Here is a 72,089-nt window from a genome sequence, read left to right on the forward strand (position 1 = left end):
GGTTAACCCTAGATCCTCAATTGCTTTATATTCCGGTTTGATGGTTCCGGAGTCTCCCAGTATCACGGATTGATACATGCTTTTGATGTCTTCAGTGCCCAAATCCTCAAGGGTGCAGTGAATGTATGCCCTCACATCTCTGACATACATTACATCATCAGGAACCCTAGAAAATGCTCCCGCAGAGTCTTCCTTTTTAGCAATTTTGGGGAACCTCCTTAAATATTGGCCTTAACCTATCCTTGACTTCGACAATTGTGGGATTTGCAATAAAAGTAGGAGCTGGAGATCCAGATGCCATGTCGAAAAATACCTGAAAGTGAATGTCGGTGGAAGATTGATAATTGCTCGAAGGCTTTTCACAATGCTTCTACTCGTTGTTGACTCGCCTTTACTTCGCTCTAAATGTTTGAATGCTCGGTGAGTGAAAATGAATTCACTTACCCTCTTTTATCAGCGAATAAAATCTTCTGTAATAAATGCTTCACCAACAACCCTACGGATGTCGGTTTCACAATCATGTGTCGGATGAACCTTCATCGATGATGAACACAATTCTCCATATCTCCTTAGATCTCTTCCGGGGCAATATGCAAAATTTAGCAATGACTTTGCCAACCCCTAAGACTTATGCCTCAGTTGCCGGTGGAATTTCCTACCAATGGAGGAATACTCTGTTCTACCGGTGGAGTTACCGGTATAGATCCATCTCCACTTGGTTCTTCAGATTTTCTAACCCATCTCTTGGTGTGATCTTGTTGTATTTCATCTACCTTCTACTTTCCTTTCTTATTATCTTTATCATTATTAACCGATTGAATCTTGCTTCTGCAATACTTAACAATATGACCTATTTTGTTGCATGCATAATATGTAACATTGTTCTTCTGAATTGCTTTGACATATCCAGTATCATTTCTTGACCTACAATGATTAGCAAAATGTCCAAACTTTCCACATGCATGACATTTAACATTCATTCTCCAATCTTCTGATCTATGACCATATTTCTTGCAGTTTGTGCATTGACCGGTAACAGAATTGTAGTTTTGATTTGTTTTATTTCTACATTGTTTAGCCATATGCCCAAATTTTTTGCAGACAAAATATCTACCATTGAATTTATAAGCATTAGATTGTCTTACCGGTTTCCTCTGTTCTGATGAGTTCTGCATATCGGTTGTCTAATCGTTTGTAGTACCAGAGCTTTCACCTTGTACAAATCCAAGTCCTCTAGAATCATCAATCTGTCTTTGTCTTTTAAATAAGTCATCCAACTGCGCAGCACTGATCCTAAACTTTTCTTTATACTCACTTGCAGTAGTCAGATCATCTCTTAGAGTGGTTACTTGTCTTTCAAGTTCTTGTTCATTATTCCGTGAGTGTGCCAAATCAGTTCTCAACAAATTATTCTCATGAGTCAATCTGCCACATTCATCAAATTTGTTCTTCAAAGATATAACAAGATTATCTTCCTTCTTCTTTCTGTCCTCAATATCTTTTGATAACCTCATAGTCAGATCTTGCATTTCATTCTTCATGAGCATGTTTGTTTGACTTAATTTCTGACATTGTTCCTTAAGAGCATTTTTCTCATCATCTTCTTGTTGCAAAAATTTTTTCTCTTAGCTTGAACAAATGATAACCTTTCTTGAATGAATTCATTTGCAAAATTCAATTCTTCTTGTAATTTCAAGTTCTTCATCCTTCCAGTATCATAATCCTCAAGAGCCATCTCAAGTTGCTTCTCCATAGCCATGTTCAAAGATTCTGGTTTCAGGATCTTCTTCAAACTATTAAACTTCTTCCGAGGTACGAGGCTATGATACCAATTGTTGGGATCCAAGAACACTAAGAGGGGGGCTGAATCAATGTTCTGCCGGAATAAACAGTTTTTAACTTTCTAGACCATGCATATATAGACCGGTAAACAAATAAGCATATAACAAGAAGTAAATAAACCATCCACATAAATGAACACCATAACACAGAGTTTATACGTGGAAAACCTCAATGAGAAAAAACCACGGTGGAATTTGTGACCCGCAATATCAGTTCACTGGCCATATGAAAAGATATTAAATATAATTGGAGTCTGCACTTGTAGGAAGGCACACTGCCTAGAGCATACTGCTCATCACTAAACAGCCTCACTGACTACAAGCTTTCTGCCAAAGTAAATTACTGAAAATGAACTCAATAATGCATCTACTATGCCAAATAGAGTTCCGATTTTGGTTTTGTTCTATACCGGTCCAATTCATAAACTTTGAACTGCTATCGATATCTCTTCTCCTCCAAGAATGTTTTCCAAACTATCTATAGATCATTGCATGATATAATATTCGCATACAAAATAATCTTTATACATATATTTTGCATCATACAGTTCTGCTATATTCTCCTATATCCACACATTTCATGTCTTTCTTCCTTGCAAAAATAACCTAGTAGACTGACCTATATACCTATTACAAATGATATGCCTTATGTTGGCTTACAATACATTTACAAAAGATATTCAATGTCGGCCTTGACAATATTTACAAAATGATTTATTAAGTAAATCATCCTTGATGTCGACTTCCAAAAAAGTATTGATGCTGGTGTCGGTGCCAATATAGCCCTGAATGCTCCAAAGCCAGTATTTGTCGGTATATGCCTCCTAGTGTTGGTTTATGAATTCCATCATATCTTGTTGCCATCAATGACAACAAAATAAATCCAACGAGTGTCAATTGCCAACAATGGGAAAGATAAAACTAATAAGTAATCAGTATTCTTCATTTTGTCAAGTTTAAAAGGATCATATGTAGTCTTTTCTTCAACTTTTACACCACCACGAATGCCCTAGGTGATGTATTTAATATGCCTTCTTTTGAGACATATTGTGGCCATCCGACTAAGAGGCAACCTACAATTATTCAATTAGATGCACTTCCCAAGAGTTAAACATACGTAACCCAATATCAAATTGGGCTACCTAAAATGCAACTACAATTATCCAAATGCAAGCTAGAATTGTCTAAATAGATGCACTTCATAAACAAGAACAAACCAAAATGTAAGACAATCTAATAAACCTCCCACTTCTTGATAGACCTACAAAGGAAAAGCCCACATGTGCTTGTTGCAAAACAATTGAACAAAATGACCATAATTATTACAAAAATTAGATTGATGAGTTGAAGCGCCTTCTTTAAAAGAACAATATCAAATTGCCTTTGATAATATCATCTAGATTATCTTCTTCTACACTATCACCATCTACATAGTCAAGGACTCTGAAAATCACAGTTTAATGTAAAAAAAAGTAGTTTTGGGTTTCGGAAAAAAGTAGTCTTTGATGGTTCAATATCTTTCTTTCCCTCTCTTAAATTTTGGTGATCACCATCCCAATATTTTGCCCACGTTTCCACATTTACCGGCAATTTAGCTGACCTCTCTGATGATTCTATTACACTAATGTGGACGCAACGTAAAAGATATGCCACCTATAAATTACACTAGCATAGGATTGCAAAAACCTTAAATCTAAAATGTGATGATAAATGCTGGTTAGTTTTGAGCACTTTCAATCCTTTGGAGTCCATTACTTTAGATCCTTATTTTCAGACACAAAAGAACAGCAAAGGAAAATTACCAATATTCATCAGAAGCCACCATCTGTATTGAATATGTAATAAACATCTGTTTGCTTGCAATGTACGTCTTTGTATCATTAAATCCGCAGAATTGCCATGGTGCAGATTATAGAAGCATTATTGATATAAATTCCGGTGATACCCATTTTAAATTTTAACAGCTTAAAAACTTTTACATGGCTGCATTTCACACAAAAAACATCTGGTAACATCAATATTTGCAACTCCCAATATTCAAATCGGATGGAACCGTTCCTGATTTCTATATAGAGAGCTTGATATAACAAACAAGAAATTATAAATGTTGTAGAGGATTACAGCCTTAAATTATATAACCCAATTTAACTTTCCAAATGGCAAATGTAGAGATCATTGTACTTATGCCACCTGACACAAGCAGACATAGAAAACATGGAATCTCCAGAGAAAAAGACATTTCAGGTTATATATTCGACTGCAACTAACAAGAATACTAAACTTGTTACATGGTTTTACACAGTTTGTTATACCCTTCTCAAACCCCTTTCAAGCTTCTTTCTATACAAAAGCTACTTACAAAATGATCACAAAGGACATGGTGCATTTTATTTTCTACCCGGTAATGGCCCTAAGGAAGAGTTCTAAGTCATTTTGGAAATATCCTAACAATCATGATTCTTTTCTCTGTCATTTTCTTCAATGCCATGAGAGCATAATTCTTGAGAAGGATGCACATAATCATAAATGGAAGGTTCATTGAAGTCACTTGGCATATTCTCCCAATATAGACTTGGGACCCAATTTGCATTCCTCAATACTTTCAACAACTCCTCAAGCAGTGTTTGGTTTCCAATAGGGCTCAGATGCATGCCATCACTGCAACAAGATCAAAGGCAAAACATATTATTGGGAAATGTATCTCAACTTTATATAGCCCTGAAAAATATCTTCTATAGATCACTACTAAAAATTAAAGCTTGTCTGCAAACAGAGATAGTACTAACAAGAAAAGTTGGATGACAAAAATAAGTTTGTATGATTTTCCTGAGAACAATGTTATCATCATTGTAAATAAATAAAAATTCTGAGATGGATGCTATTCTATTTGCAACACACAAGCAAATTGAAATTTCAAATCCCAAGTTTCCTGGATGGTAATTTTTACATCTGACATACAGTTGTCTAGGTATAAGCAGAAATCCAAGTTTTATTTCGATCTTTGTCCCTACATAGTGTTTTCTGTTTTTCTAACTGTTTCACTGTGAAATCGACAGCACTAATGAATAAAAAGGTATTTTTATATTCCCTTGAAAGTTTTCCCAACTATGCCCAGAAAATCAAAGAGAAAGAACAGTTGACCTTATCTAGATTTCTAAAAGTAAAATAAGCTTATGATAGTTGTTTATTTCCAATCATGATAAACCAGAGTTACTCGGGGACACATCCCCGACCTGAAAACCCCCGTCCCCATCCCAGGGACGTTTCGGGGACTTGGGGACGGCCAGGGGACGTTTCCCCCCGTCCCCAAATTGCCCTGTTTTTGGAGGGGACGTCCCCGAAACGGGGGGATGCCTGCCCTAGCTTTGGGGGACGTCCGTACGTCCTGGGGACGGCTGGGACGTCCCCAATCCGTCCCGGGGACAGCCAGACGTCCCCCATTCTAAGGCCCTTAAAAAATATTTAAAAAATTAAAAAAGTTGTATTTTTAATTTTTTATTTAAATTTTCTAATATAGGCCCCTTATTAATTCAAATTGTTATCAAAAATAAAAAAAATTAAAAGATAACATTAATTAAATTTTAAATTTATTAATTTAATTCATAATTTTGACAATGAAACTATATGGCAGTAGTGTAGCCTTTGGGCATTTTGACACAGAGATTAGAAAATCGCCAAACTCGGCGAGTCAATAGAAAAATAACACCCAACGCCTTTATTAAAGTATAAGTTTTTTTGGCCTCGCGGGGCGCTGCTCCTCGACCCCGCCCTGTAGCGCGCAAGGGGCGCTGCCCCTTGACCCCACCTTGGGGGCACTGCCCCCAAACCCCCGTTGAAAAATATGGGGGGAAACTGCATCGATCGAAGTAGGGAAAATTTAACCTCCAAGTCTATTGATATGCATATTGACAATGTGAATGAATTCAAATTCTGATTTGTGAATGCATAATTGCATATTGTGTATTGAGTATTAACAATGTTGTATGTTCAAAATTTACATTCTAAAATGTTTTCAACTTTTCATAGTATCATACACATGCTATATCCATGTTTTATTATTTTCATATGAATACAATGTATGTATGCATGCTTTATCCATGTTTTCATATGAACATTTAGAATTTTGAAATTTTCCTATATATTTTAAATTTTTCCTATATTTTATATAGCCGTCCCCTTTGCCGTCCCCCACCGTCCCCAAATTTGGCAAAAGAATTTGCCGTCCCGGAATTTGTACGTACATTAATACGTACATTAATTACCATATCAAAGCTTCATTTGTACGTACATTAATTATTTAAAAGTTACATTTCTTGTGATCTCTAGATTTTATCATAGAACAAAAATTTAAAATATCTAATCAAACCTTCTCTAAATACTATAACTCGAGCATCGGAAAAGACCACCTATTTAGGTTTAAGACTTCTTGTTTACATATCCTGATCTCTCTACATTTGTAATATTTTTGGCACCCTTGTCAACATAAGGCATAGAGAGTTTGTTGCAATTCCGAATCTCCACATTAAGAACCTAATTAATTTAAGTTCATTTGTGAAATTTGAATAAGGTTGAAAGTCAATTTAACCACAGACATAGTTTTCACCCCTAAGTAAAACTTTCACGAGAAAACATTCTGAAGGATGGAACAGTCTCCAAGTTGGATATTACTGAGCTACTGGATGCTATCAATAAGAACTTCTATCATGTCTGAGAACAGACTCCCTAGGAATCGCAACCGAATATAGAAGCAGATGGCCTGCATATGAAAGCTTGAGAGAAGTGGATGGCTTAATTTCATGTGCTTGGAACCTATTGGCTACTCTGCTTCTTGCAGGCAAGTTGTATAGACAGTGACAAAAGGTCCTCTGAAAAAGCACCTGCATAAATCTGGATATCAAGGAAGCAAGCAAGAAGTTAGAAATTCATGTAAGTAGCTGGCTGAGGGGGTCATTGATCTGGAGCTTGAAGAAATGTAGTGGGCTGACATGGAGAATGAACACATTATGACAGGAAGGACGCAATGTTCCTACCAGAACCACATCATTTACACCACTATTGGCAGTGGCACTAATAAGTATCTTGGACGTAAAACTGGAGGCCTAAGTGAAGCTCACCTTGATAATCTGGGAAATTATAAAAGATATTCTGGCTAACTGAAATGAATATGTATATGCATTGATGGATTCTATCCTGCAAGCTGTTTGTTTGGATTTAGGTACAGCACACGTGGCTCACAGTCAGTAAAATACTTCTAATCAAGTGGCACAGCTATCTAAAGGTGAGAACTTACAATTCTTCTTTTGATCAAGCTACTGTATGTTTTGGGTGGGTTCAATTATTTTGCAAATAAATCCCAAGAGAAATTTGGAGGGTGGGGAACTTTCTATAAGGGTGAATCTCTATGTAATCATGCAAGTGAAGAGGATATGAACTCTTTCAAGGGCTAGGTAAAGAACCGTATGGATGACAAGAATGCCCAAGTTAAAAAGTTGCTTGATATATATTATAGCCAACATCTGGATTTATGTGGTTATGGGATTTGAAGCTGCAACTCGGGTGGCAAAGATAACTAGATCTAGGGATTAATTAAACTTCTCCTTTATGTAGATTCGAGGAAACTAATATAGCTATAACAATTTATTAAAAGACATGACACATTCTACAAAACAATAACAAAACAAGAACAGGAATAACACTACGCCTACTGGATACCGTAAAATTTCTGGTAGTCACTTATATTTGAAGCAAATAGTCTGATGATACAAAGCAATATGCAATCACCTTTTGTGGCTCAGGACAATCACATACAAATGGTGAGTTTCAGTCACATACTAACCTCAGACACTCTGTCTCCCAATTTTTTGATCTTTGTATCAATTCCCACAAGTTGATTATGCCACAATCAAGCTTCTTTGCTACTTCTACACAAACTTCAGAATACATTCCAGCATGCTCATTTGTACGATCAAGATACTCACCAGCAAGCCTACCCCACCTGCTTCTGCACCAAGGAGGTATTATCGTTTGTAATATGGCAAAAGAATCTCAAATAGCTACCATTTTAACAAAAATCTTATAATTCTCACATAGAGAATTCAAACTTGCGTCCCATTTGTATCCTATAGCTATAATAAGGATGTAAATGAAAGATTATGATCTACAATATTGGTTGACCCACACAAATTACTGAAAGGAACAATGTCAATAAAATAATATCAAGCAGAAAAGCAGACATTTTAACAGGAACAAAAAAGCTACTATCATTTATTAGTGACTTCTTAATATGCACATACACAGCTTCCTAAACCAGATACACATTTTGCACTGATCAAAGATATTTTGCAACTTGAAAATAAATTGTAATATTCTGACATACATGCAGCAGAACTTAATTATGGATTTTCCAATGTGTGCTACTTTAAAAAACAGCTCAAATATATGGAATCAAAAGCCAAGAAAGATCATTAGTAACTGTTGTTCTGAGGAACGTCCACTTTCATATATTGACCAATGTACTGAACCTCTTCCCAGAACATGATAACAATAAGACGTTGGGGACAAAGTGATAGCTTTTTCTTGATATCCAAGCATTCAAGATCTGCAATTGATAGAAGGTCAAAGATGCTCTACTAAATTTAAAATCTAAAACAGATTTCAGGCTAGAGGTGGACAGATCTGTTACCTTAGAAATCACTGCACAGTCTTGTTGGTGTCTGTTTTATCATCTACCAAACATTAGAATAAGATACCCAAAGGTATTCTATCCTCTCCTAAAAAATCACTACTGATTAAAAGGTCTATATGTGCGAACAAGCGACTTTAGTGAAATAGCTACTTGGGTAGTGTATGCTAAAAATCTCAAGGGGGACTTACATTACAAATGTCTTTTAAGTTTCTGGACTTAGATAAATTTATAAATTTCAGGCTCTCTCTTCTTTTTTTTGGATTTTTCGGGATTTAGACTTTCAAAAAGGGGAAAAGGGATAGGGTTAAGAAAGTTGATCTAAACCTACGAATTCTGGAGACGGTATTAACTAGGTGTTCTCAGAAAACCACACTTTGCTTCGCCACACTGAGGACAACTACACAAAGCGGGTGCAATCTTCAACGGGTTGTGCTTATGATCGAAATGTTGGCATACACAAGTGATAGGCTCAAACTATATTTGCACAGTGAAATGGAAATCATCCACTCACCAAAAGTATGAGCAGAGATACACCGTTAATTAATACTTATCAAGTCCTTCATTCAATTCTAACAACTTTGAAAGCAAATCTAAATTAACTTCTAATTAATGTGTTGAGGAAATTAAAACCATGCTAATCTCTCAAATAGCAGAGATTACAAAGCTTTAAGAGAAAGTGCACATGCAATGTATTATTTGAAAAATGACCTTCACGCAACAATATATCAAAAACCTCACCCTCTCCAAATGAGAGGAGATAGCCTTATATAGTTTTTCAGAAAATAATGAACGGCCGAGATCAAACAGTGATCAAGGGCCCAAATTGAAAGATAAAACCCTAATTAGGGTTTCCCAAAACTAACTACCCCTCAACCAATAAAAAAATTACACTTGGGGACACTTGTCCTTCTTGCTAAATATGAACCAACAATGAAAATAGAAGGTTGTTGCATTGTGAAGTGTGCCCTTCAAGAAACTTCTGGATAAGTCAGGTTCATTGAACGTGGACATGCTGACTTGGAACAATCTGATTGGCTAGAAAATGACGAGGCGCCACCTCAACGTGTTGGATGTCTTCTCTGAATTCTCCAATTTGTGTCTAAGTATGGAAATTTGTTCCTTCTTGTCACCATTTGATTCTAACTGGAAGTTTGTCTTTTAAATTTCTTTAGGAGATGAAATCCTTCAAGAAGTTGGAAATTTATTTTAACTTTTCCATATCTTCACCAAGTCTGAGAACTTTTCTTTCTTGATGCCTTGAGGTTCTTTCAAGTGCCTTGAATTCGGAGAAGAATTCCTCTAGGCCTTCGTCACAATAGCTCTTCCCATACTTAGCCAAATTTTGGCCATCTTTATGCTTAGACGAAACTTGCTCGTGGTCCTGTCTTCAACTCTGAATTTGGCCTAAAACTCTTTGTATTTTCTGTGACGATCCCGCCTTCAACTGCCAATTTATGTTGCGCGGGAGGAGGGTAAAAAGCTCTGGATAACTCCTCACAAATATGAATTGATGTGATCGCGTTCAACCATCATCCAAAACCTGCAAAACCCATAGAAATTAAATTAGAATCCTCATTTTGAGCGTAAACTTTGAAGGTTTGATGGCAAAGTGTGCTCTGATTCTCCACTTCTTCAACACTTTTAGCTTTCAACAAGCTGCGAACACTCCGATTTGAAGGTTCAGGAGTGAAATTTGACTTTGATTACTCCTATCACCTTCAAATTTTCAGAAAATGTGGATTTTCTCTTCAAAACAGTCAAGAATCTCCTTCAATCTGCATGTGAACTTGTTGAAAATGATTGAAAATCTCAAACTTATACTTGGAATCACCCTTAAAATCTTCTTTCAACTTGCAAAACTCTTAAAACTTCTCTCAAAATGCTCATCTGTAAAAATGAGAGAGTGAATGAAATATTTGTATGAGGGTTCGATTTTATAATTAGAAACTCAGAAAATCTCTTCAAAACTTGTTTCTAATCCTTCCCTAGTCTTTTGAACCTGCAAAGAATGTTTCTAATTTGGTCTTTAGTTTGCAAATCAAACTCAATCTTCTATATTCTTCTTTCAAAACTTTCCAAATCTGCACTCAGTTCAAACTTGGATGATAGATTCTGTTGTCATCATCTTCTTGTCTTCCATTTTAGCAAGTATCTTACTTGGGCGGACTTATTTCAAGTTGGGGAACTAAACAAGGCGCCACACTCCAGCATAGGGCGGACTTTGGAAGATTGGTGGAACAAAACAAGGTACCATACTTCATATTCATTCATACTTAACCAAAATCTGATCATTTCATCTTGAACTTGAACTCTTCTTCAGCTTAACACCTCATCTTACCATGATATGATCATTTTCAAGGCATACTTTGGAGTTTGTTTGATCTTTTATCAGTGGGGCGGACTTCAACCAACTCATGATACCACACTTGTTCATCTTTTGGGGCGGAGTTTATAGAGTTTGTGGCACCACACAATCATCTGCATTAATACTTCTAAGGGTGGACTTTATGAAGTTCATGGAACAACTCTTTCAAACATAGGACGGAATTTTTGAAACTTGTGGAACAGCACTTGGAACCAAACTATTCACCTTGGGTGGAGTTTCTTGAGCACATGGAACGAGTCTTAGCACTTCATCAAGTAGGGCGGAGATTTTCAAACCTTTGGAACCTTTCCTCTTCGGCAGGGCGGACTTTGCTGAAGTTAAGCACTATAGACCTACAAGTTAGGCGGACTTTCTTGATGTCATGCACCATATGTTTTACTTCTTGAGCAGACTTGATCTGATTCTTGGCACCACTTCATACACTTTGCCATATCTCCTCATCCTCAAGGTAAACTTCTCAATACCTCCAAGGCGGACTTTGTGAAGACCATGACCATGCTTTCCTTCCATGAGGGCGAACATTGAGAAGCTCCTGTCACAACATTAAACACCAATAGCCAAACTTAGAAATATTTGGAAAACCTTTAAAATTTAATAACTTCTTCAATTATAACCAGATTAACATGGTATTTGAAATCCATACTCAAGTAACCCATCCAAAGCGTCAAAGCCACTAAAATATAGGAACTTAGCTTTTTAGATCAAAACTTGAAAATTTTCAATCGCGATCGATGCAAGTCAGTGGTATTAGTGTAAACCTTAGGTCCCCACTCTGGAAAAGCAAAAAGCAGACATCCCTAAAAAATAGGGAAAAATTTCTAAAAATAGCCATCCCAGGGATCGAGTTAAAAATGTCAAAAACAAAACTTCCTAAAAAATAGGATAAAGCAAACTTTCCAAAAATAGAAAGTTGTCTGAATTCGTTCAAATCAATTGCATTCTTCGTCCTTTGGCCTTTCTAGGCACTTTGACGGTGTCTAGACTCTGTTATCACTTGGTTTGCAAAAAAAGACTTTCAATCCTTAAGACTCAAACCATTCAAAACTGACAAACTTGGCAATACTAAAGCGGAAGGCCACGAGACACTAACAAAATCCCTAGAAAGCAGGAAAAAGGGAGGGTCCCCATTTGCAATGGGGCGATGTGTGAAAAAGGTCACAACAAGTCTCCACAAAGCTGGCAATTTTTTTGTTGACATTTAAAAACCAATATGAAAAGTTGTGTTTATCTCTTTTAAATTCTTGCATATGGACAATTTTTACATATCAAATGCATAGAGTCACCTGGACATAATGTTGGACAACACAGGTTAAGAAAGAACACAAAAACTACTCTCTTTATACCCATGCAATGATGCTGCATATAAGAGGTCAAGGAAGCTGAGCTTACACAGTTTGAAATGGCCAATGTACTACTGATTATCAAACCAATGTAGAAAAAAACAATAATCATTTTTGAGAAACTGTGACTTATTGGGACCCAAGCCTATCACCAATCTGATCTGAATCAGATTACTGAACTTTTGTCTTGGGCACAATTCATGAGGCAGCAAAGATCGTGCATTAACTCGTGAATTAGTTGCAAATTTTGAAAGTAAGCATTTTTTAATTTCCCAAATTTTCCAAATTAAATCCCTATGGATTCAAAGCTCTTATCTTTTGGTTTCCAGAGTCAATCCTGAGAAAGATTACCGATACTGTGTAAAACTACATTTTCTGAAAACAAGAGAAGATCTGTTCATGAACACTATGACCAAACAATTTTATATTGGCCAATCTGAAGAAGACCCAAACAATATAAAATGGATTGCATTTATGCTATTATCATTTTTGTTTTATATTTAAAAAAAAAAATTCTATCATACTGGGAAGGCAATTTTAAACAAGAGTCACTAAATTCTGCTAAAATGTCAGAATTTAATTCAATATAACACAAATTGTGAAGTACATGTACTACTTTGTAAACCTCTCAAATTTGTCTATCTCTTATGGCTTATTGCTATTTGTCCTCTAAAGGCATATTTAAAACCTAAGTCACAAGGTTCGAATTCGACAGCCATGAAATTCGGATGAAATTCGACAAGGGAAAAATTCGAAAAAAAATTCGGATGAAATTCGACAAGGGAAAAATTCGAAAAAAAATTCGGATAAAATTCGCCTTCTATAATTTTGTTTATTTTTAAATATATGTATACTTCTAATAAATTATCAGAATAGCGACCCTTGTTGGAGAAAATCTGAGAGCGACCCAGCAGTTGCAGACACCCATGACCCAATAAATACAAAGCATATACAAAGAATACCCATGACCAGCTGAGTTGTGTTTAGAGGCGGATAGCAGTGCTTTATAGAGGAAATTCGATTAAATTCAAACCTCATCCATAAAAATCACCGTATCCTGTGACTTAGTTTAAAACCAACTTCCAGCAATACAAAGCTAAATGAAAACAATTTATGCATAGAATAAGATGGCATTATTACCAAATTAGAGAGTGTTATCAGTGGCTATTCTAGCACACAGAGGAAGAAATGCCAAAATACTAAAATTGTCTGGAGTGCAACAATGCAGAACACACTGGGAACCAAACAAGTACTGTTAAAATTTCATCTTTAGCCTCGAACATCATGAAATTAAAGAGAACGTCATCAGAATACATGTACATGAAAGTTAATGCATAGAAAAATCTAAATTCAGTATAAGCAACAAGCTTTATTAATTTGAGTTCTATTTTAAGATAAATGCTGTAAATTTGCTTCACAATCACTAGTAGCTGCCAGTTAAAACACCAGAGATAGTGGGGATAAAGAAGAGACTCAACTAGCATATTATGAAGATTGAATATCATTACAAATTAAAAGTATATGGTAGCTTCAAAATGAGGAGGAAAAAAGAAAAGCATGTGAAAAGATAAAGCTTCCTGAACCTCCCACCTGGCATAAGCTCGTCGTACATCTTCATATATGGGTGGGGGCGTTATTACAACCACTCGTGTTGTACTGGATAACCCCTGAATACAAAATCTTCCATTTTAGTAGACATAGGCATACACATGAGAAACAAAAGTTTTCAACATAAGTTACATAACTAGTGAAACATATAAAGTATGAATATAATAAGAAATTATACACACTTGTAAATTTGTTACAGAAAATTATTCAAATGAATGAGCAGAAAAGATGTTTGACACTAATTACTTGGTTATTGATAGCATCGTGCCTTTCCAACCCTAAGAACAAATTCAACAAATCTGAACTATGAAGTTTCCACTCAGTAGCTGCTTTAACAGTAATTTCTCCTCTAGCCTGAATGAAAAGAAGAAATAGGATATAGGCTTCCTTCTAAGCTAACTTCCTTGTTCTGTGATTTATCTTCTGCCTTCTGACTGACAGATTTTCATGTAACTCTAGACAAAAAACTATACAAAAGGAGTGTGCTAAAGCAGCAGCGACGGGGTTTTCAAAACTTGCTATTCTTTTGAATCAGATTCTATGAGCTTTTAGAAAAGCCTTGTAGACTTAGTCTTGTTAGACTTCTTACATCTTTCTTTTGCTCACTTTCACGCAAGAGAGGTGCTATAAGTTATTTACATGCTTCATGTCTAAACTTATATTGCATATGATTATCAGATTTTACAAACATTGCTTAGCATATTAAATGCTATAAGTTATCGGGTTATTAGCCGATACATACTTGCTATCGGGTGCATAACTATTGGCACCGATCCACATCTGTTATCGGGCTTAATCATCGGGCATATTTGTTATCGGGCTTAATACATACACCGCTTCATTTGGAATTAACAGTGGTTAACAACTGCACCGGTTGGATTACATACATCGTGCATTTTGAATCATCGGTGTTTACATGAACCGATTCATTATCTTGATCAATCATTATATTATATTACAATATGCTATCAAGGTTTTGAACCGATAAACAGCCTTGTGTTAATGGTATAATTACAAAGGCACCGATCAATGGGTGCATTGATCGGTCATGCCTAAAAGGCATGACCGGTCAATACACCAATTGACCGGTTGCCTAAATGATATATATACCAATTGAATTCATTTGGAGATGACATAGAAAACATAAAATGATCTCTCTCTTTCAGACCTGCAGATAAAATCAGAATTATTAGACATCAACATAATTCCTCATATACATTTATAGCATACATAGTTCATAACTTGTTCTTTAATTGAAATTGAAATAACTTTACATGGTATCAGAGCCAAGGTAATCAAACCTAAGGCTATTCAATTCTGATAAAATCCAAGGACTAAGTTACAAACTACATCACATTTCCATAATGGCCAACGCTATCAGATTCGAAGATAGACTCGGAGGTAGCGAAGATTTTTCAGCTTGGAAGTTTAGAATCAAAATGATTTTAAGAGAAAACAAAGTTGATTCATATGTCCAAATTGAAAGTGCACAACCAGAAGATGAAACCGAGAAATCCACATGGATTGAGGGAAATGATAAGGCTATTAAAATAATAGTGGATGGGGTAAGAAATAATATAATGCCCATCATTAGAAAGCAGGAGACGGCTTATAAAATGTTCAAGGCACTTGAAAAGACATTTGAGATATCAAATGCAAGTCGTACTCTAGCACTAAAACGAGAAATAAATCATATCACCATGAACAAAGGGGAGACAATCAATGCCTACTTCATGCGGATATCAGTTCTAAAAGATGAACTTGCAACTTTGGACTACGAGATCCAAGGCAAAGAACTAACACTCATTGCTTTAGATGGGTTGCCTAGTGGATGGAGCACATTCGTCCAAGGCATCAGTGCAAGGTCCAAATATCCTAAGTTTGAAAGACTAAGAGATGACTGTCTACAAGAAGAATCCCGATTGAACAAAGTAGGAATAAAACAGAAGAATATAGATGAAGACTTGCAAGTCCTAAATACAAACATCAATAAAAGGTACAAAAAGAAGCAATTCAAGAAAAGAAAAGCCAAACAAGGCAAGAACACTTCTAAGAAAGACCTATCACATGTTCAATGTTATAGTTGTGACAAATTCGGACACTATGTTGCAAACTGTCCGAAGAAAGGGAAGCAAGCCACATTTGCAAAAGTGAAGAAATCTAGAAAAGAAAATGACTCCGAGAACTATGTCCTCTACTCAGCACTTACAAGCCATACTTCAAACAAATCTAACTCATGGGTGATCGGCAGTGGTTCATCCAGACACATCACCGGCTTTAGAGAAATACTAGACTCCATGATAGAGAAAGATGATGAGGAAGTAACCATCGGAGACGATTCTTCACATCCAGTCAGAGGAATTGGAACCTGCACCATCAAACTGAAGTCAGGCATGTCACTACGACTTGAAAAAGTACTGTATGTTCCAGGCATCAAAAAAAATCTAATCTCCATATCAGCACTAGAAGATCAAGGATACAGAGTGACCTTCATGGAAAACAAGGTGTTGGCTTGGCCAAAGAGATCCTCCATCAAAGACGCTAAGGTCATTGGTCGAAGACAAGGCTATTTGTATGAGCTATGTACAGAGCCCAATCTAGCATTGATCCATGAAGCAACTAATGCAAATGAAGTATGGCACAGGAGATTAGGTCATCTGAATTATAGAGCTTTGTCAACCATGGGAAACCTTGTCACAGGTCTACCTAAGTTGAAGCAATATCATTCAGAGGCTTGCAAAGGGTGTGCCTTAGGTAAAAATACCAAAAATGCATTTCAGAATAGTACTAGGAAAACTAGCAAAGTTTTGGAGTTAATTCATTCTGATGTATGTGGACCTATGTCCGTACCCTCGCTAGGGGGATTTTTGTACTATGTAATTTTTGTTGATGACTACTCTAGGAAGACGTGGATCTACTTTCTGAAATGTAAAGAATCAGAAGAGATCCTAAGTAGGTTCAAAGAGTTTAAAACATTAACAGAAAATCTCTCTGAAAACAAAATTAAAACCTTAAGAACTGACAATGGGGGGGAATACACATCAGAACTATTTAAAGACTTTTGTAAAAATTCTGGGATTAAGAGGGAGTTATCAATACCTTATAATCCACAACAAAATGGAGTAGCTGAAAGGAAAAATAGGACCATAGTAGAAGCTACCAAAGCCATGATACTAGATCAAAATCTAAACTTGAACCTTTGGGCAGAAGCAACCAACACTGCTGTGTACATACAAAATAGATGTCCTCATTCACACCTTGAAGATAAAACTCCTGAGGAAGTCTTTACCAAAACAAAACCAGATATCAGCCATCTTAGGATATTTGGGTGTCCGGTCTATATTCATGTACCTAAAGAGAAAAGACTAAAACTAAAACGCTCTGGAAAAAGGGGAATACTTGTAGGATACAGTGAAACTTCTAAAGCCTACAGAATCCATGTACAAGGACAGAGAAATATTGAACTCAGTAGGGATGTAATCTTCGAAGAAGATTTAGCCTTCAAAAGGGCTCAAAATACAATAGAACCTGAAATTCATAATCCTACTTCTAACCTAGAAGAAGAACCTACTCCTGAGCTTCAGAGGGAGTATCTTGAGGAAACTATAAGTGAAACACAAAACCCACCTATAGATAATCACAAGAAAAGACCACTATGGGCCACCAAAACTATAGCAGAAGCTCAGAAGTTCGCTGCTCCTTCAGGAACCTTCAGGGAAAGCAAGAGGCCTAATAAATTCATCAACTATGTTGCACTTATGAATGATCTCTCTAAAGCTGAACCTAACAATGTTTCAGATGCACTCAAACATAAAGTATGGATAGATGCCATGACTGAAGAATATCAGTCCATTATGAAGAATGATGTTTGGGAGATCGTTCCTAGGCCAACCAAGAAGTCTATCGTGTCTTCTAAATGGTTGTTTAAAATCAAGCATGTTGCAGATGGCAGTATTGAAAAACACAAGGCCAGATTTGTAGCTAGAGGGTTCTCACAGAAGGAAGGAATAGATTACGAAGAAACTTTTGCACCTGTTGCCAGGTACACATCAGTAAGAGCTGTCCTAGCCATTGCAGCAGCAAAGGGGTGAAGGTACATCAAATGGATGTTAAGACAGCATTCCTAAATGGCGAGATCATGGAAGAAGTCTACTTAGAGCAACCTGAAGGGTTTGAAATTCATGATGCAAAGTCTCATGTGTGTAGACTCAAGAAAGCTCTTTATGGGCTCAAACAGGCTCCCAGAGTTTGTATGAAAGAATTGACACCTACCTCTCAAAGCTGGGTTTCTCTAAGAATGATGCAGATCCTAATCTCTACCTCAAAAGAAATAAAGGTGATATGTAAGGCCAGATTTGTAGCTAGAGGTTCTCACAGAAGGAAGGAATAGATTACGAAGAAACTTTTGCACCTGTTGACAGGTACACATCAATAAGAGCTGTCCTAGCCATTGCAGCAGCAAAGGGGTGGAAGGTACATCAGATGGATGTTAAGACAGCATTCCTAAATGGCGAGATCATGGAAGAAGTCTACTTAGAGCAACCTGAAGGGTTTGAAATTCATGATGCAAAGTCTCATGTGTGTAGACTCAAGAAAGCTCTTTATGGGCTCAAACAGGTTCCCAGAGTTTGGTATGAAAGAATTGACACCTACCTCTCAAAGCTGGGTTTCTCTAAGAATGATGCAGATCCTAATCTCTACCTCAAAAGAAATAAAGGTGATATGTTAATATTAATTTTATATGTTGATGACTTATTAATTACAGGAGATAATCACCTAATAGATCAATGCAAGAAAGATCTATCCACAAAATTTGATATGAAAGACTTGGGGCTTCTTCATTACTTCCTAGGATTGGAAGTATGGCAGAATTCTGATAATATTGTACTGAACCAAGGGAAGTACACCTTGGACATATTGACAAGATTTAGAATGCTAAACTGCAGACCCATGACCTCTCCTATGGAAACCAACTTCCATAAACTTAAAGAAGCAGCAGCAGAATCAAGACCTACTGACCCCACTCAATACAGGCAGATGATTGGGTCCCTGATGTATCTAGTAAATACACGGCCAGATATCTGCTATGCTGTTAATGCCTTAAGTCAGTTCATGTGTGAACCTAAGGAGATACACCTGGTTGCAGTAAAGCATATAATGAGATATCTACAAGGTACCCTAAAGCTTGGTCTTAAATATGAAAAGGTTGACATAGATCTACATGGATTTACAGATTCAGATTGGGCTGGCAGTGTGACTGACAGAAAGAGCACTTCAGGGTGTTGCTTCAGTTTAGGGTCAGCCATGATATCCTGGATCAGCAGAAAACAATCTTCAGTAGCTCAGGGTTCCACAGAGGCTGAATATATTGCAGCTTCAATGGCTGCCCGAGAAGCAGTATGGCTAAGGAAATTGCTCGTGGGATTATTTGGAGAACCTATGAAACCTCCAGTTATTCAGTGTGATAATCAAAGTTGTATAAAACTTTCTGTAAATCTAGTATTTCATGACAGGTCCAAACATATTGAGATTCCATATCACTATGTACGAGATATGGTTGACAGGAATGTGATAAAGTTAGAATATGTGTGTACAGGAGATCAGACTACAGATATTCTGACCAAACCACTTTCCAAAGTGAAGGTTGATCACTTCAGAAAGGGTTTAGGTATGATAGAAAGGTAATCTGCTTTGTAATCTATACTTACATATATTTAAGATGTTTAATGTGTAAACTTCTTTGTCATGTCTAGACTATCTCTTGGCTTCTTGCCACCTGTGTTCATATCTAAGAGGTGACGATCTCTCAGATACTGAACACTTGTATGTAGACATCATAAAGTGGCGATCTTATGATAGTCAAACCAGTAATCATGTTGGATCACTGGTAAGTCATGGATGTGCCATGACCATGTTGTGATACAACATTTGCACAAATGTTATTGCATTATCACAATTTGGATATAATGAGAAATTAAACACTTCTCATATGGTTATCCTTGTATTGCGTGTTAGGCAATACTGATATCACGTGTAGGTGATATCTCAACCATTGATCATGATTGGATCTCTGGTAAGTCATGGATTTGCCATGACTATGTTGTGATAAACATTTACAAATGTTATTGCACTTATCACAACTTGGATATGATGAGAAACTAACCTTTCTCATAGACTTATCCTTAAGTATTGCATGTTAGGCAATACTAACATCACGTGTTAGATGATATCTTGATGAATCTTACAAATCACATGTTTTGGTGATTTCTCACATGATCAGGTGATGATTCTCTTACTTTATATCACATACTCAGGTGATGTTCTTCTATTTTGTATCATATGTCTTGATGGTACTTCTCATGTATAAATGATTTTTGTTGATTGACATTATCTTAGTTATGAAAAGGAAATGTGATGCAGGTTGCCTTATCTATCTTCCAAAGCTAAGAGGGAGTGTTAATGCATGGTAGCTTATGCAAGATAAGATATTTCTAACCTTCCTTGTTCTGTTATTTACATGCTTCATGTCTAAACTTATATTGCATATGATTATCGGATTTTACAAACATTGCTTAGCATATTAAATGCTATAAGTTATCGGGTTATTAGCCGATACATACTTGCTATCGGGTGCATAACTATTGGCACCGATCCACATCTGTTATCGGGCTTAATCATCGGGCATATTTGTTATCGCGCTTAATACATACACCGCTTCATTTGGAATTAACAGTGGTTAACAACTGCACCGGTTGGATTACATACATCGTGCATTTTGAATCATCGGTGTTTACATGAACCGATTCATTATCTTGATCAATCATTATATTATATTACAATATGCTATCAAGGTTTTGAACCGATAAACAGCCTTGTGTTAATGGTATAATTACAAAGGCACCGATCAATGGGTGCATTGATCGGTCATGCCTAAAAGGCATGACCGGTCAATACACCAATTGACCGGTTGCCTAAATGATATATATACCAATTGAATTCATTTGGAGATGACATAGAAAACATAAAATGATCTCTCTCTTTCAGACCTGCAGATAAAATCAGAATTATTAGACATCAACATAATTCCTCATATACATTTATAGCATACATAGTTCATAACTTGTTCTTTAATTGAAATTGAAATAACTTTACAATTGATAGCATCGTGCCTTTCCAACCCTAAGAACAAATTCAACAAATCTGAACTATGAAGTTTCCACTCAGTAGCTGCTTTAACAGTAATTTCTCCTCTAGCCTGAATGAAAAGAAGAAATAGGATATAGGCTTCCTTCTAAGCTAACTTCCTTGTTCTGTGATTTATCTTCTGCCTTCTGACTGACAGATTTTCATGTAACTCTAGACAAAAAACTATACAAAAGGAGTGTGCTAAAGCAGCAGCGACGGGGTTTTCAAAACTTGCTATTCTTTTGAATCAGATTCTATGAGCTTTTAGAAAAGCCTTGTAGACTTAGTCTTGTTAGACTTCTTACATCTTTCTTTTGCTCACTTTCACGCAAGAGAGGTGCTAGTCCTGCCACTTTGGGCAACATAGATGCAAACAGTTATGAGATTGTCATTTAGTGCACTCAGATTCATTGGCAGGTAAAACAAAACCCTAGACCCATAATTGATGCACAGAACATCCAAATCTCATTGAATCCAATCTAAATAGTGTGTATCTATTGCAACATAAACATCAGCATTAACAAGTTAAAGAAACCTACCTAAACCTTAGTTAAAATGACACATTTTTTGGGTTGTAGTGTATCCAAATTCTCATTGGAAAAAGGAAGTCAAATCATCTTAAGAACCTACTGTTATACCCCCTAGAAACCTCAAAAATTCTCTTCCATGACCCTAACCCCAATGTAATTTGGACTAGGGGAGGAATTCTAGATTTTTGTTACATGATCATGCATGTGTGCGTGCAAGTTATGAACTTGATGCTAATATTATCGAATGCAATTATTATGTTATTTGTAATTTAAAGCACTTATTTTGTTTAGATTAACTCGGACTAATAACATGTTGATGGACTTGTGTGAGGTTTGTCATTGGTTACAAGTACCAGAGTGCAATATGAAGTGGATTTTGTGGTTCCATAAGTAAGAGACATGTAGTTAGTGCTATCCTTGTGTCAAATATTTGGTTAACCCTAGTTAAAACTTAGATCTTTACAATCCAATTGAATTGAACTTGCGATATTTAATAAATTCCTTAGGAGGACAAGCGATTCTAGTGGGAATTGTTTTGAGCTACCATTTAACCCTAGGACCCTAGTCATTCATTTAGTCGTCATTATTTATTCGTTTCCGACCAAGCCTATAAGGCACAGATAACAAAATAACTGTAGGCATGGAGTAATAATAATGATGTTTAATTGGATAAATAAAATCATTTGAATATTTAAATATATTACAATTAAGTTTATCCAAGATTAAAAAAATATTAATAAATAAGAGTCATGAAGGGGTGCGCCAAATTTTTAAAAAAATAGAAGATATATTAAATCACCGATGCCTAAGTGTTAGGAAATGAAAACTCATCATTAAAAAAAATAAAACAGGGGAAATAAGGAGAAATAAAGGCATTTTCACAGGAAGAAAATGCAAGCATGAACAGGGGCACCTGTTGAGACATGGACCAGCTAGGACTCGAACCTAGGACCTTCCATACGCTGCTGGAGTGCTCTACCACTAAGCTACTGGCCCCTCTTGGACCAATCCATCGTCGGTCCGGGTGTGGCTTATTTCCAACACCAACACCCCCCCTTAAGCCACACCTCTCGTGTGCTTGGGGCTCTTAGCCTAGACCTGGCTCTGATACGATGTTGAGACATGGACCAGCTAGGACTCGAACCTAGGACCTTCCATACGCTGTTGGAGTGCTCTACCACTGAGCTACTGGCCCCTCTTGGACCAGTCCATCGTCAGTCCGGGTGTGGCTTATTTCCAACACCTGCAGCACCAATGTGGAAGAAACATTTTCAATTAATGGAGGCTGCCTACTCTTCCCATGGCTGGAGACAACCTGCATTTAAGAGGAATAGCAAGGGCATGGAAAGAGAGGTTGGCCATTTCTTAAAAGCTAAGGTACCGGTTCACGTACGGGAGCGGGTTCGAGGACGCAAACCCAGTTCATGGGTTCAGGAAAAAAAAAATTGCCTTTTGGGTTCATGGGTTGGGTTCATTTGTACACACACACACACACACATATACTCACAAACACAATATATGCAAAAATTTAAAGAAATATACAAAATTACAAATCTAAATACATTTAATAGTATGCTACTTCATCATTGATCAATGCCAAATGCCAATTCAATTGATAGTTCAGAATTTAAAAGTCACTTTAAGTGACTTAACCCAGCCAGCAAACCTGGGTTTGCTTGGGTCCGGACAAGGTTCACCCCTGGGATGAACCCTGTCCAAACCAGTCACGAACCCAACGCGAACCAGGACCCAGACCCGGTCCATGTTAGGGGCTCTAGATAGGCGAACCTGGTAACTTAGCCTAAAAGGCTTGGTAACCTGCAGATTTAACCCCAAAAATAGTGCGCCAAGGGGATTAAAAACCCTATGACCCCTTCATTGTCAGCATTATTGGTATTTTTATGCTTGGAAGGAAAAAAATGTGAGGGATTGGAACGAAAGTGGAGAGCAAGGACAAAAGTGGCAGCTTCAGACATTGGAAAACCTTGAACTCCATTAATCCAGTTTCCACTTTTTTTAGTTGAATTTCTGGTTTCTATTATAGTCCAATGGATAAAATTTTAGATATCAGTAATTAAAGATCTCATTGTGAATGCAAGGTGATGTGAGCTTGTAAATTTAACTTATAAAAATCTTAAATTGCCCCTTTCCTGCTGTTTATGCAATACCATAGTTATAATAACTCTAGTCTGAGTATTTCCATATGTAAAACTAATCTAAAACCCGTTCATTTTGGCAGTTTATTCTCCCTGCTCATTCATGCCTTTGAATTCGTCATCAACAATAGATTGGGTTGGGTTCTATATTTTCAATAATGACTGATTGATTTAGAAGAAAGCCATTATAAATTTTAATACTTAATAATTTTTCTCTCCAGTCATGAATTTGGGTATGTGTATTAAACAAACCAGCTAGCAAGTACATAATAACATATTGGTTTGTGTGGATGTTTAGAAGTGCTAACTTGGAGTTGGATTATATTATAAAATTCAGGCATACAACTGATTTTGTAGAGCTGCAACTTATCACCATAAACTTTAATATCAAACCCTTCTAATAGACTGGCTGAAATAAAAAAGTTCAACCAACTTAGCCCTTTCAAACTCATTTCACAATGTATCACCCTCTAGATGTCATGGGTGGGAAGATTGCATATTTAACTGCATAGAATGGAATCTACTTATTTAACCATTTTAAGATATCTCTAAATCTGATACCAATAAGAGAGCCAAGCTGCTTAGATATTTGGGTAGCCTTAAATGCTATTTTATTCCTATGATGATAATCAAAAGTTATGCTTCTTTCCACAACGAACATTCTCTTGAATTCATCCCTAATTTTGCATTTTGTTAGGTTCTTGAATCATTTGAATACCTGACTGAAATTAAGTATATGAAGTCAAAGCATAATGAAATTAGATATGTTAATTTAAAAGTTCAATCAAGACAACCTTGTATAGCTGGGCAATATATATAACAGTAGCAAAATTTAACTCTCAATGCATTCTGTCCTGCCTATACTGCTAGATTCTTAGTGAAGAATATAGTACACGAACTTCATTAGTTAATGTAATGGAATGGGGAGTTTTGCCATGTTAACTTTAAGAATTTTACCAATGGAAACCTGAATAATTATCAAGAAGAAGAACATTTACGATAGCAAGGAAATCATGAGTTGAAGTTCTCTAAGAGGGAACTGGAATTCAAGATTATGCGATCAGCCGTAATTAGCTAAAATGATATATTCGGTCATGAAATGGTTAATTTATTGTATGTATGAAATTGCTATGAGATTACTACCTTATAAGGTTGGAAGAGGGAATGGTTTGTCAACAAAATCTGAAAATGGAGAATTTAGTTAATATCCTTCAACCAAGGGTCATTGGGGCAAGCATGTCCTTTCTTTAAACACAATTTTGGGGCCCATTCATTGTTAAGGTTCAGTGATCAGATTTAGGTGAATCTAATTTCAAAATTCTTGAATTATATTGATCACAGTAAATGGATCAGTCCTTTATGCTTTTGACAACTGATAAATTTAATAGACTGTCAAGAATCAAATGAATGTATTTCTGGATATGATGATATCATACCCCTGCTGTAAATTTGTTGAATATAATTGATGATGAACTGAAACTCAAACTGATACCGAACTGTGCTGAAGGAATGTATTTTTTCTTGTATGTATCGAATGCCTTACAAATGCCATTGTAAGGCATATGTATATCGAGATCAAAGTTTGCATTCATGAGGAACACATCCCTTCAAAATCATGTCCCTTTATGATTCAATATACACCGATTTGTTATCATAATCCAATACACATCGATTGGTTAATCAAATCGTAATTGCAATCTGTCATTTGTTAGTTATTATTATTTACGATTTGTAGTTCAATTTCCCTCAATTGATATGCAGTGAACAAAGGACAGATATCGAAATGCTTACGAGGTGACTCAGAGATTTATAGTTGATCGTTTTGCAATGACAACTAGATCTGAAACGTATATTACTGATATATAGTTTTTACTAAAAAATTTCCTACAGAAGCTATATATATTTAACACTCCCTCTTAGCTAGGAAGGAAATTCTTTTATCCTTCAATCAGTAATCGTTCCATTTATTGTGGAAGAGAAAGATATCACCTCACCGTGATATCAGTGGTTATAGCATATCCACGGATATCACGTCACATGATATCCACCATAATCACCTAATGTAATATCCACCAATATGGCTTGTCCATAGATATCACGTCTCATGATATCCACCATTATGGTATCGAAGGATATTACTTCATGGCATGTCCATAGATATTAAGTCACATAATATCCACCATGAAAGTATCAACCATCATGACATATCCACGGATATCACGTCTCATGATATCCATCATGATGGTATGGTCAATCAATATTGCAAGATTGTCACCTTACAATAATGATCAAAAATACAAGTATTCATCATTGTGAGATCGTCACCTCACAACAATGATTACAGGGGTTCAACAAGCACTAAACCAATGAAATCATGGAGACACACAAATGACACTAATCATGAACCATATCAGATTAATAAGATTGTAAGAGTTTACACATTAAACATCTTAGAAAATACATTAGTACTATTAAAACAAATCAATGTTGCTAAGACTCAATCTCAGCTAGGGCTCCATTTTCTACCATACCAAGCTTACCTCGAAAGTATGCAAACTTTACTCTAGAAAGAGGCTTGGTGAGGATATCTGTCGTTTGTTCATTTGTACTAACATATTTCAACTGAATAACATTCCTCTCCACCAGGTCTCTTACATAATGATAGGGAATCTCCACATGCTTTGTTCTGTCATGAAACACTAGATTAACAGAAAGCTTCATGCAACTCTGATTGTCACAATGGATGATAGTAGGTTCTAAGAGGCTTGGTGAGGATGTTTGCCGTTTGTTCATTTGTACTAACATATTTCAACTGAATAACATTCCTCTCCACCATGTCTCTATCATAATGATAGGTAATCTCCACATGCTTTGTTCTGTCATGAAACACTGGATTGACAGAAAGCTTCATGCAACTCTGATTGTCACAATGGATGATAGTAGGTTCTAAGGATTGTCCAAACAATCCTACAAGAAGCTTTCTAAGCCACACAGCTTCTCAAACTCCCATGGATGCTGCAATATACTCTGCTTCTGTGGAGCTAAGAGCTACTGATGATCGTTTCCTACTGAACTAGGAAATCATACCTGAACCCAAACTAAAACAACACCCTGATGTGCTCTTCCGATTAATGACACTTCCTGCCCAATCAAAATCAGTATACCCATGAAGGTTCAGGTCCACATCATCATATTTTAAACCATATCCAATTGTGCCACGCGGGTATCTCAGAATATGCTTTGCTGCAACTAGATGTATTTGTCTTGGTTCACTCATGAACTGACTAAGTGCACTCACTGCATAACAAATATCTGGTCTAGAGTTAACCAAGTACATCAAGGACCCAATTATTTGCTTGTATAGAGTGGGATTTGCCAAGTCTGAATTAGATGCATCTTCTTTTAACTTATGCAGGTTTGTTTCCATTGGTGTAACCATAGACTTACAATTCAACATTCCAAACCTTTTTAGAATGTCAATAGTATACTTTCCTTGACTTAGAATAATTCCATCAAATTTCTGCCATACTTCTAAACCAAGGAAATAGTGTAGAAGACCTAGATCTTTCATATCAAATTCAGATGCCAACTCTTTCTTACACTTGATAATAAGATGATCTTCTCCTATAATTAGTAAGTCATCAACATAAAGAATTAGAATCAATATTTCTCCATTAATTAGCTTGAAGTATAGGTTAGGATCTACATCATTTTTGGAGAAACCCAAGCCCAAAAGATAGTGATCAATCATCTCATACCATGCACGAGGAGCCTGTTTAAGACCATACAGTGCTTTCTTCAGTTTACACATGTGATTCCTTTCCATGTATTACAAAACCTTCAAGTTGCTCAAGGTATACTTCTTCCTCAATCACACCATTAAGGAAAGCAGTCTTTACATCCATTTGATGGATCTTCCACCCCTTTGATGCAGCAATGGCAATCACAGTTCTGATAAGTATATCTGGCAACAGGAGCAAAGGTTTCTTCATAGTCAATTCCCTCCTTTTGAGAAAATCCTCTAGCTACAAATCTGGCTTTATATTTTTCAATACTACCATCACCAACATGCTTAATTTTGGAGAGTCATTTAGAGGAAACAATCGATTTGCCTTCTAGTCTAGGCACAATGTCCCAAACATCATTCTTCAAAATAGATTGGTATTCTTCTATCATGGCATCTTTCCAAACTTGAAGACTAGAAGCTTCTTCAACACTAGTGGGTTCTGACTCAATGATTTCACTCATCAATGCAACATAGCTAGAGAATCTGTGAGGTCTTTTACTTTCCCTGAAGGTTCCTTTTGGTGCTGCAAAACCTCCAGCTTCTTGCAACATTTTTCTTGCCCAAAGAGGTCTTTTACAATTTACAACAATGTCTCTAGGCCCATCAGTAGGATCCAAGGGTTCATTTTGATTAGCATCCTCCACAAGTTCATGAGTCTCCCTCTGAATCTCAGGAGTATGGTCTTCTTCCATACATTGAGGAGGCTCTTGATCTTCAATGTCCATCTCATGGATATCCTTGGATTTTCTAAATGCAACATCTTCTCGAAAGATTACATCCCTACTTAACTCAGTCATTTTTGTCCTAGAACATAGATCCCATAGGCTTTGGATGTCTCACTGTAGCCCACAAAAATTCCCTTCTTGCCTGAAGGTTCTAGTTTTGACCTTTTATCTTTGGGTATATGAAAGTATACTGGGCAACCAAAGATCCTTAAGTGGCTTATGTCAGGTTTTACCCTTGTAAATGCTTCTTCGAGTGTCTTGTTTCTCAAAATGTTGTGTGGACATCTATTTTGAATATAAACAGCAATTTTAGAAGCTTCAGCCCAAAAAGAAGTATTAAGATTTTGGTCATGTATCATGGCTTTGGCTGATTCTACAATGGTCTTGTTGTTCCTTTCAGCCACACCATTTTGTTGAGGATTATAAGGAACACTAAACTCCCTCTTAATCCCAGCATCACTACAAAAGTTTCTAAAGTTATTAAAGGTATATTCTCCTCCATTATCTGATCTTAAGGTTTTGATTCTTTTCCCTAACATGTTTTCTACTAGGGCTTTGAATTCCTTAAATCTTACTAGTACTTCCTCAGATTCTTTACTTTTCAAAAAATATATACAAGCTTTCCTAGAATAGTCATCAATGAAAATAACATAGTACAAGAATCAACCTAAGGAAGCTACTGACATAGGACCACATAAGTTTAAATGAATAAGTTCTAAAACACATTTAGATCTACTTTCACTGTTATGAAAAGTACCTTTAGTGTTCTTCCCCAAGGCACATCCTTTACAGGTTCCTTCACGTTCTTGGTTAAGCTTGGTAAGTCCTGTCACCATCCTTTCCATCGAAGATAGAGCACGAAAATGAAGATGCCCCAATCTTCTATGCCAAATCTCACATGTATTTGAAGTAGAATGAATTAGAGATTGAGGAGAAAAAGAAAGTTGATAGAGAGATCCATGGCGAACTCCTATGATTTGAGCCTTCTTGATATTTGTAGCCTTCCCATCCATAAAAGCAATTCATTAGCCTTTGTCTTCCAATGCTGAAATAGAGACCAAGTTTCGTTTAATCCCTGGTACGAATAGTACATCAGTCAATTGTATGGAGATGCCAGAATTTAGTTGTAGAGTAGCAGTCCCAACTCCTTTCACTGAATGGCTAGAGTCATCTCCAATAGTAACTTTCTCATTTAAAGTTTTCTCCACCAAGTTATCTAGATGTTCTCTAAATCCCGTGATGTGACGAGTGTTAGGGTTTCAAGCAGATCCGAAGCAAATATGAACTAACAATTATATGCAAATTTAAATACAAAAGATAAAGAAATAAAATAGGACACAGATAACACAAAGATTTGACGTGGTTCACCCAGAATGGGTTACGTCCACCATACACAACCGTCCAATCTTTCTTATTATCCAGCCAAAATAGTACATCAACCTTTTTAATGCCTTAAGCATCCCAGCCGCTTATAACATGCGTTTTTAAGGTAAAAACAAAGTCGGCCTTTTTAGGGTTTTATTACAATGTCGGTTTTCATCAACCAAAAAAAAAAAAAATACTCAACAAGGATACATGCTGAGTGTACAATACTTTGCTGATCAGTTGCCACATTTCAACAATCTCCCACTTGGAGACTAATCAGGCTCCACACCGAACAATCTCCCACTTGGAGACTGATACTACACGACACCACTGTACATGCAACATCCGCTGGATAAAACACCAGGACTCGACTGGTATAAATTTCACAATTATCAATCAAGAAGACCAACACAAACTGATGAAGAAAGCAGCTTCTCCTGTGGAACTGCCTTCGTGAACATATCGACAAGATTCTGACTTGTGTGAATCTTCTCAAGCCGTAACTGACCCTCCTCCAAAACAGTCCGGATGAAGTGGTACCTGAGCTGAATGTGCTTTGTCCTTGAATGAAAAGCAAAGTCTTTCGCAAGATGAATGACACTCTGGCTATCAGTATACAATGGGCGATCCTCCTGTGTCTGACCCAATTCCTCCAAAAAACATTGTAGCCAAATCATCTCCTTGCTAGCTTTTGTAGCAACAACATACTCAGCTTCAGTGGTTGAAAGTGCAACAACCTTTTGCAGCCTAGAAATCCAACTGACTGCAGTTCCCCCTATAGTAAAAACATACTCTATAGTACTCATCCGTGAATCAATATCACCTGGCAGATTAGAGTCAACAAATCCACTCAGAGCAGCATTAGATCCTTTGAAACATAATGCCTTCATAGTGGTTCCTTTCAAATACCGAAGGATCCATTTTACAGCATTCCAATGTTCCATACCTGGATTACTCATAAACTTGCTCACAACTCCCACTGCATGTGCAATATCTGGCTTTGTGCATACCATTGCATACATCAGACTACCAACAGCTGATGAATACGAGATGTTAGACATTTTATTAACCTCTTCCTGTGCCTTTGGGCACATCTCCTTAGTCAATTTGAAATGACTAGCCAAAGGTGTACTAACTGCATTTGCATCCTGCATGTTAAATCTTTTCAACACCTTTATATACTCACTTTGGGACAAATTCAAGGTTCTATTTTTCCTATCCCATGTAATCCTCATACCGAGAATTTGTTTAGCTGCACCCAAATCCTTCATAGCAAATGACCTGGCTAATTTCTATTTAAGATCATTTATATGTTGCATGTTAGACCCAACAACAAGCATATCATCAACATAAAGCAACAGGATAATATAACAACCATTATCCAATCTCTTAAAATATACACAATGATCAGAATGACATCTATGATAACCGTGTTCAGCCATGAAACTATCAAATTTTAAATACTATTGTCAGGGTGCTTGCTTTAGGCCATACAAACTTTTCTTCAACCTGCACACCAAGTTCTCCTTACCTTTGACCTCATATCCCTGTGGTTGCAGCATGTAAATTTCCTCCTCCAAATCTCCATGGAGAAAAGCTATTTTGACATCTAATTGTTCAAGATATAAATCATCTGCAACCACAAGACTAAGTACAGTTCTAATTGAAGTCATTTTTACAACTGGAGAAAATATTTCATCATAATCTATACCCTTTTTCTGTGCAAAACCTTTTACCACAAGTCTGGCCTTATATCTTTTCTGACCTCCTTCCTCCTCCTTCAACCTATAAACCCATTTGTTAGGCAAAGCTCTTTTTTCTGCAGGTAAAGGGACTAAGTCCCAAGTTTTATTTTTCATCAAGGAGTCTGTCTCCTCTTTCATGCTTAGCTCCCACTGTTGTTTGGCATCCACCTGCATTGCTTCTTCATATTCTTCGGGTTCACCAGAATCAGTTAATAAAATAGAATACAAAGAAGGAGAAAATCTTTCAGGGGGTCTACTTGACCTTGTAGAACGTCTAACACTTGCAGGAGTTTGTGGGACAATCTGTTGTTGTTGAGCATCAAGTACCTGTGGCATTTCATTTTCAGGAATCTCATCCAACACCACATATTCTTGTTTGTCCTGTTCATGCTTCTTTTCCTGCATCTGTTCTTTATACATAACCTTCTCATTGAATATAACATCTCTACTTCTAATTATTTTCTTATTTTCAAAATCCCATAACCGATAGCCATATTCATCTATCCCATATCCAATGAAGGTACATTTCTGAGATTTAGCATCAAGTTTGGTTTTGTTTTCTTTATCAACATGGACAAAAGCTTCACAACCAAAGGTTTTCAAAAAAAAATAATTTACCTTTTTACCAGTCCATGCTTCCTTTGGAATACCACCATCCAAAGGGGTTGAAGGTCCTCTATTTATCAAATAGACAGCAATATGTACAGCATCTGCCCAAAAATGTAAGGGCAATCCAGCATACAATCTCATGCTCCTCGCGCGTTCCATGATAGTCCTATTCATTCTCTCTGACACACCATTTTCCTGTGGAGTTCCTGGAACTGTCTTCTACTTTCGAATCTCATTTAAAGAGCAGTAATCTTCAAATGCTTTGCTGCAATACTCACCTCCATTATCCGATCTGAGACACTTCAACTTTTTTCCTGTCTCATTCTCAACCAAAGCTTTCCATTTCTTAAAAGTTTCAAAAACATCTGATTTTTGTTTTAGGAAATATACCCATGTTTTTCTGGTTGAGTCATCAATAAAAATAACATAATAACAAGAGCCACCAAGAGATGATACTTAAGTCTGTCCCCATACATCTGAATGCACAAGCTCTAACTTCTCACTCTTCTTCTCTTTCCCAACCTTGAGAAATCTGACTCTTTTCTATTTACCATAAACACAGTTTTCACATAACTCTAAATCAATCTTCTTTAGTCCTGGCAATAGATTTTTGGAGTGAAGGATTTTCATCCCTTTCTCACTCATGTGCCCAAGCCTATGGTGCCACATTATCAAATCTGTTCTTGCAACATCTATTGTTGTTATCCCTGCAGTAACTTTATCTATAGAAACTAAGGTAGAGTAAGTGTTACTAGTACACAGATATAATGTGCCTACCTTCGCACCTTTAGCTACTACTAATGATCCTTTAGTGACCTTCCAGATATTGTCTGAGAAGGTAACTATGCAACCTTCACTACCTAGTTGCCCTGCAAAAATTAAATTTCTTCTTAAGTTAGGAACATGTCTTGCCTCCTGCAGAAACCAGTCATTTCCATTCTGCAACTTGATCTTTATCTTTCCTTTTCCAACAATTTGACAAGGCTCATCATCACCCAAATATACCTGTCCAAAATCACCTTGAAAATAATCTAGAAAATATTTTCTATGGGGTGTAGCATGAATTGAAGCCCCAGAATCTATTACCCAGGAATCATTAACGTTATCCAAACATAAGATTAAAGCATCTTGTAAAGTATTACTTGCAATATTAGCTTCCTTACTGTCATTTTCATTTTTGTCTCCTTTGTTTTTCCGAGACCAACAGTCTTTCTTGAGATGACCAGGCTTTCCGTAGTACCAGCAATCTTTCTTTCCTCTAGATTGAGAGCGTCCTTTCTTTGACTTCCCTCGTGACTTCTCATTCCCAGGGCCTTTTCCTCTTTCCTTTGATCTTCCTCTGTTCTCCACATTCAAAACACTACCCGATGATGTTGGAGTCTCACCTATGTTTTTCCTTCGCATTTCCTCGCTTAGGATAACACCAACAATATCATCAAATACCAAAGTATTTTTACCAGAGACAGAGTTACTTACAGCCATAACCAAGCTATTCCAGCTTTCTAGCAAAGAACATAAAATCAAGAGAGCCCTAACCTCTTCTACAAAAGTAATTTTTACCGAAGACAATTGACTGGTAATTGTATTAAATTCATTTAAGTGCTCCGCTATAGATCCTTCCTCACTCATTTTCAAATTAAACAAACACTTCATAAGAAATACCTTATTCGAAGCCGAGGGTTTCTCATACAACTTAGCCAATGTCGCCATCAAATCTACAATCGTTTTTGCTTCTGTTATATTGAATGCTACAGATGGTGCAAGGCACAATCGAATGGATCCCAGTGCCTTTCTATCTAAAATGTCCCACTCTTCATCTGACATTGTGGTCGCTTTCTTTGCCTTTCCTTCCAATGGCCACCACAAATCCTTTTGATACAGGTAATCTTCCATCTGCATTTTCCATAACTGATAATTCTAGCCGTTAAACTTTTCAACCTTGAATTTGGAATCCTCCATTGCTCCCACTCAAGTATGAAAGTCCTGCCAATTTATAGAAAACCTCGCTCTGATACCAATTGTTAGGGTTTCAAGCAGATCCGAAGCAAATATGAATTAACAATTATATGCAGATTTAAATACAAAAGATAAAGAAATAAAATAGGACATAGATAACACAGAGATTTAACATGGTTCACCCAGAATGGGTTACGCCCACCATACGCAGTCGTCCAATCTTTCTTATTATCCAGCCAAAATAGTACATCAACCTTTTTAATGCCTTAAGCATCCCAGCCGCTTATAACATGCGTTTTTAGGGCAAAAACAAAGTCGACCTTTTTAGGGTTTTATTACAATGTCGGTTTTCATCAACAAAAAAAAAAAAAAAAAGTGTTGAGTGTACAGTACTTTGTTGATCAGTCGCCACATTTCATGTAGCCTTCCCATCCATAAAAGCAATTCAGTAGCCTTTGTCTTCTAATGCTGAAATGGAGACCAAGTTTCATTTAATCCCTGGTACGAATAGTACATCAGTCAATTGTATGGAGATGCCAGAATTTAGTTGTAGAGTAGCAGTCCCAACTCCTTTCACTGAATGGCTAGAGTCATCTCCAATAGTAAATTTCTCATTTAAAGTTTTCTCCACCAAGTTATCTAGATGTTCTCTAAATCCCGTGATGTGACAAGATGCCCCACTATCAATTATCCAAGTGTTGTTACCAGCAACCACATGACTTGACAGAGCCGAAAAGAAGACGAATTTATCTGAATCTCCTTGAGGAAGGGTTTCATCAACATGAGCAATGGAAGCTTGAGGCTTGGTCCTGGTAGGACATTTCATGGCATAGTGACCATATTCGTCACATCTGAAACATTGGACTTTTGACATATCTCTCCTTCTCTTGGATGTAGAAACCCCATTTGAATCTTTGTCATTCTTTCTTTTGAAGTAGCTTTTCTTTCCTTTCTTCTTGTTGGAGTGTGCGGCTAGGACATGAATGTCATCGTTCGAGGAGCTTTGTCCAATCCCTCTTGTGATTAATCTTGATTCTTCTTGAATGCAATCAGTTTTTTAGACAATCAAACTTAGGAAGTTTAGATCGTGCACTTATCCGTTGAATGAATGATTCCTAAGAAGAAGGGAGACCATTGAGGGCCAACATGATTAGCTCTTTACTTTCAATTGTATGACCAATAGTGGAGAGTTGGTCTCTCGGTTCTGTTATCCTCATGAAGTATGAAGTGATAGATTCTCCCTTTATCATTTTTACATGATGGAGTTGTTGCTTTAACGCAAGAGCTTTGCTAGTGTTATTTATCTCATACATGCTTTCTAATGATTTGAACATTTCATAGGTCGTTTCCAATTTAGAGATAATTGGTACTAAATGATCTTTCACTGCATCCACCAACATTTTCATGGCCTTATTATTCTTTTTCATCCATTGGAGTTTCTCACTTTCTTCGCTAGGTACTGATATATCTTCCTTTATGAATTCATCTAATTTGTTTTCTCTTAAGGCCAGCATGATCCTAAACTTCCAAGACACAAAGTTGGAAGCCCCTTCAAGTCGATCCTCAAATCTAACACCATTCACCATTTTGAAGCGTAGAAGGGAGTTGAAGAATTCGAGGATAAATAGAGGATGGATTTGCCTATATCAATCTGATCTGATCTTTTCTTATGCTGGCTCTGATACCATGTTAAGGTTCAGTGATCAGATTTAGGTGAATCTAATTTCAAAATTCTTGAATTATATTGATCACAGTAAATGGATCAGTCCTTTATGCTTTTGACAACTGATAAATTTAAAAGATTGTCAAAGAATCATATGAATGTATTTCTGGATATGATGATATCCTACCCCTTCTGTAAATTTGTTGAATATAATTGATGATAAACCGAAACTCAGATTGATACCGAACTGTGCTGAAGGAATGTATTTTTTCTTGTATGTATCAAATGCCTTACAAATGCCATTGTAAGGAATATGTATATCAAGATCAAAGGTCGCATTCATGAGTAACACGTCCTTTCAAAATCGTGTCCCTTTATGATTCAATATACACCAATTTGTTATCATAATCCAATACACATCAATTGGTTAATCAAATCGTAATTGCAATCTATCATTTGTTAGTTATTATTATTTACGATTTGTAGTTTAATTTTCCTCAATCCATATGCAGTGAACATAAGACAGATATCGAAATGCTTATGAGGTGACACAAAGATTTATAGTTGATCAGTTTGCAATGACAACTGGATCTGAAACGTATATTACTGATATATAGTTATTACTAACAAATTTCCTACCAAAGCTATATATATTTAACATTCATGGTTGTAATAAAATCATGGAACAGCTACAGTACCTTTATAAGCCGAGAAATGGTAGTAACCATCATTGGTTGTGTTGCAAGTTGACTACCTTATTGGCTTTGTTAGAACAAATGTCTATGTCCTCTTGGTTTAATAACAACCAAACAACTTGGGATTGAACGGATTATGAAACCCTCATGTCAGTCCAACCATGCAATTTTCCGACCAGTTTTGCACTTGGTCCGTCGGAATTCGCCCAGGTCCAGCCCGGGTTTAACCTATTCTGTCCAGTTTAAACCAACCGTTGTGGTCACGAACCCTGTCCGAACCCATAGGCAAACTGGCCCCGGACCAGGACCCAGTTCGGACCAAACCCTTGGGGTCCAGACAGCCGAACCGGACATCCTAGCATTTAAGGTGATAAATTTTTAAGATACTCTTATATCATATCATCTCAAAATAATTTGTATTTTTCAACAAAATGGTGGGATTTTTTTGGCCAAAAAGTTAAAAATCTTGGATTGTAAGATGCATTTTGAGCTAACCATGCAATTCGTCCACTTGAGAGATGAGTACATTTAAGGTGTTAAATTTTTAAGATATTCTTATACCATACCATCTAGAAATAATTTGTGTTTTTCAACAAAATGGTGGGACTTTTTTGGCCAATAAGCCAAAAATCTTGGATGTTAAGATGGATTTTGAGCTAACCATGCAATTCATCAACTTGAGAGCCAAAAGAATGCAACCATCTAACACAACAATGGATGAATGACTTGGTGTTTGTTCATCACAACCTCTGCCAGCTCAAGGTTTAACTTTTATATACTTGCAATCATAGTTATAACTAAACTTTTTATATTGGAGACTTGTACATTAAAGGTGTTAAATTCTTAAGATATTCTTATATCAAATCATCTCAAATTTGTGTTTTTCAACAAAATGGTGGGATTGTTTTTGGCCAAAAAGCCAAAAATCTTAGATGGATAGTAAGATGCGTTTTGAATCAACCATGCAATTCATCCACTTGAAAGCTAAAAGAATGCAATCATCTAACACTACAATAGATGAACGACTTAGTGTTTGTTCATCACAACCTCTACCTAAAGCTAACTCAAACTCAAGGTTAAACTTTTATTATACTTGCAATCGTAATTATAATTAAATTCATTATGTTTTTCACTTTCAATTGCCAAGACTAATTTCTATATGGACAAAATCAAGTACTACTAAGGATTATTAACCAATTGCCCTTAATGAAATTGATCCAAAGTCTAACTAGATTGCAAATGATGATGCCTTTCTCAATCATAAGGACTTTGATATCCTAACAAAGGCCAATGTTGATAGTGATGTGGTTGAACAACTTAGCCATCTAGTGTAGCTCTCTTTCTAGCAGTAAGAGTCATTACCTATGCCTAATTTTTTAGAAATTTGTTGTTAGTTTTTAGGTTGACTTTGTTGTAAACTGGATTGTAATTTAAAAATTCTAAACTGCCAACATCTAGTTATTACTTACGTACTATGCAGTATGTTTGTGCAATGCAATGTGATGTAGTCAGCAATATTAACATAAACAACAAAAAATCTATACTCAAAAATTCATGGGCTAAACTATCAATTTTATTTGCTCTCTATATCTCTATCCTATGGAAACAGCTTTACAGTTCAAAAACAACAAATTTTTGTCCTTTTTTCTACATTTGTTTTACAATTTTTTTAAATCCAAATTTTCCTCATTTAAATCCCAACTTTTTCAAAAACCTTGTACTTTTAGTTCGCCAATTTTTTTCTCCATAAGATTTGTGCTGCTATGCTAATTAATGCTCCTATGGCTAGTAGCAGCATCTGCAAACTTGTTTGAGATGCAAGCTCATGACTCCACAAAGAGCTGGCAATGTTGAGCTGAGCAATATAAACTCCTCTCTACAATAGTTCACGACTACATTAAGTAATTTTTGTTTTTGGTAATCATGAGTTTTGCACACTTAAACCACTTGACAATATTTAGACTCCTAAAAAAATTATTTCTTTTAGCTAAAATACACTTTATATAATTGATGTATACTAGCATATACAATCAAAGTTGCTTCTATTTAATTAGTTTATTGTCTCTTTAAAGTTTATTTATTGAAAAGTGCATGACAAAAAAAAAAATTATATCATTGAAAACATCTATATTTCATGGATTCTTCAATTTGCCAAGCCTTGCATGGAGTCTGAGTTTTGCAACTCTAATTTAAAGGGCTGTTTATTTTCCATCTACCAGTTTAAAGTAAACTTATATTACTGTGACAGACTGCACTTCATAAAAATAACTTACATCCCGCTCATCCATGTAGAAAAACACTTGATCATTAACAAATTTCTTATGTATCTCTCCTTTTTTTCATATATAAATGTAGTTGTCTTTACTGATGCATGTATGAACATAAAGCCTCAAACGGATCTTCCTTGAGTATCTCTAAGTTGGCAATTGCTTTCAAAACGTAGATGGGAAACGATAAGATATGTTAAGTTACGAAAGGACAAACCTTTGTGTGAGCCAGACAAGGAAATGTTCTCTATATTGAGTTGGATCTGGTATTTGTGCTTCCTACAAAATTAGTTGTAGCATGAAAATCATATTATCTTATTACACAAATTGTGCTAGGTTAATTTATTAGTTATTACTCACAATGCTATGCTGAAAAGTCAAATCTAAGGCTTGCAAGTGCAAGGTGTGTTTTAGAGTACAAAGAGATTTGCAACTTTGCATGGGATAATAATGCAGTCATGATTGGGGGTCTTATCAAACTACCCAATCTTGCAGCCTTAAGATGCCATCCAATCCACTATGTAAACAAAATCTGAAACATATATTTACTTCAACCTTCATATATATATTCATACAATAAAATTCCTCAAGAACAATAACATCTATGAAGGATTTCAACAATAAACACAATTTGGAAATTTTACAAACTTTTCTAGACACATCTTGCCTGCAAATCTTCAAATCCTCATGTCTTCAAATTTCTTGGTTGTACTCCTCTTTTGAAATCTGATTTTCCCCTTCATCTTACAACGCTAATGGCTGCCTTGATCAACTAAAACAGACTTGCAAATTCCTTTCTTCTTCTATTCTTCTCCTCTTGGCAAGCTAATTTCTTACACACTTTCTTATGCAATTCTCTAGAACAACCTGCAAGTTCTTTCTCCAATCTCGCTGCCGTTAATTGCTGCTTCTTAACACCATTAAAGGCTGCATCTTATAGAGTTCAAAACCTTTGTGATGCATCAAAAAGAGGCACCCAAATATGCTCTTTCATTTCCCATAACTTGACCTTTGAAATTCCTTCAAAAATAATAAATAAAATGTAATTTTTGCTTTCAAAATGTTGCTACACCATTTGCAATGCCTTGCTAATGTATTTTACTTTGGAAAATGAATAAATACCAAACCAAGTTGTTCTCCTTTGGTAATTGAAGAGTCATTATTTTTCCAAAATTCATTAGTTTTTCCCTCCATTTTGGCATCCAAATTGGAAGAATAGGACAAGAATGGAATGCCAAAAGTCACTTGGCTTATGAATGCTTATCTAGGCATAAAAGTTGATAAAATAAATATTAATTCTTCTTCACAAGTATCCTTTAACATGCCAATGGACCCCTTCAAACCTTGAAATTATGCAATACAATAATTCTAAAACCACATTAAACATCCTGTTGACCTTTGATTTTGAAATGGAAGCCAAGTATTGTTAAATGAATATTTTATCCTTACAACACTCCAAAAGATGCTCTTGAAGCTCCAACCTACACCAAAAATGCAAAACATGAACATAAAAAGGAAAATATATCTTTGGTGATGTAGGATTGCCTGTAAACTTGGATGCTCCTTGCATTAGTGGATGGTAAATTCCAGCTAAAGGTGTCATAGATAAAAGTGTTTTTTCCACATCAAACTCTGTTTTAGTGTTCTATCGATAATGCAAGTGGGTACAAAACCTCTAAGGCACTAAGGGTAATGCCAAGTGTTGGGTGAACCATTTGTAAATAACTATCAGCTAAGAAACCCAAATGGTCAGAACCTTGGAGGCAGGCGTTCTTGGAGCTTGTTGGCAATAATTATTTCCCTAATAGGGCAGATTAGGCAGCATGGCAATTCAAACATTTCTTTCCTTAGGCTTGTATTGAGGAATTGCCAAGCCGTTAAGTATTTCTATAATAAGCAACAAATAAAATTGGGACTATCAGACTTGTACACCAAAGCCTAGCTCAAACTTTAACCCTAAGAACAATATGGCATAAAGTTAAAAGGTTATCGTTGGTGGGTAGCCTATCTTATTCAAGGTCACTAAAAAATGACGAGAAGTAAAGAAAAAAGTAAGCTACTTAGTGATAATAAGTGATGGCATCGTAAAAAGCAAATATGGAAGATGATATTCTATGGTGCATTGATAACACTGCTATTCCAAAAAGTATTTGCAATAAAGTATAAAGCTCTCAATGATTTTCATGATAGTTCTGTGGCTAGTCACATGGATCAGGAATTGGAACCATTCTAGTAGTAGGCAAAGAAAGGATATTGCATATAGGTATTGGCTAATTCTGGTGGCATGTGAAAATGCATCTATAGTTTTATAATATTTGGCATCCAGAATTCTATAATATTTGACCAGCATGTGTGGATTTCAAGTAAGTGAAACAAGAAATACATGACCTAATAAAATTTATGGATGAGCTAGTCAGTGAGATAGTCAGAAACTACTGCTAAGCATGAAACTAAAGGAGCACTTAAGAGAATGGTGAAACAAACCCTCGAAGAGGTTCCTTAGAAAACTACATCATAAACATAGACGCTGGCATCATTGCGAGCAATGAGATTTAAAATTATGAAATAAAAGACAACTTTCCTAAAAAACTTGTAATATATTTGGAATGCTATTATTTGGGTTAATTAATTAAAAATTGTGTGGCATACAGTCAACTTATCGAAGACCTAGGGCAGGTCAAAAAGGGAATCAGAATGTGTAATGTCTTGTCCCCTTCTCAGGAGTGAGTGTCAATAGAGCAGAATGTTTATGCAGCACCTAGGATGCACCTTTGACTGTATATATTAATTAATTGAAAATTGAAAAAGTTGTTGTATTCTGATTTTTAATTAACTAATAAATACAGTCAAAGGTACATCCTAGGTGCTGCATAGGCATTGTCGTCAATAGAGACACGGCCTATTTAATTCACATGGGCTAACCAAATGTTGTTAAGAGAATATTTAATTAATTAAATTAAAGTTGTTCTAAATTAGTATTTCTACATGAAAAATTGGTTTAGTTAATTATTTTTATAAAATGTGAAAATTTAATTATAAAGTGACGTTTTTGGGCCCAAAGGTAAATTAAAATTTTAAAAAGGGTTACTTTATGAGAAATATAGTAAAAAGTTTCTCGAATGTTCAAAACTGACATAAAAGGGATTGCAAAGGGAAATTACTCATCTTTAGTCATTCTCATTTCTTATTGTGAAGCTTGGACATTTTTGTTCATCTCAAACCTTAGAATGAAAACCCTAAGCATAATTGACTTCAAAGAGGAAATTCTTCCAAGTCAATCATGGTGGGTTTAGACAAGAATCACAAGATTCACTATGGAGCTGAATGTTGGTGGATTAAGAGTTTGAATTGAAGCGAGATATCTTTCCAGAATCATCGGTTTGCAGTTTACTAATGTATAGAAGTTTGGAAGCAAATAATAATATTGTTTTGATGGTTAAAAAATTTCTCACACAATCAAATCCAGAAACTGCAAACAATATTTGATTGTGGAAATCTTATAGCTTTGAGCAAATAATAAAATTGTACGGAGAGTTTCTAGTTATTATAGTTGGTCATTCATCTTCTACTCCCATGCTTAAGTTTCCTAGACACCATCCTCTTAAGGAGATTATATTTATAAATTGCTGGCTGCTATTGGAGATAAAGTCCCCTAGGTTTTGAGAGACAATTTAGTGTATATATTGTTGGCTGTGAGTTATTCCACATGTGTCTGTGAAGAGTTTATTTTATTTGCCTATCTGTAGACATTGTTATCAGTATTGAGGAAGGGTGTGGAAAACTGTAAAGAGGAGGTCAACTTAGCTCTTAGAAGCATTGATTACTTGTCCCAATGGCAGCTCTATGTTGGAAATCGAAGGTTAATGAAATGAAGTTGATTTTGCCTTACACCCTCCAAATGCCACTTTAAATAAAGTTTGTATGAAGTGAAGGAGAGTTATGGGTCAAGGAAAAGAACTTGATGTTTAAGAAAGCAGCAATTCTTTCTAAGAGAGAATTCTTTGGATTCTAGACTGATGTGTAGTCTATGAACCTTGGTGGCATGTTCCATTAAGGTTTGAACAGCTCAATAGGCATGGTAACGGCAGTTTGAAGTGGAACTAAGAATAATTTTGGCTGCTGTTTTGGATTTTCATGGTGAAAATATAGAAGAACCGGGTACTTATACATATTATAGACTGTGTGAGGACTGTAACAGCCATCTGGAAGGTTCGTTCAATACCACAAGACTATAAACTGGGTGAAATCCCATTCTGGGCATTACAAACACTCTGCTTATCTTAACAGCATACAGTTTTTAACTTTTAACATCCAGTCAGCTTCCGGAGGTTACTATCCACGAGACTATAAACTGGGTGAAATCCCATTCTGGGCAGTACGAACACTCTGCTCATCTTAACAGAATACAGTTTTAAACTTTTAACCTCTAGTCAGCTTCTGGAGGTTACTATCCAGCCATAATTAGTTCATATTAGGGCAGGACAGTGGTATAGACTCATAGAGTGCTGCAACAGTATATGAATACATTTTCTTATGTATAAGGAGCTGTTACGGAGCAGCTGCTAATACTGGTTAGTTATTTACTTTTTCTTGTAACTCAATATTGCTGTGGAGAATTCTTAATATACAAAGCAAATTTTATCCGATAATCTGCTATTTCCCTTATGATAATTATTCACCATAAATATGTTGTGAATCTTATATATATTACCTAGTGCAAATTACTTGGTTAATTTTGTCAAACATTTATGCAATATCTTTTCAATTCAATCCAAACTCTGTCTGGGAACAAAGAAATCAAAGGACATTACGGAATGATAAATCGAGCAAAGATTCATAAAGTCGAAAATAAAAACATTGAAATGATAGGAGAGACATAGTTCATTATCAATCAACCCCTAGTGATCATTTGATGATAGAAATTCAAAGAAAAGCATATTGTGCAAGGGTGTGAAACATTCTTCATTGGTTGTATCAGAGTAGTTAGAGGCTGTGAGAACTATGCTTATATGTAGTATTCTATCTATCCAAAAAATGCTTATTGCTTTGCACCTTATGTACTAGGCATGCAAAATGTGGTTAATAACATCTAAGTAGATGTCAAAGGCAGATCAGGAAACACATGAAGCTATTTGCATAGCTGAAGAAAGAAATTCAAACATCAGAATAAACAATACAATTAACTCGTTGAATGGAATGAAAAGCCTAAGAAAGAAGCAAGACACTTGTCCATAGTTTTTGCAAGAGAATCTAAACGCACTATTATAGCCAAGAATGATACTACTCAAAACAAGGCAAAAGATGATTAGGAACTTGTCTTCATTATAGCAATCTCACATATGTGAATACTTTGTATTGTGACATCATTCTAAGGTTTTCCCAACATCCTGTTACAATCAGTGAGGATTCTGCTTGAAGAATGTGCACTGCATACATAACATTTTAAAATATACACCTGTCAAACAATTTGTGTACCACCAATAGGGAACGTGAGCTGGGTTTAGACCGTCGTGAGACAGGTTAGTTTTACCCTACTGATGATCCGGGCCGCGGTGTATGCATCAGTGTTAGGATTCAAAGTATTATCTGTGGGTTTTTGAGCAGGTAGATTATCTTGGGACCATATAAACTATGATCACTTTCACCAATTAATGGCAAGCTTGGGACTGTATGTCCCCCAAAAACTAGGGACGGGCCTAAACTGATGTCACTCTATGTTATTATTGTCAGGTGGAATATTTTCATTGCAGCCAAAATGACAATGTTTAATTCCAAACAGATTGGTAAAGATGAAATCACTGACAAGCCTAAACTGATATCACTCTTTACTATTATTGCTGGGTGGGATATGAAAAATTTGCTCGCAGCCAACAATGACTATCTAATTCCAAACAGGTTGCTGAAGATGAATGTAATAATGAGATCTGTTGGCAACAGCTATGAAAGGTTTGGCAATGACTGTAATTCTCTCCTTGCAATTGGAATTGTTACTTTACACAGACCAGCGAAGAACCAAACTTAAGACCCCCTGTGTGCATGCTGGGTGTTGTACCACTGAGCTATCAATCCTCTTTGTGACCAGAGCTTTTGGATAGGCTTCTTGTTAAGGTGCAGGTATGGCTCATTTTTACAGCAGGGATCAGTAGGTTTAATTATGTATATTAACATTTTGAATTTTAGTAGAATCAATTAGTATGCTAGCTTTGGAAATGTTACAGTTTCCTTGCTGATTGTTAGATAAGGGTGTTGCCAGGCAAAAGTTGCACCTGTGAGTAAAGTTTTCCACTTTGCATCTGTGCGTTGGTCTCAATCCCAATTTCTAATAGCTAAAGTTCGAAATTTTAATGGCAATTTCAGAAATTGACTTCAAGAATTATGTCTCCTCTGTGGTTTTACACAGTTTAGGATTAATCTTTTGGCCATTGCATACTATATTGAACACAAAGTGAATGATTTTATGTTTTGTCTATAAATCTTATAGTCAAATACTTCTCTTGGTACCCTATCAAATAGGAGAACCAATGCAACAATTTGTTATGAATTTTCCCAATAAAAAAATAAAATTAAATGATATATTAACAGACCTCTACAGAAAGTTTGAAAATACATCTTTGGTTATTTTGGATGTGAATAAAATTAGGAACTGTTGTTGTTTCCGGTTTAGATTGTGTGTATTTTAGATTGAAAATTACACACAATCTAAACCAGAAACAACAACTATTATTATGGATTGTGGAAAATTAATATATTTAATATTAGGGATGTCAAACAAATTGTATTATTGCTTTTCTTTCTACAAGAACAATATTTTGAATGTTCATAAAACATTTATTAATAAATGAAATATAAACTAGTATCCATTTTCAACTTTCCCAAGAGTTGCATGCATAAGATGTTAAAGCATCACCTTAATATGCAAGCAAATTTGCTGAAGATTTGATTTGTACTCGTGTATAGGTACATGCTGCCCTCTTCCACTTGGAAGAGGATAGGCAGCATCATTGGCACCAAAACATACAACCACCAAATGAGGTTGGACTGGAGCATCCTGTAAGAATCACACAAAATGAGATAAAATGGTAAAATTCAAACACTACCTCAACAATAAAACACTGTTTCAAAACTTTATTATAATTATTGGATAAATAGTTCGTCAAATCCAATAAAAAACCTGCATTTCAAAATCAATACTCATTCCCATATTTTGTATTTTGGCCTTAGAAGTAATGTAGAGTCTAGACATAAAGCAAGAACAATTTACCATTTACACAACTCTCTCCACACATGTGCACAGAAGCTATTAGGATGATGCCCATGAGACCAACCCGTGATAATAAAATAAGCATTAGCATAATACAGTGTCACAAAAACTTCTTTAGACACAATTTCATTGCATAAGCCAAAACTACATAGCACACTACAACATGCCAACAAGGCTGTCAGGCTGCCAGCCATGTCACCTACACTTCATTATCCTTTGTATTACACCCTACTATCAATATCTTTAACTTATCTTTGAGTTTCATAGTTCACAGTGATCAACAATCGCACCGATGACTCCATTTTTGGCCCAGACTGTGATACTCAATGAGACCTTGTTCTCTCTAGCAGTCCTCAGCTTTGCTCTTTGGGGTTCTAGTTCCCTACTTGGCCATTTGTATTGGCTTCTTGACCACCTATGTTGGTGCTCCCCTGCTGTTCTGTATTTCACTTTTGGTTCTTCCACTTTGTAGGGCCTAGGATTATGAACTTTCTTTCTAAACCAGTGTACTCGAGTCCAATTGACCTACTTTTGGTCATCCATGGACATTAAGATATTTTCTTCCTTTAGGTTAAATTTTAAAATAATGTAGTAGGATGCTTTTTGGTTTGCTTGATACTGCTCTCAATCATAGTTGCTTGCGATTCAAGGAGCACATTCACTTGTCTAGTTATCCCTAAGTAGAATAAATACATCTCATGGTTCGTTAAACATGTTTGATGTGAGAAAAGCATAGCTCTGTATTTTGCACGCATGTAAATTCAGACACTTTCAACATGAAAGCATTTCAGAAACATGAACCAAGCATTTGTTGGGGTTGCTCAATAAATTTTTTTTCATAAAATGCGCATGATAGTCAAATATTCCAACATCACTTATCATGTGATGCCAAATCTTAACAGGTATGTCGAACAACTAAATCAAATCTCAATAAAAAAATTTAAATAGTATTTTTTAAAAAAAAAAATTGGGATACTGTCATGCAGTTACTACTTGCTCCATTTGTTATTCATGCTAATTTAAAATATTGATTTAATTTCATTATAAACCAGTTTGAGGTAAAACAGCAAATAAAAAATTCTTAGGCACAACAGCATACCTTTGGAAAGAATTCATCGAGGACAGCTAAAGCTCGACGGGTATTCCATCCATTGTATCCTCTAAGTAAAACATCTGCCTGCAAAGATAAAAACCAAACTTTATAACATGACAAGAAACTGCAATTCGCATTACTAATGGAAAAATTCAAAGATTTAATATCCCGAGCTTACATACAATGTATTAGATAACAAATGTCTTCTGAGATTTGCAGCCACTGCTCACAGTTTAAATCCAAAGAGACTCACAGAAATGAATATTATTTTGTAAAAACAAACCGCTTTCCCTTAAAAAATGAAAAGTGAAGAGTACAACATTAAAGCGCCAGACTGTCCTGTCATCTTATCCTATTGCCTCATTCCCAAAAATGACCACGAAGAGCTTAAACTGGTTAAAATACCTAATGTTGTACGATTATACAGAATCGGCTCATTTAGCAAACTGGGCTCTACGCCTCCAGGGCTCAAACCTGCACCTTTTATCTGGGAACGCATCGTTTTAACCAATTGCTGGAAGGTCAATCCACTCGGGGAAAAATACAAATACGATTAAAGGGGGCCCGGAGGCTGAAAGATTTAGCAGACTGGAATGGAATCTCAGGTTTGGCCCCTGGCTCGTCCGCATCTTCCAAAACTAACATATAGGAAATAAAACAATCACAAATGCTCAATTAACATCAGATGACCTTTGTCAAATATTTCTAGCAATAGGGACGCTAACCCTGGATCACCCTTATCAAAGAACTGTAAACACATTTAGACCAACATTGGATCGTCATTGTCCAATTTTTTATTTAAAAGGTCGCTACAAACGCATAATAATAATAATTCAAAATTTACAGTTATTAATTATAATTTTGAGCTTGAGTTGCTTCTAAAATTACTTAACTTATCAAGGCTACAATAAAGCTCGCTCGAATAAAATTCTTTGACAAGAGGGACGAAAAAAATAATCTAAAAGCCGCAAAAGGGCGACCCATAAATCGTCCTTTCTTCAAATGTATGAGAATAAATCCAGTGGTTTAGATTTGACATGTTTTGTGGGCTGCATAATTTTACAATTTTGATCGGGCGTAAGAAAATATTATAGCCCTAAACTAATTGACCAACAAATTGTCTCTCATCGAGGTATGGACCATATTCGCAAGTTCCCAACACAAGAATAATTCCAGCGGTGAATTTGAGGCCTTCTCCTTACGTAGCTTCCTCCTACATACCGCGTAGTAATTTCAAAATAACAAGTTACCTTAAAAAGCAAAACATCAAAGTCCCCAGATATTTGTTTCTCTAGGGAAAAAGAAAACGACACACTAAAGTTCTGGGGTTTCTATTTTTAGCCAAAATAAAAAAGACGACAGCTTGATCCACCATTTGTCCCCTAAAAAAGGAATATTTTCTTTCAATAAAACTCATAAACTAAAGCACACTAAAGTGAAATTAACTGCATGGTCATGAGGGCTTTATGGAGAGCGGAGCTATACAGCTACTGCGTAAAATCTTTTGCCTCGCAGTTAATGAAGATTACATCTTGGCTTCATAATTTTCCCCATATTTAAATTTTGTTAACCGAAAAGTACAACTTGACTTCATAATTTTCCCATATTTAATTTTTTAATTTTTCTTTATATGGAAAGTCAAACAAAAGTAAAACATAAACAGCAAAAGTTTGTGATTTCTCCTGAGATTCACAGGTGATAGGATTTGTCATAAACTTTCTTGGATTTTTATTTTATAAACTTTCACGACAGCTATTGTTGTTTGGAAATCTACACATAATTTTTCAGATTCAAACATAAATATAATTATTTTTATAAAAATTAATAAAATCAGTAGGAAAAGAAAAAACTCCTAAATTTTCTGGTTACATAGTAAAGGAAACCCTTGCATGTGATGAACCATGCTATATAATAAAATCCACTATTTAAGCTAGATTGATAGCGAGAGAAAATATTTACCGCTTTACATTTTCTGAACAAAACTTGTTAAAAAAGCATACTGACGCATGATTAACAGCGTGGCCCTATGGCACTTATGGAGAACTATGGCTCTACAGCCACTCAGCTAACATTTTCCCTCTTAAAAAAACCTTAATGAAATTTCTTTTTAAATTGTATGTGATAGGAAAACTATTAAAAAAACCAGGAGAAAAATAAAAAGATCCTAATAATTTTCTGAGGCACGTCTGCATTAATTCCATAGAACCAAGTTAAAATAATAGAACCTGAAGCAACATTACTAAAACAGCAGCATGCAAATCTTAAAAGAACTGCAACACAAGAATGGACTGCTTTCACAAAATCACCAGAGAAAAATAACAGAAAAGGCATTCTGCAATGGAACAGTGAAAAACTGAAAGTACAAGTATTTCCATCTCCAACCGAGAAACTGAGGCAAGAAATAAGAAATCCCTCTGCACCTTACGGGCGTAAATGTCGGTCAAACTCGCACCCCAGCCACCGGGCTGAAACGCATATTCCGTCAAGGATGCTCCAAACAATACAAATTGCGGTCGTTTGTGTCCCGCCATGGTCCAAATCCTCTTGCCTTGAACTAAAACACAGAAATGTAAATATCTGCGTGAGAAGCTCACATTTCGCTTACTAGTGAAGATCTGGTAGTAATTGGTCTACTTATAGCCGTCCCGCAATGATTCATAACTAAAATAGTTTTTATCCTGTAATTCACGGACCTGGCACGTGCCCTTCGACTCCTTCCCCTTCGAAATATTCGATTTAGGTTGCAATTATTTTGGGTTCACGTGGGGAATACAAGCTCATAATTGCTAACGTGTCGCACCAGAATTGCTGAGTGCGGTTAGTTGGATAGCGAAGCTTCTCCTAACGGAAGGATGCCATGTATATCAACAATTCTAAACCAGGAAATAACCAGATTTGTGATTAGCTTTGCATTTTGCAGGCTGTTTGTGGGCCCCTGGAAGGTAAAGCTTTTGCCTTATCTGCTTATTCAGAGGAGACCAAACAGATTGTGATCTGGAACGCTGCTTCGCCTGACGTACGCACTCTCCTCTCAATGACATTGTTTTTGGTAATGAATAAGAAAACCCTAGTTTCTGACAGCAAATTTGCGCAACTTTAGGCAATTCTCAATGAAAAGGTTACCCATTTTCATTGAAAGAAAAGCTTCCTGTCGCGTCATGTACTTCTGGATAAATAAACCCAACATAGAGCCCCACAAAATGCTTTCAACTCAGAGCAGGGCATCACTTCAAAGCTGCGCAAATTTCCAGCCGTCAAAGGTCCAGATTATATCCAAACATCTTGGAGTGCCTTCCGTCGAGCTCGGAGTGCGTTTGCAACGTCCCGTACAATATCCATTGAGCAGGAAATTTGTGCAGGTTTAATCCCTAACTGCTCGCGGTGTATCAAATGGCCAATGGAAGTATTTTTGCATTTTTTAATAGTCAAATTTGTGCAGGTTTAATCCCTAACTGCTCGCGGTAAATTAAATGGCCGATGGAAGTATTTTTGCATTTCTTACAGTCAAATTCGTACGTAAATAGAGTAAAATAGTTTGAAACCTAGAAGTAAAAGGTGTAGATATACTTTTTAATTTTATAATAATTCATCCGTGTAAATTAAGAAGGGAATTTATTCAAAGTAAAGATGTAGATATACTTTTTAATTTTGTACGTGTCAACTTAAGTAAAAGATGTTCACTAAGATAAAAATCTATTAAATTTTTCATTTAAAAAATATTTTTTTAATATATTTTTTTCCAAGGCATTTGCATCAAAAAGTTTGGTAGTTGTTAAGTCAACACAAATAATTGATTGTTTTGAATAAAAAGGAGTGTTATTTAAATGTGTGGGGTCTAGCATTGACAATTATAATCAAGTCTTTTATAAAAATTATAAAATGCAAATGGTAAGGACATCTGTAAAGTTTTTTAATATATGAGTGTTAGTTGTCAATATTTTTAATTATATATATATATATATCATTTAAGAAAAATTGGTGATTAATCATCACTTAAATATGTATAAATTATAAATTAATAATTCTTTTATTCAAAAGATTTTTGTTAAGCTAAAGTAACTTAAAATTTTGAGTAAATATAAGCTTTAAGAAAGAATAGCATGATAAACAATATTGTAGGCTAAACAATTAAATTTTTTGTGTTATTTAACTAAACTCTTAGAAAAATGGTTCATTTGAAATGGTGAAAAATACATTTTCAACCTCATTTTTATATTTAATTTTATGTCTAATTTGAAGCAATGCCTTATACATTTACAATTTTAATATGACGAATGTTACAAAGGAAAGGGGGAGGGGAGGGGAGATATAATATCGAGGTGAAAAAAATGCATAACAAAGCAAATATTTGAGAAAGAGTATAAAAAATTTAAATAAAACCAACACCCAACACAAAGGAATGACAATAGAAATAACAAGACTAATGTCAGGAACAAATGAGAACACCCAATGAAGTATAAGGAAATGACCAAAAAATATCATTCAAATTATTTAAATTAATATTTAAATATAAATAAAAACATAACTACGAAATACTATATATATACACCATGTGCATATAAAAGGAACTAAATGAAATGGCCTAAAGACACAAAAATACAGGAAATGTATAAATATTAGAACAAAAAGGACAAAAAGATGAATAGAAGATCCAATAGGAATGATGATAAATGATCCCTTATGATGAAGAAAAAACTTTTAAGTAGATGAGACAATAAACAAAGTGAAAAATAAATAAAAAAGGTTAAAATGACAAAAAAAGAAAAGAAAAATATATGTGAGACAAATGAATTTGAAAAAAGCACAAAATTGAAATTTTTTGAATATTAAAATGGAAGAATGGAGATAAAAGACAAGGAGATGAAAGATGTAATGAAAAGGAACAAAGATAGACTAAGGGAGAAACCAATGATGGAAATAAAAAGGGGTTTGGGGACAAAGGTGTAGAAAAGGGGAAACATAAAACAAAGCTAAGAAAATGCAAATAACTAAACATAAAGCCTAAAGAGGAAGAAAAGAAGGAGACCTAAAATTTACAAGAGAAAAGAATGAGAGAAATGAGAAAATTGGGGCAACAATAAAGGAAAGAAAAACATGAGATAAGATAAGGATAACAAAGGAAGTCAAAGCACTAAGAAAACCAAATAGATGAAGGAAAGGGGTAATTAGGGGTAAGGCAAAATGAGACTGGAAGGAATCTAAGGGGAGAATCAAACAAGAAAAGAAAGGGCAAGGTGCAACTAGACACCTCAAGCACAATGTTTGGAACACAACTAGGGGAAGCCAAGAAAAAATGTTAACTCCAGAAATTGAGAGGAACGCTAGAAGGCTAAGAGGACAAAGAACAAAGAATAAGCAAGAGGAGGGTACCAAGGACAAGAAGAGGGAGGAAAGCGTAAGGAAACGAGAAGGGGAAAAGAGGTAGGGGGAGATCGTGAATTGGGGAGAGGATATTTTCTAAGGCACGTTAGTAAGGGTTGTCAAGAGAAACATGGACTCCAACCACTATCAAATTTGAGTTTGGAAGAATGACTAGTGTCTATGGCCTCTTTGAGCTTTCTATTGAATAAATTATCTTCTGTGGCGAGGTTTTGAGTCTCTTCTAAAGGGAAATAATGTTTAATCTTCGAAGAGTATTTGGCTAAGGTTGATTTTAGCACACGTTTATGAATTAAATGTCAACATGACACTCTTTCATTATGGTGCTAACCAAGTGACCATTCTCACCAATGTAGGGGATGTCATAAGACGAAACCACTTTGTAGACACTTGAGTTGAGAAGGAGATCTTTAGAACCTTTGGGAAACAATGTGTAATTTATTAGGGTCTAAATAGGCTTAAAGGTGTAATAGAGGCCCTTTTTAAGAAGGATCTTGGAAATTTTATTAGAGAGGCATTCAATGTTGTGGAGGGAGACAATAGGGTGGTTGAAGACAAGTACACCTTGAGATTGGGAGTACAACACATTTTGACTTGTTTAAATGCACTTAAGATGTGCTTTCTTTTGTATGCATTCAATTAGAAGGATTGGGTAATGTGGGCAAGCTCTTGGTCAATGTAATCATCATCACATATCTTTAAGGCCCTAGGAAACAAGAGTTTTAAGGATGTCGTCTTTTTGGGTTGGGTGGTTATGGATTTTTTATGGTTATGTTGCATGCTTAGCCTTGTTACCACCTAGCCTTTTGCTTATCACTTAATTCTTTATGTCTATGTGCACACGACTCCAATCTAATTAACTTATCTAAGTCTACTTTTTATTATTAAACTAATCATGATTTAAAATCCAATCTTATCAAACACAAATCCAACATGGTTGTTTGGCATAGATCATGTTTCTTGGTAACGACATCTTGATCCATCTAAATATAAAATCAAAATCACATAAATAGTCAATTGAGCACATCTTACACTTCGGTTCTAGGTTGACGTAGCTCAAACCCTTACACTTTGGTGATATATTTATGTTTAAAAATGTGTGTTTTGTTCATTCCAATCTATCCATCTATGCATGAGATCATTGATCATCAAAAGAACAATATTCACAATTGCATTCAAATTCAAAAATCAAGCAAAAAATCTAACATAACTAGTCACACTTGTCTTAGTGGATGTAAATCACCTAGCAATCATTCTAGAATTTTTATACATGTTTAAAGCTTATTATTTCTTGAGAAGTTTTGTAATACCACCAACATGACAAAAGGAAACCTATGAGTATGACAAAGATTATCATTACCTAATACTCTATTTTTATAAGAGTTCACATTCTAAAACCATCAACTATTTGAAATTGCGTTTACAAATACAAAACAAATTTTCAAACATTAACTAAACCTAAAATTAGAAAGTTGACCCCACCCAAAAACAAAAAGAAATATTTTGATTTTAATCCACATACATAACTATTTAAAACATCTCTATATACCAAAACACATAAATCTTACTATCTTCATCAACCTACATTCTTTGATTACAAAATTAAACACTCTCTTTTTATTAATTATTAATTATTAAATCTCACAGATTGCACTTCAACATTCTCGTTAATCTAAAATAAAACCTATAAATACCAAATTTAATCAACCTAAATTTAAACACTAAAAATCTTTGATTTGCTTTTCACACGTAAAGAACATGCTTTAAAAACAGAATCCAAATAGTGCAGTAAAGCACACTCACGAGACACGTAAACAGAAAAAATGATTGAAAAAGAATTTGATGGGCCTACAAAAAAAAAATTCAAAGTACTAAGTTAGACTTACAGCAACCCTAAACACCGACAAAGGAATATTTTTGGAGCAAGTGAGAAAAACGCAATTATTAAAGAAAGAAGACAAAATACACCTGGCAATTAGGACGGTTGATAAAACTATAAAGTTTGTAACAACGGCTAAAATTATATTTTATGACCTTAAAAAGGTAGGTCTCAATCTAATCTTTCCTTTTCCTATCAACTTTCATTTTCGTCTTTACCAAACCTATGAATATTTTGCTCCAAATTTACTTTTTTATATCTTAAATAAAGAAGAATTAGGCATTGAAGAATCTGAATTATTGTTAAATACGGAGCTCACATTTAATAATATAAAAAACTATAGAGAAGAATAGAGATTTTGTCAAAAATGAATAGATATTACCTAACTAACAACGTATTTTCTCCATAATTTAAGAGCCACATCTAAATTGATGGAAAAAAATTAAAATTATAGCATCTTTTCATATTATTTAACAAAGCAAAGTACAATTTTTTGGAAAAATGAGCAGCTCAAAAAGAAGAAAAATGACAATATAGACAACATCACCTTGAAAGGGTCTGCACTTAAAATTTATGGTACGCTGGCAGATAGTGATGTAATAATGGATGAAAGGAAATGTCTAGTCATTTCAAATTGTACACATATTTATTTTTTTTAAATAGACTAGTTATCACAGGTATAGGTCGATTGGTAATTTAATATTTTAAAATTAATTTGACTAATAGTTTGTAGATTTTATGAAATTATTTTTTATTTATTTTTTAAATAATAAAGATAGTGATGTAATAATGGATGAAAGGAAATGTCTAGTCATTTCAAATTGTACACACATTTATTTTTTTTAAATAGACTAGTTATCACAGGTGTAGGTCGATTGGTAATTTAATATTTTAAAATTAATTTGACTAATAGTTTGTAGATTTTATGAAATTATTTTTAATTTAAATTTTTAAATAATAATAAATATAGTTTGATTAAAATAAAATATTTAGTTGTTATAATAGTTTAATATTAAAATGATTATAAAAATTGAGTTACTTTTTAAAATTAGATTTTTAATTTATTTGAGATTATTAATATTTGAATATTTTGTCTACTAGTTTTTGAAATGCAAATATGCATATCACTTTTAGCGATGAAGGGACAATTTATTAGGTTTATAAAGGTTAATAGTAATACTTTTTTTAACAAATAATTAGAGGGAAGTGATAATCATCTAATAATGGTATTTCAAGTATTTATAATTAATTGACTATGGGATGAAGAGGTGGATGCGATAGCGTGAACATGTTAATAAAAATATTAAATGAGGTGATATAAATAAAATAAAATGTATAGTTTATATGGAAATGTAAAATATTTAAATAATTTTAATGAAACAATCATTACATGAAAAGACATAAATTTAATGACGGCAAGGAATGGAATGTAATAGTATGAACATGTTAACAAAAACTAAAACGCAACCAACATATATGAAAACAATTAAATAAACTTTTATGTAAATAAAAATAGCTCTTCAAATATAAATAAATTAAATTAAATAACTAAAATAAAATAAAATAATTCTTGAGGTAATAAAATAAATGTTCAAATAAACAAAGTAGTATATAGAGGAGATTTGTGTATGTAAAGCTAGGTGTCTCCATAATTTGTGTGGGAGATCACAAATGATTTTTATGGATTAAAAAGTGGTGCCCAACCCTACAAGCTCATGAAACATTGTAGGGAATACCAACAAAGCTTATTCTATTGATCTCCCATAACTTTTCTCTCCATTATAGCTCCACCATGTTGGTGGTAACATAAGGAAGAGTGGCCAGTAGTCATAGGGTTAACGTTGTGAGCATGTAGCAATTGCATGGAATATTGTATGACCTCTATTTTTTAAGAAATGTGAACTGACCTCAAATAAGGCTCAGAGGTGTGCCTCATCACACAACTTGCCACATCAACACTTCTACTGAGAGGTGTTCAAAATTTAAATTTTAAAAGATCTGTCTGAAATTTAATCATCCAGTATCCCTAGTAGTGTCAACACCCAAATAGGAATAACAAACAAAATGAAAAAAATGAACACAAAGGGGGTGTTCCTTAAAAATATACAAGTTGAGATGAGTTTACAAACTATAGCAACAATGAGAAGTTTATATATTACTATATGGATAATGGGTAGTAACAAAGACGTGTAAAAAAAATTATAAAGTGAAATGACAATAGAAAGATATACAAAGCAACCATGTTAAGAGAAAATAAGCTAATAATTCAACTAATGAATGATGGGCAAGTGCAAGGTAATGAGTCACAAATTCACGGAAGTCTGCGCATTGGAAAACGTGCTCTTATAAACAGGGGCCCGTTTTCAAAAAACGAGGGCCCGTTTATGTTTCGTGCTCCCGAGCCGAAAGGTAACGGGGGCTGGAAGCAAAAATAAATGGGCCCCCGTTTTGTTCTAAAACGGGGGCCTGTTTTTAAAAACGGGCCCCCGTTTCTAAATTGTATTTTTCCATTTTTTTCCACAAGCCGCCCTTGTTTGAAAACGGGGGCCTGTTCTATGGAATTTGATTCCACAACCCGCCACTTGGCTCGAAATTAGGCCCGGGATAGGCCTGGGATGGCCACGCCTAAGACATGGACCTGCAAATTCAAATCTCCATGAATGAAAGCACAAATATGATCTTCTGAAATAATTTACGTGCATGTCATTAGAGAATTTTTATACGAAATTAAAACCCATTTCAGATTATACTGTCTAGATTCTAAATATGTAAATTTATTTTAAAAATGATTATTTTAACTATTTTTCATTTAATTTATACTAAATCAGGTCCATAAACTTGAAATATTAACTAATTTTGTTAATTTAATAACTTTTTTATTTTAATGAATTTTGAAAAAAAAAATTATATGTCATCAATCTACACAAAATTCTTTTCTATTTAAAAAAAAAAAAAATTAAAAATGTTAAGTTTATGTCAAATTATGTGGGTCGTACACGTCAAGTTTTTAAAAACATAATTACGGTCAATAAAAAATTAATTAAAAAAAAATATTTAAAAAAAAAATACAGAAAAATATGCTCATCAATCTTCAGTGAGTTACAAACCATTTCCCAAAACGGTTTGAGAAAATAATTTTAATTGTGTCAAAAAGTGTGGGTCGTACACATGCATGGTATGTTCCTGAAACAAGCATTTTTAAAACATAGTTTTTACAACTCCATTCCAAAATTTATTTTTTATTATGTGGGTATTAAAATAAATTACATATTTGGAAAGTACACTCAGAGGGCTATCTTTTATATTATTGACTTTTTCCAAGATTCAATCTCTAAGTGTTTCAAAATTTAAGCTCAAATGAGACAAAATCTGAAAATTAGGGAAAACACTTCCACTTTTTGGCCAAAAAGTGGACTCAGCTTCTTGCACTGACCCTGACATAGTAGTGGATAATTATTTCTTCATATTTAAGGGTGCTCCCACTATCATAGCAAAGGATAAAGAATTGTCTAATTTGGTTCAAATTTTATGTCAACTATTTTACAAGGTAGTTTTTAAAATTAATTTGAATCTTGTAAGTCCAAAAATTTGAACCACTTTAGCAAGTGGCAAGTGGAGAAAGGTTGTTACATGGGGATCAATACCAAACGTAGTAACCAAATGATCAAGGGAGGGCTAGTAGGAGGTACAAGAGAGTGGTGCCAAGGGAGACAAAAAGTCACCCTCCATTACCATGGATTTCTTCTTCCTTGTGTCTTTTCCTTGGTAGCATTGGTGTTTAGGGTGTTGACCCTACTATTTCTTTGATTTTTTTGTTTGTCTTATGTTTTCATGATTTACTAAGAGGTTTTAGGTTCAATCAATTTGTCTAATTTTTTTCATTGTGTTTTGTTGACCCAATTATCATTTGGCTTGGTTATCTTTTGTTGTAAAGGGATGTGGGATATGTTGGTGGTGGTGCTTGGCTACTCTAATGTCACTTCATGGTGAGTTCTTAATTTCAATTTTAGAGAACAATGTCAAAGGGACATGGTAAACCTTACAAGACTATTTTGGTTGCATAAGATAGTGTGTTTATCCCAAAAGTTGTTTTTCATTGAGAATGGAGAAGGATACCAAGGAGGCATTAAAGACAAGGTAACTACTTTGTTGTTCTCTAGAAAATCATCCTAATAAAGAAATTTTGAATGCAATTGAGGTAGAAGAACAAAGGTTACATAATGTTGAAATTGTATAATTTTCTTTATCTCCCTTAGCAAATGTTTCAAGTCTTCTATAAAGTTTTTTGATAATTGGATATTAATTCTATGGGGTAAAATATTAGGTCTCTATGTTAGTATGTATAGAATGTTTAAAAGGAGGTTGTTATATATATGGTTCAAAGAAATGACACACAAAAGACAGTTGTAGCAAACAAAAAGAATATATACAATTCTATTTTTATAACCATTAGTTGGGATCATGTAGTTCAATCAAATGAAGTTATATTTTATTCTTATCAGAAGTGGATTGAAGTTTGTGTCATTTTTCCTAATATTTGATTTTTGCAACACAATTTATCAAATCTATTAGGAGAGGTGGTTAAAATAGAGGATACTAAGTCCTCTCTACCCTATATGAATATAAAGGTTTTTTTTTTTTGGATTAATTCTAGAGGATGCTCAAATAGATATTTTCAATGTATATGGTAAACATGTTCATTATTAAATTAATAGTCTAGGAGGTCTGGGCTATTTTCTTTTGAAAAAATAAGGCCCATCATGTGTAAGAATGACATGCCTTAATTTTAAAAATAGTGGTAAACATGTTAAAAGGAAATAAAAAACACTAAGCTTGTAAACCTTTTGTTAAAGCTCATATTTAGCAATGAAGGTATGAGTTGGACTTTAGTCCCTTTTGAGTTGAGTAGTAATATGTAAAGAGAATATTCGTAATGAAAAAAATTATATTCCTTGCCCTAGTTCTATGGTTGTTGATAATTCTTTGAAAGGGAAAATTTCTCATATTCCTTTCTTAATAAAGATTTGAAAAAAAATGCTTAATTGATTGATAAATTTGTCAAGCAACCTTATATTAAAAAGTTAAGAAATTTTGATAAGGACAAAGACAACGTTGATCCTAACCCTATGGTTTGTGATGACGAGAGTAATAATGATTTAAATGCTCTACTTTGTATCAATAATCTTCTCATAAAAGGAATTAAACTTAAGGGAGACTTGTCCAATATATAATGTTCTACTTTCCAATAAAAGCGGTAAGTTGGAATACATAAGTGGAGTAGAAAATTATGATAGAAGATTTTTTATTATATCTTTTCATTATTTTATTAATAATTTTGATGTATTATGTTTGCAAAAAGTTATATCTATTAATTTTTCTCAAGATTGTGCACTAAAATTTATTTGGTTGGGTTCAATCTATTATGCTTCTTACCACCATAAAGGTAGAGGTTAGACTATTATGCTAATAAGAAATAATTCGGTTAAATGCACGTGTGAATAATAAGGGTTTTTCACCTTGCTTTGGAGCAACTTGACTAAGGTTGTCCATTAAAGAGAGCTCAAATTTCAAATTTATTGTATTTATGCCCCTAATGACCATAAGGAAAGGCCTAAGTTATAGTTATGGTTGTGTTCAAGTCTTCCTAAAGCTATCTAGGTGCATTTTTATTTAAACGAGGTTAATAAGGTCATTGAGTAAATTTATATTAATAAGCTCAACAAATATTGTATTTCTCCAGTCATGTGTTGTAGCTTTGTATTGAGGCTATTGATATTAACATTCTAGAAAGATATATTAATAAGGATAGATCATTAAATTTAATTATAAAGATGGTGTACTTCTCTAATTAAAATTTTAAGATCTAAACAATACTAGACATGTCAATGAAATTGTGTTAAGATGATTGATTTCAAACTCAAAGAAGTCTTACCTTCTATTATTTCTTTTACTTGGAGTGGATTTCTTAAAGGTACATTTATCTTGAAAAAAAATTTACAAGATAGGAAGGTATGTGTTGGGGTAAAGGACTTTATGCAATTATATGTATAGTGTTAATTGATTTGAAAATCTTATAATAAGATTGGATAATATTCTAAAATGTTGGTTATGAAATCTTTGATATTTAGAGATAAATTTTGCAAGATTGTGAGGTCATGGTTGTGTTCAAGTCTTCCTAAAGCTATGGATGTCTTTTATTTAAAGGAGATTATTACGGTCATTGAGCAACGGTAAAACCCCTAATTATGATATATTTTCTATATATATATATATATATATATATATATATATATATATATATATATATATATATATATATATATATATATATATAAGCTTGAAATAAGGATTGGATTTCTTCAATCATGTTGTAGCTTTATATTGAGGCTATTGATATTATCTCTAAAAAAGATATATTAATAAGGATATCATTATATTTATTCCTAAAGATAATGTACTTTAACTAAAAATTGAAGACTTATAACATTACTAAATATGTCATTGAAATTGTTGCTAAGATGATTGGTTTCATACTAAAAAATGCCCTACCTTCTATTATTTCTTTTACATGGAGTAGATATTTTATATGTAGATTTATCTTGAAAAATATTATTGCAAGATGGGAAGGTATGTGTTGGGTAAGCATTTTGGGTAGGATATATGTATGACGTTAATTGATTTTGAAAAAGACTAGAACAGGATTGAATAGGATTTTATCATGATGATTATGAACTATTTGACATTTGAAAAGAAAATTTTGTAATCTATGAATATTTTATTTAATAACACTAATGTTCAAATTAATGTAAATGGTGAATCATCTAACTCTTTTGATCTTCAAATTCCTATAAGACAAGGTTACCCTCTAACACCTTCCCTCTTTGTTATTTCTACTAAAGTTATTCATTTTGTATTACTAACATTCCTATTTTGAGAAATCTAGTATTGTTTAAGAGGGTTTGGCTTCTACTATCTATTGAAATTCTATGGTTCTTACATTCCAACAAGGACTCGATGCATGCATTTCAAGGAAAAGGTAGAGTAGTTTCTAACTTGTCTCTAAAAGTCATTGTTTTCTTGATATATTTGTAGGTGCATGAAAAGGTGGAGCAAATAGAGAATGAGATAAAGAGCCATTCTCCTACAACTCTTATATTCTAATGATAGATCATGGAATGTGATATAAAAAATTGATTCAAACGAAAGTCTATACAGTAGAATCCAAAAACTAAGCAATATAGCCATTTTTATTCATCCAATTAATAGAGACAAGTTTTCACTCATTCTAATAATAGATCATGGAATGTAATTCAAATGTGATTTGAAACATTGATAAACAAAAGCCTACGCAACATGATCTAAAAATTAAGCAATAGAACCATATTTAATAATCATCTAATTAATAAAAATAAATTTCAAAAAAAGTGTTGTTGATGAAGTTGGTTTAGAGGATGTATTTGGAATTGATAATTTGGATAACTTTGATAATGTCCCTTAGTGGGTTAGAAAGTGCCTTAAAGGACACCATTGTTGACCTCGCAAAGATGATTAGAAGGGTCATTGAAGCTTAGGATATGGCTGAAGCTGAAATGAAGAAGAAAGAAAAATATATAGTTAATCTTTCATTAAAAAAGCGAAACATTTGCGTTAATTGCTTGATAATCTACGTCTAAAAAGTGGAAACTTACAGACTAGAGCAGAAAGAACGAACTGAGGAATTCTGACTTGCCTAGAAATAATAGAAAACGAACATACCCTCCAATTCTGCTCCGCAATCGAATACTTTTTGGGCCTAAATATTCTAAACTAAATGATGAGATATGTCTAAACGTCATGCCTGGAATTCATCTTCCCACGTGGCTAGTTTGTTCTTGCAGAAAATTTAGACTGGGTAATTTCCAGGCGTTCACGTGGGTTAACAGTTGCCTACGTGGGTTATAGTCATCGTCCATACCAACAATTTTCTTTTGGTAGCCAGCTAGACTTTGGCTTACGTATGGATGCCACCTGTTAACAAGCGTCATGAGATTCGTAGAATTAGTTCGATAGCGTGAGAAATCGCCCTCCGAAGCTGCGAAAGGTCTATGTCTATGAATCCCTGATCATTATCTTATCTTATATTTGTTTCGTTTCCAAACATTTAGTTTGTAGGGGAAGTGCCTGCAACACGAGGTCGATAGGTCTGATTGTTAAGGCAGTATGTTTGGAGGAACATGAATGAGTCATACAAATTAGTTAACGGTAAAAGCCTGAATAGATCAAATGAGTAACAAATACCCCTGTTATACAAATACACGTGACTATCATGTCCTCCCGAATTACTTAGTTCTTCACATTTATAAACTAAGGTTCCCCAATAAGTGAGAGTGACTACAGAAATAAGAAAAAAGGGGACATGAGGTGATCTATGTTGTAGAGTTATAAATATTAACAGTTGTGATATTGAGTAGTATATTGTATTGTATAACTGAATAAGAAATCTTTATTAAAGTCAAAGAGTTAATTGTACAGTAAGACATTTTTTGTGTACATATCCCAACCAAAGGTTGTTCCCAAATTTGAAATTTTTCCACCCACCATCCCCCATGCTGGTGTATGCAGCATGATGTACTTAAAGAATATGTCATGAATATAGTTTTACATTTTTTTTGTAGGCTATATTATTTCCAACCAATTTTTTTTGTTGAACCCAGAGTATTGTTGTTATCCACCCTCCATCCCCCATGCTGGTAAGAGCAGCATGTTATATAGCCTTTTGTTGAATTTCATGTGATGTATATGATGAAAGACCTGCATCATTGTTTCATTTATATATGTTAGATTTGGACAACATATAAATTTGCTGAAGTTAAAAACTTTGAAAATGTTGAAAATTTGAAAGTTAGTAGTTTTTAGTTATATAATACCTAATGGATGTGTAATTGCAGAATTGGAATCTCCTGTATGATTCATGTGAGTATTTGTTTGTTGTGAGGGAGCTCTTTTGTACTGAACTTTCTAAAAATAAAAATTAACTTTGGTTTAAGATGTGAAAGGAAGTTAATTTTTTCAAGTGGTTATGATATTGTTATCTACCTAAGAGTATTTTTGTAATCTGAAAAGATTTACCTGTTGTTCTTTGTGGAAAGTTGATTTGTTCAATGAAGAGAACCTAAAAGTGGGAACGGGTATTAAAGAGAGAAGGCAGTTAATGTTGAATTGAATAATAGGTACAAATTCAAAACCTTGAGAAAGCATAATACGTGTAAAAGTTAACATGTGGACGGATAGTTGAACATCCTAAACAAAGTAAGGAGCCTGCAAGCAGAGTTTGGAAATTCAATATATTGAACAAGTATGCAAGGTTTACATACCGTTAAACCAATGAGCTAGATGCATTTGATAGTATTCTTTACTGAAAGCTTAATTATCGAATGAAAATAACTTGAAGGTGTAAAGGAATGTTAATGGGAAAAGGTAGGTAATGATAAATAGTACAATACTTATCAATTGTAAAGAGAGGGACAGTGAGTAAATACCATCAGAAATCATTATATGCGTACAAGTCAACATATACCTCGCAAACTAAAATTGGTCAAATGTAGAAACAGTTAAAGAACATAAACAAAGCAAGGAACCTGGAAGTACAGTGGAGCAAATCTGAAGACTGTTACATACCTTGAAATTCTTGAAATTGCAGAGTGAAAGTGCTGAGGTCCACAAATAGTTAAAGAACATAAACAAAGTGAGAACCTTGTATTAGTACATCATTATTTGAAAATTAAATGCATTGAACAAGTGGTTATAGTTTGTAATTGTTATATTCATATGATGTTATTTTTTACTGAAATTTAAATTATTCAATCAAAACAACTTGAAAGTGTAAAGGATTGTTAATTTTGACAAGATTGGTGATGATAAATAGTATAATACTTACTAATTGTAAAGAGAGGTAGAGTGAGGAAACATCATCACAAATAAATGTGTAAAAGTGAACAGGTCCGTTGCACACTGGAAGTGGTGAAAACTACGAACAGTTAAAGAACATAAACAAAGGAATAAACTTGAAAGTAGAGGACAAAAAATCTGAAGAGTGTTACATATTTTCAAATTAGCGAACTTGGTGTATTGGATGTTGTTCTTTTTGAAAGGTAACCTTCACAAAGTATAATACCTGTGAAATGGAAGAGAGAATCTTGTATTAGTACATAGTATAATACCTAGTAATTGTAAAGAGAGACAGAATGAGGAAACATCATCACAAATAAATGCGGTGAAAACAATGAATAGTTAAAGAACATAAACAAAGCAAGAAACCTAAAAGTAGAGGACAAAAAATCTGAAGAGTGTTACATACCTTCAAATTACCGAACTTGGTGTATTGGATGTTGTTCGTTTTGAAAGCTAACCTTCACAAAGTATAATACCTGTGAAATGGAAGAGGTGCAGTTAAAGACGATAAACAAAGGAAGAATCTTGTATTAGTACATCATTAGTTAATATTAAATGTATTGAACAAGTGGCAAAAAATAGAAATTGTTATATTCATATGATGCTATTGTTTAGTTGAAGGTGTAAAGGAATTGTTAATGTTTTTAGCTTCAGTCGAATGATCATTTAGAATACATATAATATATGTTGATTAATAATAATATATTATTATGTTATATTATTATATTATTATTAATCATATAAAATTTAATATTCAATATTAATCTAGTATATTATTCTAAATTAATAATTGATTGATGAAACATTATAATATTGATTAAATTATTATAATTAAAGGAGAGACATGTCCATTCAAGGACATGCCTCTCCAAAGGAATATATATAGTATAATGTTATTCAATTTGAGAACACGTAGAATTCCAAGAATGCAAGTATCAGATTGAATCCGATATATACATTAAAATACATCCAATAAAACTAGGGAAAATCAACATGGTATCAGAGCTCAGGCCTATGAAGTTTAATTTGGAGGTTGGAGAGGGTTGGAGAATTCAGTTTTTTTAGAATTTGCAGTATGAAATATGCCATTGTACGGCCCTTGGTTGGCCTCAAAATGAGGACTATAATATATGGATGGAAAGATCTGTGTTTATAGTTTTCAAATATGTTTATCTCATCAAATTTGATTCATTTTTGTGCAAGATATGACGACTTTGGTGCAGGTCACTTGAAACCTTACCTAAGGTTAGCAGTTTTGGGAAAAATGTCATAACTTTTGTTTTAACCGTTGGATCTCACTATAACTTGGAGGAAATGTTGGTAATTATCTTTTCTAACATCTCACCAAAGAGATTGGATAATTTTGGTAAAATGCAAAAGTTATTAACAACTGTGTGTGGCAGATCATAATGAAAGTGTTGATCAAAATTATGAAAATGTTCTACATCATTCAAAGGGAATTATGATGAGAGATGATTCATGCGTGATATTTCTTATATGGGCTCACCTTATGAAAGGAAATTTTTTAAACTTAAGGATGAAAGCACAATAAAATTGAATTAAAGGGAGAAATAAATTGATGCTTATAAACAAATTGATGATTGAGACTAGATGCAGAGGGAGTCTGACATTTCAAAAGAGGACAAGAGGTTGATACAAGAACTTGAGCTTCAGAGGGAGAAGATGGTTCAGTCAACTTGTGACAATTTCGATCATAGTGATTGAGAGGGATTTTCACTATTGAAGGTGAAACACTTATGAGGCGAAGATCATCTCATTGCAAAATGCAAACAAGAACTAGCTTCAAAGTTTGAGATGAAGGATTTAGGTCTACTCCATTATTTCCTTGGATTAGAAGTATAGCAAAAACCAGATGGTATTTATCTAAATCAAGGTAAATACACCATTGACATTCTGAAGAGATTTGGAATGATGAATTGTAAGCCAATGTCATCTCCTATGGAAACAAATCTACATAAACTAAAAGAAGCTATAGCATATTCCAAATTTGCAGATCCAACATTATACATATAGATTATTGGATCATTAATGTACCTAGTCAATACCAGACTTGATATATGTTATGCAGTAAATGCACTCAGCCATCACATGGTTGAACCCAAAGAAATACATTTGGTTGCAGTAAATCATATATTGAGATATCTTCAAGGTACCTTGGACTATGGACTGCATTATGAACGCACTGCATTGAACCTACATGGATACTCTGATTCAGACTGGGCTGGAAGCGTGATAGACAGGAAGAGCACTTCAGGATGATGTTTCAGCTTGGGATCAGCTATGGTATCTTGGATTTGCAGAAAACAATCATCCGTAGCTCAGAGCTCCACAGAAGCTAAATATATAGCTGCATCCATGGCAGCTAAGGAAGCCGTATGGTTGAGGAAATTGATAGTAGGACTATTTGGTGAAAGTTTGAAGCCTACTATCATTGATTGTGACAATCAGAGCTGCATTAAACTTTCATTGAATCTAGTTTTCCATGATAGATCCAAGCACATTGAGATCCCATATCACTATGTAAGAGACATGACAGAGAGAAAGGTAATAAGGCTAGAATATGTCAATCCGGAGATCAGACAGCTGACATTCTCACCAAACCCCTAGCAAGAGTGAAAATTGATCACTTCAGGAGGTATCTTGGTATGGTTAAAATGTAATTGATGTCTAAAATTATGTAAACTTCTTAGTCATATACTTGAGTATATGAATTATGTAACCTTTCCCTGTGTTCATTCCTAAAGGATGACGATTCTTTAGTTAATGAACACTTGTATTTTAACATTGTAAGGTGACAATGTTATAAATGTTTGGAAGATCATATAAACTGAAAATCAGACAATTTGAATATCAGTAATATGATAAGTTATAGTAGACATTATGTAAGTGGATTAATGTCAATGCACATATTATAACAGGGATATCAAAGTGAGTATATCCTTAGTATCACAGGTTGATACTTATAACAGGGATATCAAAGTGAGTATATCCTTAGTATCACAGGCTAATACTTAAAACATGGATATCAAAGTGAGTATATCCTTAGAATCACAGGCGGATTCTTCACACCTAGGTGATGTAATTATCATGAAATTAGTGTTGACCTAAATTAAGTTTTAGGTCTATACTCCTAAGACTAAGAGAGAGTGTTAAATTTAGTCTCAGTCGTAACTCTAAAATCGTAATATGTTTTAGCGCCTAGAAAATTCGATTTTATACTTGCGATTTAATTCAGTATTAAACTAACATACTAGTTTGTTATTGTTATGTTTGGTTTAAGTAATCCCGCCGATGTAGAAGGATCGTGGCTCCACACAGGGGTCACGACCCTATGTGGAACCACGTGGTTCCACATAGGATTGCGACCCCCTGTGGAGGCATGATCCAATGAAGACAAATGATATATATCCACCACCCTTGTTGAATAAAATTACATACGGTGAACGTAGAAGATATAATTGCTTGGTCTTCGCATCTGCAGAGGCAAACTGATAAGAGCTTGTGGATAGAATCGCCGACTGAGGCAATCCACATGAGAGCTCATGGATAGAGTTGTCAACTGAGGCAATCCACATAAGAGCTTGTGGATAGAATCGCCGACTGAGGCAATCCACGTGAGAGCTCATGGATAGAATCGCCGACTGAGGCAATTCATATGAGAGCTCATGGATAGAATCACCAACTGAGGCAATCCACACAAGAGCTTATGGATAGAATTACCGATAGAGGCAATCCACGCAAGATCTTGTGAATAGAATCACCGACGGAGGCAAATTCACACCTTGAGACTATGGTCCCCTGTGATTAGCATCATATGGTTGATGCAAATACTCCCAATATCATGAGATGATATTTTTGAGTTATGGTGAATATCATCTGCCTTGATATTCTTGTTTATACCATACTTCCTGATATCATAGTGAGATAATATTTTCTCTATTCCATAATTAATCTAGACTTAATGCATTTGCATTGATTTTATCTTCCCAAGCTAAGAGGGAGTGTTAATTATGTTTTGTGTAGCTATGGTGAGGGCCATAAGTGTTGACATGGGAGATCACTACACATTATGTCTGATCATCCTCCCTAGCTAAGAGGGAGTGTTAATGTTTGTAGCTTCAGTCGAATGATCATTTAGAATACATATAATATATGTTGATTAATAATAATATATTATTATGTTATATTATTATATTATTATTAATCATATAAAATTTAATATTCAATATTAATCTAGTATATTATTCTAAATTAATAATTGATTGATGAAACATTATAATATTGATTAAATTATTATAATTAAAGGAGAGACATGTCTGTTCAAGGACATGCCTCTCCAAAGGAATATATATAGTATGATGTTATTCAATTTGAGAACACATAGAATTCCAAGAATGCAAGTATCAGATTGAATCAGATATATACATTAAAATACATCCAATAAAACCTGGGAAAATCAACAAGAATGTTAATGAGAAAAGGTAGGCAATGATAAATAGTATAATACTTACCTATTGTAAACATTGTTGCAGTGAGTAAATAGCATCACAAACCATTATATGTGCAAAAGTGAATAGGTGTGTTGCAAACTGAAAGTGTATTGGAAGTTGTGATAAATAAGAATGTATGAGAAATAATTTTTGGCAAATAGGAGGGGAAAAATTTGTTGAAAGTTACAAAATTGTTGAATACGAAGTAGGTGTTAGGTGTGTACCTTTTTGTTGCAGACCTGGGCCATGTAAAAGGGCTCTTCACTTCCACACACATTAATTGTGTTATTCATCCTGAAAAGTATAAATATTGTTTTGTGTTGATACATTGAATACAAGATATACAATACATGAAAATATAATGAAGATGTGATTTGCATACCTGATTGTGTTTGTTCTGTAGGTATGCTTGTTTTGTGTTGTGCGAAAGCTTCAGCAAGCGGGCTTCCTCTGCCTTTCGAAGTACTGTTGATGTTGCACCTTTCAATCGGGAGTACCTTTGGTAGGTGAAGCTTGGGTGTATACGTAGGTGTTCAATTGCTTTTACTCTTGAAAGTGTTGTGAATGTTAGGCCTTATTTCTCTATTTTACGGATGTCAACTGTGGCAAAGTCTAATGTCAACCCCTGTGATTTGTGAATAGTAATGCCCCATGCCATTGCTAGTGGAATTTGTGTTCGGTTTCCTCTAGTAATTGGTGGAATTGGGACATGTTTTGCATTATGTGGATCCCATGAAGGCCCAGTGTAATGTTCGAAAAGAACAACAACATATTTTGGCAAATCAAGTGGTTTGGAAGCTACATCGTAGACAATTTGTTTGATTTGACCTAAAGCACCATTTACAAGGCCAACTTCTATCCATAAATTTGCAATAAGCATAATTTCCTGGTCTATAGAAAGAAGAATTTCAAATGCTAGTTGTTCTTCTTGGTGTGCCTGCTTATCTCTTTGATGTGCAATGATTGTTGTTGCACGTGCAATGGGTGAGTGCAATTGTGTTAACATTTTTATGTTGTGTGCACTTGAAGCTGCATTTGTTGCAAACAAATGCTTCTGTTGGCTGAAGTGATTATTCTCAGCAAGTGTCAAAGCATGGGTTGACCGCAACTGGAGGGATTCCCAGTCTATTTGCAATGGTGTTGAGTTGCAGATATTAAGCAATATTTCACGGAATCTTATGTGTGAAGAACTTGTGCCTTGTTGATGAAATGGAATATCCAAGGTGACAACAGTATTGAATGTGTGCCATAGAGCCAGTGCCATTGAGTGAGATGCATATAATGGCCTATCCATAACTGGGGGAAGCTGTGCAAGATCACCAACCAAAATGACTGAGATACCTGCAAATGATTCGTGTTGTCTGCTGGGAAAAGCTTCTCGCAATCTTTTATCAATCTTAATGAGTAATTGAGGGCCAACAAAGCTCATTTCATCTATTAAAATGTAACATAATTGTTTGCATTGCTCTTGAAACATTAATACGGAATGGCCTGTTAAGGGTTTGAATTCTTGAATGGGTATACGGAGGGCAGCATGGATTGTGGTTGCTTGGATATTATATGCGGAGACACTTGTTGGTGCTAGTACAAGCAAAGGGTATTGTGCATGTTCTGTATTTGAATTTAACTGTCTGCGTATGCAATCAATAAGAAATGATTTTCTAGTACCTGTTGTGCCTTGAATGATTAATTGTAATGGTGAAGAATGCAGGTTCTGTTCAGCATGAGTTTTAATAATATCAAGTGCAATCATTTGGTTTCGTGCAAGCTCATAGTTAGTAGGTGCATTTAAATGTGGGTTGGCAAGATTGTGGGGTGCTTGGCTTTTCTCTGTTAAAATAAAGTTAGATGCTTTTGAATGCAATGGTTCATCAGGTATAGAAGCAGTCCAATCAAATTGTAGATCAAAATCACGTTTGTCAAGCATTTGAAGAGCAGCAACGTCAAAGTTGTTTGATGCTCCCATTTGTGACAAAAACTCCCATTCGTATAGATCTTCATGAGTTGATTGACAAATATCTTTTGGTTGTAGCTCTTCACCATTTTCTGTGGTAATGTTTTCTTCAAAACCATTTACATGCCACCGGATGTAATCTGTACTTTGAAGAGCTTTTCAATTTATGATAATTTCTTCAGCTGAGCTCCCTATATGCAGAGGAATAATTCGAAATGGTTTGTAAAGAAGCAATTCACTCCAACAAAAACTTTCAAAATTGTTGTCCTCTTCTAAAGGTAAAGATTTGTGTTGTGGGTAGACATTTAGAATTGTGGGTACCTTTCTTTTCATCCATTTACATGATTTACGGTGCTCAGAGTATGTATATAGTTGGGCTGAATGAAGCAGAGTCAGGTTTGCTAATTCTGATGGTCGTTTCATGTAGTTTGAGATGTAAGATATTGAGGTTTGAGATTCTTCATCACAATTAGCTATGCGTTGGAAGATTCTTTTACCAACATTCAGTGTTACAAATTGGCGTGTGCAAGATATCAATGGGAGTTTAAGCAGCATGTGACAAGTTTCTTGTGCGCTAACGTCCCTATCAGCAACAATTCCCATGAGCAACCTTTGGTATGCTAAGAGGATTGTATCATCTGAATTTGTTGATTCAACTATACGTTTCAAGATATTAATATAACTTTATGACTTTTGTTCAGTTTTGGATGCGTACTTCGAAATATATTGTAGAACTATTTTTTTGGAGCAGACAGGCTGACAGTCAACATTAGCCCTCCATATGGCGAGCATTGTTGGATTGTGTACATTTAGGCGATTATCATTCCTTGCTGGTTTTTATGATGGGTTATTGTTGTGGTCTAATATCAGTGAGGATTCAAGTTGTTCAGGTCAGGGAGCTTTGTACCGACATTGAAGGATTGAGTTTTTTTTCCTCAAGCAGGTATACTCTGAACACTTTGTATGGCGCTGAACAACGTTGAGTAGCTCAGTGTAATCAGTGCAAGGATCTGATTTGGATATGATCTCTGTATCTGCAAGACATGGATCTGAAATTGCAGGCATATATTGCATGTTCAAGCGAGCTTCTTCAGGACGTGGATTCCATGTTGTGATGTACTGGTCAAAGAAGTGTTTAATTGATTGGATACTTGCATGATCTGACCAGTCAAGGTTATCAGCATTTGGTGCTTCTGGCAACCAAAGAAAGCCATGTATATGTGCAGATCCTTGGTGTTGCCATTCATATATGTACCAGTGGTCAATAGTTTTCAGTTCTTTGACAATGACTTCATCACGAAAGATTTAAAATCTTAAGTGCAAGTATAAAGTTGTAATGTGGGGATTATTGACTAAATTTTCAGTAAATTGTCTTCTGTTGTTGGGTGTAGTAGCTGACTTTGATTTTGGCAATAACTTATGCAAGTCTGGCCATTTTGTATCAGCTGAACTTAAGGTGAAGAACAATGTAGGTGCACCTAACTGTTATATCATTGATGTAAGGTCACGTCGGGACTTGCTCCAAAATGCTCGTGTACC

General features: G+C 34.8%; 1 protein-coding gene across 3 annotated transcripts; it reads right to left on the reverse strand.

The window, feature by feature from the left end:
* Window positions 1-3,877: 3,877 nt before the first annotated feature.
* On the reverse strand, window positions 3,878-50,270 carry LOC131044074 (GDSL esterase/lipase WDL1). 3 transcript variants are annotated; one of them, XM_057977344.2, is made up of 6 exons: window positions 49,318-50,262; window positions 46,904-46,981; window positions 45,451-45,591; window positions 13,843-13,919; window positions 7,678-7,836; window positions 3,878-4,499 (listed from the first exon to the last, which is right to left on the reverse strand). In XM_057977344.2, exons 1-6 carry the CDS (start codon window positions 49,426-49,428, stop codon window positions 4,286-4,288), a joined length of 780 nt encoding a protein of 259 aa, XP_057833327.2. In that variant the 5' UTR covers window positions 49,429-50,262; the 3' UTR covers window positions 3,878-4,285. The 3 variants fall into 3 exon arrangements, with proteins under 3 accessions (XP_057833327.2, XP_057833324.2, XP_057833328.2); XM_057977341.2 differs by having other exon boundaries at window positions 7,678-7,842; window positions 49,318-50,261; XM_057977345.2 differs by lacking the exon at window positions 7,678-7,836 and having other exon boundaries at window positions 49,318-50,270.
* Between the last annotated feature and the right edge of the window lie 21,819 nt (window positions 50,271-72,089).

This window comes from Cryptomeria japonica, chromosome 3, assembly GCF_030272615.1.
Source record: "Cryptomeria japonica chromosome 3, Sugi_1.0, whole genome shotgun sequence".
Classification (NCBI taxonomy): Eukaryota; Viridiplantae; Streptophyta; class Pinopsida; order Cupressales; family Cupressaceae; genus Cryptomeria; species Cryptomeria japonica.

Coding starts and splice junctions, on each gene's coding strand:
- LOC131044074 (XM_057977341.2), bottom strand. CDS start 49,428: ATGGCGGGACACAAACGACCGCAATTTGTATTGTTTGGAGCATCCTTG. Junction 46,982..49,317: donor CCGACATTTACGCCCGTAAG/GTGCAGAGGGAT, acceptor TTATCTTTGCAG/GCAGATGTTTTACTTAGAGG. Junction 13,920..45,450: donor AAATTTGCTTGCATATTAAG/GTGATGCTTTAA, acceptor TTTTGTATTCAG/GGGTTATCCAGTACAACACG.